Source organism: Eleutherodactylus coqui, chromosome 5 (genome assembly GCF_035609145.1).
Source record: "Eleutherodactylus coqui strain aEleCoq1 chromosome 5, aEleCoq1.hap1, whole genome shotgun sequence".
NCBI lineage: Eukaryota > Metazoa > Chordata > Amphibia > Anura > Eleutherodactylidae > Eleutherodactylus > Eleutherodactylus coqui.
In genome coordinates this window covers 212,966,643-213,038,731 of record NC_089841.1, presented here as the reverse complement: position 1 = coordinate 213,038,731, position 72,089 = coordinate 212,966,643, and the positions used below count along the sequence as shown (strand labels likewise).

At 44.7% G+C, this 72,089-nt stretch overlaps 1 protein-coding gene across 1 annotated transcript; it reads left to right on the top strand.

Moving 5' to 3' along the window:
* The first annotated feature begins 14,347 nt into the window (after nucleotides 1-14,347).
* Nucleotides 14,348-55,445, top strand: LOC136628344 (annexin A1-like). The gene is made up of 13 exons (XM_066604164.1): nucleotides 14,348-14,464; nucleotides 18,708-18,789; nucleotides 22,349-22,448; nucleotides 25,886-25,980; nucleotides 33,286-33,399; nucleotides 33,660-33,750; nucleotides 36,511-36,590; nucleotides 39,390-39,446; nucleotides 39,531-39,624; nucleotides 40,488-40,583; nucleotides 48,880-48,938; nucleotides 51,510-51,632; nucleotides 55,159-55,445. The coding sequence occupies exons 2-13, from the start codon at nucleotides 18,718-18,720 to the stop codon at nucleotides 55,216-55,218; spliced, it is 1,041 nt and encodes a 346-aa protein (XP_066460261.1). The 5' UTR covers nucleotides 14,348-14,464; nucleotides 18,708-18,717; the 3' UTR covers nucleotides 55,219-55,445.
* The last annotated feature ends 16,644 nt before the right edge of the window (nucleotides 55,446-72,089 follow it).

The following is a 72,089-nucleotide window of genomic DNA, read 5'->3' as shown; positions in this document are numbered from 1 at the left end:
CACAGCGGTGGGCAAGCGTCAGCAGGCCGTGCTGAAACTACTCAGCTTAGGCGATAAGAGGCACACGGCCCACGAACTGCTGCAGGGTCTGACAGAGCAGACCGACCGTTGGCTTGCGCCGCTGAGCCTCCAACCGGGCATGGTCGTGTGTGACAACGGCCGTAACCTGGTGGCGGCTCTGCAGCTCGGCAGCCTCACGCACGTGCCATGCCTGGCCCACGTCTTTAATTTGGTGGTTCAGCGGTTTCTGAAAAGCTACCCACGCTTGTCAGACCTGCTCGTAAAGGCGCGCCGGCTCTGTGCACATTTCCGCAAGTCCCACACGGACGCTGCCACCCTGCGCACCCTGCAACATCACTTTAAGCTGCCAGTGCACCGACTGCTGTGCGACGTGCCCACACGGTGGAACTCTACGCTCCACATGTTGGCCAGGCTCTATGAACAACGTAGAGCTATAGTCGAATACCAACTCCAACATGGGCGGCGCAGTGGGAGTCAGCCTCCTCAATTCCTTTCAGAAGAGTGGGCCTGGTTGGCAGACATCTGCCATGTCCTTGGTAATTTTGAGGAGTCTACCCAGGTGGTGAGCGGCGATGCTACAATCATTAGCGTCACCATTCCTCTGCTATGCATCTTGAGAAATTCCCTGCAAACCATAAAGGCAGCTGCTTTGTGCTCGGAAACGGGGGCGGGGGAAGACAGTATGCCGCTGGATAGTCAGGGCACCCTCCTGTCTATTTCTCAGCGCGTACAGGAGGAGGAGGAGGAGCATGAGGAGGATGAGGAGGAGGGGGAAGAGACAGCTTGGGCCGCTGCTGACGGTACACCGGCTGATTGCCTGTCATCCTTTCAGCGTGTATGGCCTGAGGAGGAGGAGGAGGAGGAGGAGGAGGATCCTGAAAGTGATCTTCCTAGTGAGGACAGCCATGTGTTGCGTACAGGTACCCTGGCACACATGGCTGACTTCATGTTAGGATGCCTTTCTCGTGACCCTCGCGTTGCACGCATTCTGGCCACGACGGATTACTGGGTGTACACACTGCTCGATCCACGGTATAAGGAGAACCTGCCCACTCTGATTCCCGAAGAGGAAAGGGGTTCGAGAGTGTTGCTATACCACAGGACCCTTGCGGACAAGCTGATGGTAAAATTCCCAGCCGACAGCGCTAGTGGCAGAAGGCGCAGTACCGAGGGCAAGGTAGCAGGGGATGTGCGTAGATCAAGCAGCATGTACATCCCAGGCAGTGCAACAGTCTTTAAGGGCCTGGCCAGCTTTATGGCTCCCCACCAAGACTGTGTCACCGCTCCCCAGTCACGGCTGAGTCGGCGGGAGCACTGTAAAAGGATGGTGAGGGAGTACGTAGCGGATCGCACGACCATCCTTGGTGACGCCTCTGCCCCCTACAACTACTGGGTGTCGAAGCTGGACACGTGGCCTGAACTAGCGCTGTATGCCCTTGAGGTGCTTGCTTGTCCTGCGGCTAGCGTCTTGTCGGAGAGGGTGTTTAGTGCGGCTGGGGGAATCATCACAGATAAGCGTAGCCGCTTGTCAACTGACAGTGCCGACAGGCTAACACTCATCAAGATGAACAAAGGCTGGATTTCCCCAGACTTCTGTTCTCCACCAGCGGACAGCAGCGATACGTAAGCAATACGTAGGCTGCACCCGCGGATGGAAGCTACGTTCTCTCTCACCATCCAAAACGGGGACATTTCTGCTTCATCAATCTGTGTCTAATATTCCTCCTCCTCCTCCTCCTGCTCCTCCTCCTGAAACCTCACGTAATCACGCTGAACGGGCAATTTTTCTTAGGGCCACAAGGCTCACTCAAATAATTTTTCAGAACAATTTTTATAAGTTTCAATGCGCTTAAAAGCATTGGAACTTTAACTTGAACCAATTTTTCGTTACACTGGGCTGCCTCCAGGCCTAGTTACCACTTAAGCCACATTAACCAAAGCGAATAATGGGTTTCACCTGCCCTCTTGGCTGGCCATGGCCAATTTTTGGGATGTACATTAGTACTGTTGATACAGCAATTTTTGTGGGCCCTCGCCTACAGTGTAATCAAATTAAATTTTAGCCCACCTGCATTACAGCTGACGTTACCTCAGCTGTGTTGGGCAATGCAATGGGATATTTTTATGTACCGCCGGTGGGTTCCAGGGAGCCACCCATGCTGTAGGTGCACACTGAGTTTTTAATACATCTGTACACTTCTAAAGAACCCGTCTGACTGGGGCATGCAGTGTGGGCCGAAGCCCACCTGTATTACACACGACATTACTACCTCAGCTGTGTTGGGCAATGCAATGGGATATTTCTATGTACCGCCGGTGGCTTCCTGGCACCCACCCAGGCAGTGGGTCCACAGGGAGTTTAACCTACATGTGTCCACTTGTAAAGAACCCCAGTCTGACTGGGGCATGCAGTGTGGGCCGAAGCCCACCTGCATTAAGCACGACATTACTACCTCAGCTGTGTTGGGCAATGCAATGGGATATTTTTATGTACCGCCGGTGGGTTCCAGGGAGCCACCCATGCTGTAGGTGCACACGGAGTTTTTAATACATCTGTACACTTCTAAAGAACCCCAGTCTGACTGGGGCATGCAGTGTGGGCCGAAGCCCACCTGTATTACGCACGACATAACTACCTCAGCTGTGTTGGGCAATGCAATGGGATATTTCTATGTACCGCCGGTGGCTTCCTGGCACCCACCCATGCTGTGGGTCCACAGGGAATTATAAATGCATCTGTTTCCACTTATAAAGAAACCCAGTCTGACTGGGGCATGCAGTGTGGGCCGAAACCCACCTGCATTAACCCTTTCCAGTCCACTGTGTGACCTGTGAAGACATTAGGGTTTAAGGCTGTACAGCTCCGTTGTTGGTAGACGTCCGTCGGGGTTCTCTTACTGTATATTGCCAGCCTCTCTGCTGTCGGAGCCTATCCTACGTGTCAGCTCATGCAGTACTGGCTTTAGCCAGCATATAGCGCCGTTGTATAACGGCAGAAAAAGAGTAAGCCCCCTAGGAAAACCAAATACAAATTGGATTGGAAAGGGTTAAGCACAACATTACTACCTCAGCTGTGTTGGGCAATGCAATGGGATATTTCTATGTACCGCCGGTGGCTTCCTGGCACCCACCCATGCTGTAGGTGCACACGGAGTTTTTACTACATCTGTACACTTATAAAGAACCCCAGTCAGACTGGGGCATGCAGTGTGGGCCGAAGCCCACCTGCATTAAGCACGACATTACTACCTCAGCTGTGTTGGGCAATGCAATGGGATATTTCTGTGTACCGCCGGTGGGTTCCAGGGAGCCACCCATGCTGTGGGTCGACAGGGACTTCACAATAGGGAGTTGTACCTGCCTGTGTCTATGAATTAAAAAGCCCGGTCTGACTGGGGCATGCAGACACCTTGACAGAATGAATAGTGTGTGGCACATAGGTTCCCCATTGCTATGCCCACGTGTGCAGCTCCTGATGGCGGTGGCACAGGATTCTATTTCTCATTGCTTCTGTACAGCATTGTGGGCTATCGCTCCGCCACTTTTAAAGAGGGTCGCTGCCTAGCCGTGCCAACCTCTGCAGTGTGTGCCTGCGGTCCCTCGTCATGGCAGACGCAATTCTAAATAGACATGAGCGTGGTGTGGCATGAGGGCAGCTGAAGGCTGCCCAGGGACACTTTGGTGTGCGCTGTGGGGGGGAGGGGGGGCGGTTGGGCAGCATGTAACCCAGGAGAAGTGTCAGTGGAGTGTCATGCAGGCAGTGATTGTGCTTTGTTGGAGGTAGTGTGGTGCTTAGCAAAGGTATGCCATGCTAATGAGGGCTTTTCAGAAGTAAAAGTTGTTGGGAGGGGGGGGGGCCCACTCTTGCCGGTATTGTGGCTTAATAGTGGGACCTGTGAACTTGAGATGCAGCCCAACATGTAGCCCCTCGCCTGCCCTATCCGTTGCTGTGTCGTTCCCATCACTTTGTTGAATTGCCCAGATTTTCACACATGAAAACCTTAGCGAGCATCGGCGAAATACAAAAATGCTCTGGTCGCCCATTGACTTCAATGGGGTTCGTTGTTCGAAACGAACCCTCGAGCATCGCGGGAAGTTCGTTCCGAATAACGAGCACCCGAACATTTTGGTGTTCGCTCATCTCTACTAGTTACCAATTAAGCCACATTAACCAAAGCGATTAATGGGTTTCACCTGCCCTCTCGGTTGGGCATGGGCAATTTTTCTCAGGTACATTAGTACTGTTGGTATACCAATTTTTGGGGCCCTCGCCTACAGTGTAATCCAATTAATTTTTTGCCCACCTGCATTACAGCTTACGTAACATCAGCTGTGTTGGGCACTGCAATGGGATGTATTTATGTACCGCCGGTGGGTTCCAGGGAGCCACCCATGCTGTGGGTCCACAGGGAGTTGTAAATGCATCTGTGTCCACTTCTAAAGAACCCCAGTCTGACTGGGGCATGCAGTGTGGGCCGAAGCCCACCTGCATTAAACATGACATTATTACCTCAGCTGTGATGGGCAATGCAATGGGATATTTTTATGTACCGCCGGTGGGTTCCAGGGAGCCACCCATGCTGTGGGTCCACAGGGAGTTGTAACTACATGTGTCCACTTCTAAAGAACCCCAGTCTGACTGGGGCATGCAGTATGGGCCGAAGCCCACCTGCATTAAACATGACATTATTACCTCAGCTGTGATGGGCAATGCAATGGGATATATTTATGTACCGCCGGTGGCTTCCTGGCACCCACCTATGCTGTGGGTCCACAGGGAGTTGTAAATGCATCTGTGTCCACTTCTAAAGAACCCCAGTCTGACTGGGGCATGCAGTGTGGGCCGAAGCCCACCTGCATTAAACATGACATTACCTCAGCTGTGTTGGGCAATGCAATGGGATATTTTTATGTACCGCCGGTGGGTTCCAGGGAGCCACCCATGCTGTGGGTCCACACGGAGTTGTAACTACATGTGTCCACTTCTAAAGAACCCCAGTCTGACTGGGGCATGCAGTGTGGGCCGAAGCCCACCTGCATTAAACATGACATTATTACCTCAGCTGTGATGGGCAATGCAATGGGATTTATTTATGTAAATAAATTTATAAAAAACCGCGGTCTGACTGGGGCATGCAGACACCTTGACAGAATGAATAGTGTGTGGCACATAGGTTCCCCATTGCTATGCCCACGTGTGCAGCTCCAGATGGAGGTGGCACAGGATTGGATTTCTCATTGCTTCTGTACAGCATTGTGGGCTATCGCCCCGCCCCTTTTAAAGAGGGTCGCTGCCTAGCCGTGCCAACCCTCTGCAGTGTGTGCCTGCGGTTCCTCCTCATGGGAGACGCACTTATAAATAGACATGAGGGTGGCGTGGCATGAGGGCAGCTGAAGGCTGGGCAGGGACAGTTTGGTGTGCGCTGTGGACACTGGGTCGTGGGGGGTGGTTGGTCAGCATGTAACCCAGGAGAAGTGGCAGCGGAGTGTCATGCAGGCAGTGATTGTGCTTTGTTGGAGGTAGTGTGGTGCTTAGCTAAGGTATCCATTGCTAATGAGGGCTTTTCAGAAGTAAAAGTTGTTGGGGGGGGGGGGGGGGCCCACTCTTGCCGCTATTGTGGCTTAATAGTGGGACCTGTGAACTTGAGATGCAGCCCAACTTGTTGCCCCTCGCCTGCCCTATCCGTTGCTGTGTCGTTCCCATCACTTTCTTGAATTGCCCAGATTTTCACAAATGAAAACCTTAGCGAGCATCGGCGATATACAAAAATGCTCGGGTCGCCCATTGACTTCAATGGGGTTCATTACTCGAAACGAACCCTCGAGCATCGCGAAAAGTTCGTCTCGAGTAACGAGCACCCGAGCATTTTGGTGCTCGCTCATCTCTAATCGCAACTCAACAAACTTGCGTTGTAATGCGATTTTAACATTAGAAAGTCCCATTTACATTTGCTTTAAAAAAACATGCAATTTGCTTGCGTGATTTTAGCACGAGCATCAGCGATGCGAAATTATTCCAAAAAAAAGCATTGCCGACGCTCAAAACTTGCAAGAACAAAGATGCGATTTTGCCACGATTTTCTCGCTGCTAAATCGTTATTGCCCGTGTGAAACTAGCCTAAGGGCTTATTCAGACGGGCTTATATACGCTGCCCCTCTCTGCAAGGGGAGGAGGCAGGATTGGCCGGGAGCAGTGCACTGACTTCCCGTCCCCTCTCCGCCCCTTGCCACTGTTTGTAATGGCAGGGGTGGGATGGCACAGAGTTAATTTCCACCCCCTTACATTGCAAACAGTGGTGAGGGGCAGAGAAAGGGTGGAGCTTAATGCACTAACTCCTGGCCAATCCTGCCTCCTCCCCCTTCAGAGAGGGGCAGCGTATATCGGCCGGGCGTGAAAACCCGACCGATATACGCCTGTCTGTTTAAGCCCTTAGGGTGTCTGTCCAAGTGACAGATGCCGATAAACTTGATAAGGCAGTAAACAATAGGGGGTAAACCAAATATATTTCTTTTAATCTACCTTTTGCACTCTTCTTCCCTGACTGAGAATAGTACTAAGGTTACATAATGTGCTTCATTTTGGACCACACCTGTTTCCCAGTGAGTGGCAATTGATTCAGCCTTGATTTAGACAATGCACTGTATTATCTGTTTCCATTTCCTGTATTTCTAATGATACACTTTATCCTTACTGATCTAGCAAACAAAATATTTTTATGACAGATGCAATAGACTTTATAAGGTTTTATGAACAGTAAACTAAAGTAGTATACCTTTAACAATGGGTATTAGTCTGCAATAGCTAATGGTGTTTCTCGATCGCCTACACTATTCCCATAATGAATTCCAATATACAATGGCAGTTGCTCTTCTCCACTATAAACTTGAACTTGTAATAAAAGTGTTAATATTTAACCAATTTATAGAATTTCTATATGCCACCAGCAGTGGCAGCCCAGAGTTTCTTGGACCCATCAGAGGAAATGATTCCAGGTTCTACATCCTGTTTATGCAGAACATACGCACATTCTCTTTTACTTACAGTGTAACCTTTCCTGATATCATTGAACACGCACCATGTATGAGGTCAAATAGATTATTTGTGAATCATGTCACAAGAAAAAAGACCCTTGGGTAAGTTGTTCCCTTCGAAACATGCTTGAAATGGAAACATCTTCTGCTGCACCATTGGAGCCCATTATTACCTGAAAGCCTCTTACTTGGCTGAGGCAGTCCATCCCTTACTACAAGTTTAGTAAAAGACTTTAAAGGGGTTACCTAGCACTTCAGGACTTTTTTGTATTGATCTATTCTCAGGATAGGTCATCAATAGATGATCGTGGTGATCTGCGGCTCCGGATCCTGCAATTCTGCTGATTACCAGTACATCCAGCTCAGAAAGTAGATTGCGCCATCTGTATTGAAGCGGATTGGTTTGATAGTCAGGCATAGATTGTGCCATTTGTATTGAAGTGGCTTGGTTTGATAGTGAGGCGCAGCTCCAGTTGAATTCAATGGGAGTTGCATCTGCACTACCAACCAAGGCCACTGCAGTACAGATGGCGCAATCTGCTTCCTGAGCTTTCCATACTGACAGCAGTATTGAGAATGGTTGTTCTTCTAGTAAAGGAGTTTTATGCTGCCCTTGAGAATCTGCAATAGAATGCAAGCGAGACACGGACATGGAAATTTATGGATCAGGAGTTTAAAGGAGATTTATCCAGCTTTTAGAAAATGATTGCCTATCCTCATGGTAGGCAATCAATATCTGATCAGTGGGATTCCACCGTCTTGGACCCTCATTGGTCAGCTAATTAAAGGGGCTGCAGCACTCATCCAAGCACTGCAGCAACTTGCATGTTTACCTCTGAGTATGAACCTGTTCTTACGGAGAATGACATTTTTTATAGTGACCGTTCTAGGTACTGTAGGCTTGTCCCATTGGACTCATATGGTGTACTGAGTATCAGCAGGACTGCACTCAGAGGTAAACATTCCAGCAGTTGCCGCACTTGGATGAACGCTGATTGCTGAACTTACATTGGTCAGATATTGATTACCTATTCTGAGGATAAGCCATCAATTTTTAAAAGCTGCATAACACCTTTGAATTTACTCGGCCATATCTGCATTGAGATTTGCATTATATGCCACAGTAATGTAAGCATCTATTGCCCAGTTAGAAGATGCACATGCATACAGTGTAATGGGGGCACAAAAACTCAGCTCACAGAAAATTATGGTGAAAAACTGTGTTCTGAAGTATTACCAATAGGAATAGGAAATGGGGGGATTGGAAATCTCTTGCAATAAAATCTGCTCTAAATTAGAACTGACCTCTTCAAAGACATTTTTTTCTTTTTTTTTTAAATACACTCTTTGTCAAAAAAATCAAGCAAGTAGAAGGAGTTGTCGTTTTGCTGCAAAACTCGGCACACAGTTACACCCCAGGCAGATATACAAATGATTAAAGGTGTGGCGTAATTAGATAAACTGTCTTGTCACCTGAGGTCTTAAAAGTGGTTCCACCCTTGGCCTATTAAAAAGGCTTTCAGAGGTTACTTGTGTGTAGTGGATCTCTTTTTCCACCGTTTTTGAGCTTGTTGATCACTATACAGGCCTCTATGACGCAATCAAAGAGATTTTGACCAATTAAGAGGGTTTAAGAGGGGATGCATTATCGGAATGCAAGAAGCTGAATGGTCGAACCACCGAATTGCCCACCACCTGGGCTGTTCTGGCTAGACTGTTGGGACCAGTGGATGCACAAGGGTACAAGCATAAGGCATCCTGAGCCCTCGATAGACCACCAGTATAGAGGATCATCTGACAAGCATGAGCTGCTCCAACTGTTTCTTTGTCTGTCATCCAGAGACGGGTGGCACCATTGCTACAGGCACCTATATCTGTCGGAACCGTTTCTAGGCACTTTTCTGAAGGTTCTTTGGTCTTCTGGTACTCATGGTCGCCTCTGCTTGCAGTGGTGTCGTGAACTACGAAATTGGATTGCTACAGAGTGGAACAAGATTGTCTTCAGCGACAAATCTAGCTTTAGTTAAGGCACTGATGACAGCCATGTTCATGTCTGGAAACCTAGGGGTGAGCGCCTCAATCCTGTCTTTGCTGCAGAGTGGCATACTCCCCCTGCTGGTGTGATGGCCTGGGGGCCATCGCATATAACAGTTGGTCACCCCTAGTAGTGGTATGAGAGACAATGACAGCTCAGCGTTATGTTCAGGACAACCTGCAGCCACATGTGTTCCTCACATGGCGGCTTCCAAGAGGCATTTTCCTGCACAATAATGCTTGGCAGCACACGCAAGGGGGTCACAGGAATGCCTGCACAACATTGTCACACTTCTGTGGCCTTCTCTGTCACCAGATTTACCATTAATAGAAATAAGTATGGGACTATCTTCTATGCCAACTGTGACAGCCTATGAGTTTATATGTTCTAGACATTCATGTAAAACAAATGTGGACCAATATGCCATAGGATATTATATGGAACCTGTATGCCTCTATGCCTGTCTGTATCACATCTTGCATCCAAGCTAGAAGTGGCCCAACAAGGAACTAGAGCCTCCATGCTCGCTCATATCACATCTTGTATCCAAGCTAGAGGTGGTACAATAGGGTACTAGAGCCTCCATGTCAACCCATATCACATCTTGTATCCAAGCTAGAGGTGGTACAACAAGGTACTAGAGCCTCTATGCCTGCATGTACCACATCTTGTATACAAGCTGGAGGTGATACAACAGGGAATTAGAGCCTCCATGCTCGCCTGTATCACATCTTGTATCCAAGTTAGAGGCAGTAAAACAGGGTACTAGAGCCTCCATGCCCCCCATATCACATCTTGTATCCAAGCCAGAGGTTGTACAACAGGGTACTAGAGCCTCCATGCCTGCCTGTATCACATCTTGTATTCAAGCTAGAGGTGGTACAACAGGGTACTAGAGCCTCCATTCTCTGTCCATATCACGTCTTGTATCCAAGCTAGAGGCGGAACAACAGGGTACTAGAGCCTTCATGCCAGCCCGTATCACATCTTGTATCCAAGCTAGAGGCAGTACAACAGGATACTAGAGCCTCCATGCCCATCTGTATCACATCTTGTATCCAAGCTAGAGGTGGTACAACAGGGTACTAGAGCCTCCATTCCCTGTCCATATCACATCTTGTATCCAAACTAGAGGCGGAACAACAGGGTACTAGAGCCTCCATGCCAGCCCGTATCACATCTTGTATCCAAGCTAGAGGTGATACAACAGGGTACTAGAGCCTCCATTCCCTGTCCATATCGCATCTTGTATCTAAGCTAGAGGCGGAACAACAGGGTACGAAAGCCTTCATACCAGCCCGTATCACATCTTTTATCCAAGCTAGAGGCGGAACAACAGGGTACTAGAGCCTTCATGCCAGCCCGTATCACATCTTGTATCCAAGCTAGAGGTGGTACAACAGGGTACTAGAGCCTTTATGCCTGCATGTACCACATCTTGTATACAAGCTGGAGGTGATACAACAGGGAATTAGAGCCTCCATGCTCACCTGTATCACATCTTGTATCCAAGCTAGAGGCAATACAATAGGGTACTAGAGCCTCCATGCCCCCCATATCACATCTTGTATCCAAGCTAGAGGTTGTACAACAAGGTACTAGAGCCTCCATGCCCATCTGTATCACATCTTGTATCCAAGTTAGAGGTGGAACAACAGGGTACTAGAACCTTCATGCCAGACCGTATCACATCTTGTATCCAAGCTAGAGGCGGAACAACAGTGTACTAGAGCCTTCATGCCAGTCCGTATCACATCTTGTATCCAAGCTAGAGGTTGTACAACAGGGTACTAGAGTCTCCATGCCTGCCTGTATCACATCTTGTATTCAAGCTAGAGGTGGTACAACAGGGTACCAGAGCCTCCATTCCCTGTCCATATCACATTTTGTATCCAAGCTAGAGGCAGAACAACAGTGTACTAGAACCTTCATGCCAGCCTGTATCACATCTTGTATCCAAGCTAGAGGCAGTACAACAGGACACTAGAGCCTCCATGACCATCTGTATCACATCTTGTATCCAAGCTAGAGGTGGTACAACAGAATACTAGAGCCTCCATGTGCATCTATATCACATCTTGTATTCAAGCTAGAGGCGGTACAACAGGGTACTAGAGCCTTCATTCCCACCCATACCACATCTTGTATCCTAACTAGAGGCAGTACAACAGGGTACTAGAGCCTCCATGCCCATCTGTATCACATCTTGTATTCAAGCTAGAGGTGGTACAACAGGGTACTAGAGCCTCCATGCCTGCCTATATTACATCTTGTATCTAAGCTAGAGGCAATACAACAGAGTACTAGAGCCTCCATGTCTGCCTGTATCACATCTTGTATTCAAGCTAGAGGTGGTACAACCGGGTACTAGAGCCTCCATTCCCTGTCCATATCACATCTTGTATCCAAGCTAGAGGTGGTACAACCGGGTACTAGAGCCTCCATTCCCTGTCCATATCACATCTTGTATCCAAGCTAGAGGTGGAACAACAGGGTACTAGAGTCTTCAAGCCAGCCCGTATCACATCTTGTATCCAAGCTAGAGGTGGTACAACAGAGTACTAGAGCCTCTATGCCTGCATGTACCACATCTTGTATACAAGCTGGAGATGATACAACAGGGAATTAGAGCCTCCATGCTCACCTGTATCACATCTTGTATCCAAGCTAGAGGCAGTTAAACCGGGTACTGGAGCCTCCATGCCCCCCGTATCACATCTTGTATCCAAGCTAGAGGTTGTACAACAAGGTACTAGAGCCTCCATGCCTGCCTGTATCACATCTTGTATTCAAGCTAGAGGTGGTACAACAGGGTACTAGAGCCTCCATTCCTGGTCCATATCACATCTTGTATCCAAGCTAGAGGCGGAACAACAGGATACTAGAACCTACATGCCAGACCGTATCACATCTTGTATCCAAGCTAGAGGCGGAACAACAGGGTACTAGAGCCTCCATGCCCCGCGTATCACATCTTGTATCCAAGCTAGAGGTTGTACAACAAGGTACTAGAGCCTCCATGCCTGCCTGTACCACATCTTGTATACAAGCTGGAGGTGATACAACAGGTAATTAGAGCCTCCATGCTCACCTGTATCACATCTTTTATCCAAGCTAGAGGCAGTACAACAGGGTACTAGAGCTTCCATGCCCCCCGTATCACATCTTGTATCCAAGCTAGAGGCAGTACAACAGGGTACTAGAGCTTCCATGCCCCCCGTATCACATCTTGTATCCGAGCTAGAGGTGGTACAACAGGGTACTAGAGCCTCCATACCCATCCGTATCACATCTTTTATCCAAGTAGAGGTGGTACAACAGGATACTAGAGCCTCCATGCCCATCTGTATCACATCTTGTATCCAAGCTAAAGGTGGTACAGCAGGGTACTAGAGCCTCCATGCCTGCCTGTATCACATCTTGTATCCAAGCTAGAGGCGGTACAACAGGGTGCTAGAGCCTCCATTCCCATCTGTATCACATCTTGTATTCAAGCTAGAGGTGGTACAACAGGGTACTAGAGCCTCCATGCCTGCCTATATTACATCTTGTATCTAACCTAGAGGCAATACAACAGGGTACTAGAGCCTCCATGTCTGCCTGTATCACATCTTGTATTCAAGCTAGAGGTGGTACAACGGGGTACTAGAGCCTCCATTCCCTGTCCATATCACATCTTGTATCCAAGCTAGAGGCGGAACAACAGGGTACTAGAGCCTTCAAGCCAGCCCATATCACATCTTGTATCCAAGCTAGAGGTGGTACAACAGGGTACTAGAGCCTCTATGCCTGCATGTACCACATCTTGTATACAAGCTGGAGGTGATACAACAGGGAATAAGAGCCTCCATGCTCACCTGTATCACATCTTGTATCCAAGCTAGAGGCAGTACAACAGGGTACTAGAGCCTCCATGCCTGCCTGTATCACATCTTGTATCCAAGCTAGAGGTGGTACAACAGGGTACTAGAGCCTCCATTCCCTGTCCATATCACATCTTGTATCCAAGCTAGAGGCAGAACAACAGGGTACTAGAACCTACATGCCAGACCGTATCACATCTTGTATTCAAGCTAGAGGCGGAACAACAGGGTACTAGAGGTTCCATGCCCCCCGTATCACATCTTGTATACAAGCTAGAGGTTGTACAACAAGGTACTAGAGCCTCCATGCCTGCCTGTACCACATCTTGTATACAAGCTGGAGGTGATACAACAGGGAATAAGAGCCTCCATGCTCACCTGTATCACATCTTGTATCCAAGCTAGAGGCAGTACAACAGGGTACTAGAGCCTCCATGCCCCCCGTATCACATCTTGTATCCAAGCTAGAGGTTGTACAACAAGGTACTAGAGCCTCCATGCCTGCCTGTATCACATCTTGTATCCAAACTAGAGGTGGTACAACAGGGTACTAGAGCCTCCATTCCCTGTCCATATCACATCTTGTATCCAAGCTAGAGGCAGAACAACAGGGTACTAGAACCTACATGCCAGACCGTATCACATCTTGTATTCAAGCTAGAGGTGGAACAACAGGGTACTAGAGGCTCCATGCCCCTCGTATCACATCTTGTATCCAAGCTAGAGGTTGTACAACAAGGTACTAGAGCCTCCATGCCTGCCTGTACCACATCTTGTATACAAGCTGGAGGTGATACAACAGGGAATAAGAGCCTCCATGCTCACCTGTATCACATCTTTTATCCAAGCTAGAGGCAGTACAACAGGGTACTAGAGCTTCCATGCCCCCCGTATCACATCTTGTATCCAAGCTAGAGGCAGTACAACAGGGTACTAGAGCCTCCATGCCCATCCGTATCACATCTTGTATCCAAGCTAGAGGTTGTACAACAGGGTACTAGAGCCTCCAAGCCCATCGGTATCACATCTTGTATCCAAGCTAAAGGTGGTACAACAGGGTACTAGAGCCTCCATGCCTGCCTGTATCACATCCTGTATCCAAGCTAGAGGCGGTTAAACGGGATAGTGGAAACTTCCTTCAAGTGTTCAGTTTTCTGCAATAAATTATACTTTCATTCTGTTATCACTTGTTTATATCAGCATTACAATTCAAGCATATAAAGTTTCATTAAGTTCTAACAACTCCTATGTGCTTGATTTTTTTTTTACAATGAGTGTATCTGCAAGCATAAAAAAACCTTCAAGTGATCTAATCTACCTTGCAAGTCTTTCAACAAAAGCAGGAATAGTCACTTTTCTGCTCTAACATGTTTTCTGTTATACGCAATCAATGAAGCCTTTTTTCCCCTTAGGTGTGGCTCATAGAAGTTATAAAAACACAGATCTTCACATAATGCCATAGCATTGTCCAGCTGACACTAAACAGAAGACAGAAGCATCCTATTATAGACAGGTATGTTTAATTTATGTATTTCCATGTGATTAATTAGAATTTTGTAATATTTTGAATGGATTGACAATTTTCACCTTACTGGCCTATACTCGGACATACCAACTACCAAGCAGAGATTTGGTTTAACAATATGGTACAATAAGTGTTCATCAGTGCATTATTGGTGGAGTCATTAATATTTAAATTGTACAAGAATGGTTTCAGCCATATTCTGCTTTTCAAAAATTCTAAGTTGTTTGTCATTTTGATGCAGTAGTGTGTTTTTCTAGCAAAAAGAAAAAAATTGCATCCAGATGTTTCCTGTAGGTCAATGGCAAAATATTAAAATCCCACAGGCATCTTTTAAAGGAAATTAATGGTAAAGAGGAAGAAGAACGTGTGAAAAATGCCACCAAAAAAGCAGTAAAACATAAAGGCATCTTTAAAAAACGCTCAGGATTTTTTTGGCATTCTTTTCACCTAACTAATAACTATCTCTGTGGATACCCTAAGGCTAATTCCACACAAATCGTGGCAAAATCGCATCTTTGTTCCTGCGATTTTTGAGTGTCAGGGAGGGTTTTTTGGGGGGAGAATAATCTCTCATTACATCGCTGCCACCCTTGATAAAATCGTGCAATAGAATCGCGTAATTGTTTTTAATTGCAAAAGTCAATGGGACTTTTTTAAATGTTAAAATAGCATCGCAATGCATATTTGTTGTGTTGCGATGCAATAAAATGCATGTGCTATAGGGAAACATGGGAGATATAAAATCACACAAGGATAGAGCGTACCGTGATTTTTTTTAGCTCTCAACATCGAATTAGTGAAAACATCGCTGATGGGAAAGAAACCATTGAAAATCATTGGTTTCATAATGTGCTTTTTTACTGACTCTCGCATCAGGTGAAGATCACGTGAAAATTGCGTGATTGTCTTGCCCGTGTGAAACCACCCTAAGGGCTTAGTCACATGGGCACCAATGTGCCCATGTGACTGAGCCCTTACTGCAGGAGGAAGAAGAAGGCCGCACTTCAGGGTGGATGACTCCCCGCAACGCTAAAGAAAGAACACATGACCAGTAATGGAGCCGGTCACATGTTCTTTCTCCCGGCGCTGCAGATAGATGTCCGTCCTGAAGTGTAGCCGATGCGCCCGTGTGACTGAGCCCTAATAGTGCTTTCACATACTGGTTTTAAACAAAAAAAAATTCGCCAATAATTTTTGGGTCAGTTTTTGTGCAGTTTTTGAACCAAAGCCAGAAGTAGATTCAAAAGATACTGGAAATAATGCTTACACTTCTTCCAGCTGGAAACTCAAAAGAACTTCTCAAAAAACTATGAATAAGTTGTTCAGTCTTTCGCTTATTTTGTGATGGCTGATTCATACAAACAACAAGCGGCTGTGACATTTTGATTTCGTTTGGGAACAAAAGCAACAGTTATGGTTGTTATTCTACAAAGGGTCTATAAGGGATCTGCCATGAATAAAACATAAGTTTACAAATGGTTTTCATGTTTGAACCTAGCTGAAAAATCAATTAATGATCCACATTGTTCCAAGTGTCTGTGGCAAACAGGTAACTGGTTCTTCCATCATGACAATGCATCTGTCCACTCAGCGTTGAGTGTTAAGTCATATTTGTCAAAAAAATGGCATGGCCCCCTCACCTCACCCTCCGTATTCACCCCATCTCGCTCCGTGTGACTTTTTTAAATATATCCCCGGGTTAAAAGAGACCTCAAGAGGAAACATTTTGCAGATGTTGAAGATGTGAAACACAAAAATGGCCCAAGTACTAAAAGAACATCAATAATGACGAGTGTAAAAAATGCTTTGAGCAGTGGAAAAACGCTTGGACAAATGCATTGCTTCAAATGGAGAGGACTCTGAAGGAGACTGAAGTTTTAAAAATAGATAAAAAAATGTAAAAAAAAAAAGAATTTTTTGTTTCTTTTGGGTACCCCTCGTATCCTGTATGTGGGTGAGATATGAGCCTTATAATGTGAATCAGGGCTACAGTGACTAATCTAGGGGAGTAGTATATGAGATTAAACGTCATTATTGCGTAATATGTATTACATCACATTCCATATAATGGAGCTTACAGAGCTTTAAAGAAAGCTGGCATTGTACAGAAAACTGGTTAGAGCAATGTTATGTTTTGCTGAGATTACATAAGTCAGTTAGGGAGGCAAGAAAAGCCGCTGAAAAGGCTTTAGAAACCTCAAGCATGTTGCTATTTTAAAGATGCTAAGCTCTAACCAGTGGCTTTGCCTTGCTTTAGGTTATCATATTACCTACTTACCTGTTTTTACATTTCTGATATTTGTATTTTTACTGTAGGACAGGAATATTGTTCCAATAAACATTTCTGTTCTACTTTGGTTCAGAGTGGATCACTTATACTTGCTGACTCAGATAGTACTAGAGTATAGTACGTCATGTCAGATAAAAACTATATAAACAATTCCATGATATTGGACCCAGGTGGGTACACAATTGTGCTTTAATGAGTATCTTAGGAACACTTTACACAGCCCGATTATCAGACATGAACATTTGTTTGAATGTTCATTTGCCATATCATTGGGCAATGTAAAAGAGACTACGAGCAACTTGTACATCTATGTGAACAGAAAGATGTATAAGCAACCAATGAATGCTGTAGAAATGATCATATTAGCAATCATTCATCTCCATACTGAGAATGATTTGACATATGTGATTGGCAATGAACAAGTGCCAATCAACATGTTTTGTTGATCAGTACTTGTTTCAACTGGCTGACAACCGGCCAGCATAAAATTAAAAGTACCCTTACTAGTTACAGATACTGAGCAGTATTTTCATTTTCCTTGCAGTCAGATTATATCTCCCTTGTTTCTAGACATCGTATAATGATCATATATGCTATCTTTTCTCCTATATGTTTTATATACCCTGATATGATATTGTGGTAACTGTCAATTAGGATCTTTCATCCACATCACACCAGGCTCTATCCATGCAGATTCATCCTCATAGACATCAGTGTAAAAGAATAAAAAATAAGCAAAAAAACTGATATTCAGACAAATAAAGGAGTGCAGCTCTCATCAACTAACTTCATTGACACAAATATGCTATTATTAGTAAATGTTGGTCTATAAGCTTTTATGGTAATTATACCTCTGCTCCTGGAAAGGAGTGGTTGAGTGTAATAAAACTCTCCTAAATTAAGCTGAATGCTTGGATTGTTTTTTTCTTTCTCTTTTTTGGGATCTACTGAAGGGAATTTATCATCGGAGGAATTTTTATGTGACTTTTCTGCTATACTGTTCCCCTTCTCCAGTGCAAAATGCACCACATTTACCATACTGTAACATGATGTTGATAAATTTGTCACATCCTTAAATATATAAGTTCTGTCTCTAATTTTCCGTTTTGGCTGAGCTAGTGTGCAGCGTCTGAGGAGCGGGCCCGCAGCCTAGGAGACAGAGGGGTAGAGTTCGAGCCTTGTCACGGGGCTCTACCATTTATGACCCTGAGGGTAACAAGTGGGCTCATCCAAGTAACCGAGGACAGGCCTTTTAAAGAGTAACCCAACCTGTGGTTTACCTTAAGTCTTGTCACTCCTGACGCCACTGTTGCATCCTCTGCATATTTAAAGATGTTCCTGCGCTTTTTACTTCACCCACCTAGGAGATTGCTCTAAAACTGAGACTTAAAAAAAATCCCAATTGATAAATCTGCCTAAAAATATATTTTTAAAAATAGACCTTTCATCTGTTCTTTTTGGCGCAACTCAGTAATAATGGCCTTTTACATGGGAGGCTTGGAATGTGAATGATAATTGTCCCATGTAAACTCATGCAGCGACCAAACGAGAGTTGTTCAGTCGTTCAGTTCCTGCATGCCGAAAACTGAATGTCGTGCTGTTCAAAAAGCAGTCATTCACTTTTTAACGACTGTCAGCTTACAGTAAATGGAGGTGGGTGGGGGAAGAACGCTCCATGACCAGCTCTAAATTACAAACATTACAAAATTTGCGAATTGTAGATACAAATTTTGCGACTTTGGCTCTGCGGCATATTTGCTGTGGTTTATCCACTGCAGAATGTCGGCAGCGAATATGCCAAATATGAAGGCGACTAATAGTAACTATGCCCCATTGTATCTACATGTGTCCATCCCTGCAGCTGTATGACGCCCTTACCTATTATACAGGTATTATATTATGTGACTTTATAATTTATACAGTATTCATTTTTTATTACAGTTTTAGAAAAATGGAGGAACAAAGTTATTCCGTAGTTCAACAAATGCTAAAAGTGGCCCACCAGAGAACAGAGAGCAGTACTGTAAGTATACTGTATGTTACCACGTAGTACACTTTTACTGATTAGTAAAGTAATGATAGAACCAACTCTTAGTGTCGGGCACACATGAGAGTATGATTACCGCATACTACACGTGTGCTGTACATGGGTGTGATAGGCGGTAATTTGAAGACAATGAAATATATTGCCATACGCAGTTCCACTCACATTTAAAAGTAGTAATTGGGTAATAAGCGAGCAAAAAAAAGAACGCAGCATGTTCTATTGTGGTGGCAAATTATGCATGAGAGAGCAATTTGTTCCCTATGGGCGCATAAACAACGCCGCCCATACGCAATTGCATTGCATATAGGTGCCGTGTATACAAGCCATTGTGAGGGAAATTTTGACCAAAAAAAAGTTGGACTGCGCACGACTGCGTGCGTGAGATACACTGTCATGCGCAGTACAATTTCGCTGACATACGCGGCAATAGGCTGGCTCACCGCCAGCTCCACAGCGGTAAAACACTGCGTGGCTCATGCAGCGCTTTACGCTTATGGGCGTGTGAGGCGGCTTTAAACTCCTAATATTTAATCTTATTAGTTTAACCTTATTATTATTTATCTTATTATTACTCTTATTATTTAATCACTTATAGAAATAATACATGATATGAATCAAAATGCTTCAGGAGTAATTCAGTAAATCAGGTACGGAAATATATCACAAATTGCAGCGTTATATCTAAAAGTTATAATAAAAGCCGTACCAAATAAACTGACCTGCTGTAAATCCAGTATAATTTCAAGTATAAATAAAATGGAAACAATGTATCAATAAATGTATAATTGAAATGAAGCTCACACATATGCCTTGTACCCAAATAAACTGATGCATATAATGATTGTTTTTACTCAACGGTGTACAACATGTGGCTTGTGGGCCACATTGCCCACAATGCCAATCATCTGGACTCAGATATATCTATGGTGGCTGCTCACATGTAGCTTCCATGACAAAAATGATGCATAGCAGGGCGACAGGAATAGACAAGTACTAAGGGTGCACTGTGTAGTCATGTCTGGGCCCCCTATATATTAGGACAAGTACTAAGGGTGCACTGTGTAGCCATGTCTCCGCCCCCTATATATTAGGACAAGTACTAAGGGTGCACTGTGTAGACATGTCTGGGTCCCCTATATATTAGGACTAGTACTAAGGGTGCACTGTGTAGTCATGTCTGGTCTCCTATATATTAGGACAAGTACTAAGGGTGCACAATGTAGCCATGTCTGGGTCCCCTATATATTAGGACAAGTACTAAGGGTGCACAATGTAGCAATGTCTGGGTCCACTATATATTAGGACAAGTACTAAGGGTGCACTGTGTAGCCATGTCTGGGTCCACTATATATTAGAACAAGTACTAAGGGTGCACTCTGTAGCCATGTCTGAGTCACCTATATATTAGGACAAGTACTAAGGGTGCACTGTGTAGCCATGTCTGGTCCCCTTTATATTAGGACAAGTACTAAGGGTGCCCTGCGTAGCCCTGTCTGGGTCCCCTATATATTAGGACAAGTACTAAGGGTGCACTGTGTAGTCATGTCTGGGTCCCTATATATTAGGACAAGTACTAAGGGTACACTGTGTAGACATGTCTGAGTTCCCTATATGTTAGGACAAGTACTAAGGGTGCACTGTGTAGACATGTCTGGGTTTCCTATATATTAGGACAAGTACTACATGTGCACTGTTTAGCCATGTCTGGGTTTCCTATATATTAGGACAAGTACTAAGGATGCACTGTGTAGACATGTCTGGCTCTCCTATATATTAGCACAAGTACTAAGGGTGCACTGTGTAGTCATGTCTGGGCCCTCTATATATTAGGACAAGTACTAAGGGTGCACTGTGTAGCCCTGTCTGGGTCTCCTATATATTAGGACAACTACTAAGGGTGCACTGTGTAGACATGTCTGCGTTCCTATATATTAGGACAAGTACTAAGGGTGCACTGTGTAGTTATGTCTGGGTCTCCTATATATAAGGACAAGTACTAAGGGTGCACTGTGTAGCCATGTCTGGGTCCCCTATATATTAGGACAAGTACTAAGGGTGCATTGTATAGTTATGTCTGGGTCCCTGTATATTAGGACTAGTACTAAGGGTGCACTGTGTAGCCATGTCTGGGTCCCTGTATATTAGGACTAGTACTAAGGGTGCACTGTGTAGACATGTCTGGCTCTCCTATATATTAGGACAAGTACTAAGGGTGCACTGTGTAGACATGTCTGCGTTCCTATATATTAGGACAAGTACTAAGGGTGCACTGTGTAGTTATGTTTGGGTCTCTTATATATTAGGACAAGTACTAAGGGTGCACTGTGTAGTCATGTCTGGGTCCCCTATATATTAAGACAAGTACTAAGGGTGCACTGTGTAGACATGTCTGCGTTCCTATATATTAGGACAAGTACTAAGGGTGCACTGTGTAGTTATGTCTGGGTCTCCTATATATAAGGACAAGTACTAAGGGTGCACTGTGTAGCCATGTCTGGGTCCCCTATATATTAGGACAAGTACTAAGGGTGCATTGTATAGTTATGTCTGGGTCCCTGTATATTAGGACTAGTACTAAGGGTGCACTGTGTAGCCATGTCTGGGTCCCTGTATATTAGCACAAGTACTAAGGGTGCACTGCGTAACCATGTCTGGGTCTCCTATATATTAGGACAAGTACTAAGGGTGCACTGTGTAGACATGTCTGCGTTCCTATATATTAGGACAAGTACTAAGGGTGCACTGTGTAGTTATGTTTGGGTCTCTTATATATTAGGACAAGTACTAAGGGTGCACTGTGTAGTCATGTCTGGGTCCCCTATATATTAAGACAAGTACTAAGGGTGCACTGTGTAGCCACGTCTGGGTCCCCTATATATTAGGACAAGTACTAAGGGTGCACTATGTAGTCATGTCTAGGTCCCCTATACATTAGGAGAATAAAGTCTCTTGACCCGTTTGACACTCCAGAAATGACTAAATGAATTACAGTCATTGTATATGCATGCATCTCTCTCCATTGTAATTTATAGGACTTATGAAATGCCAGGACTTTACCTGGACATCCATCATCTACAATGGAGAGAGCCACAGGCATTGCCTCCTCATCTCTGGAATGCATATCGGGTGGGAAGGTGACCTTCATTCACCCTATAGGTGGAAGTTCTGGTATTGGAACTTACTTTGATTTATTATGGCATTTACTTAGAATAAACCATTAATGTCTCAGATAGGAATAACGTTGCGGCCTTTGGAATTGGTTCAGGTTGGAAAAAGTTGTTCGCCTCTGTTTTAACTTATATCCACTTTAGCTTTTAGGAAAACAATTGTTCTCATGCAAATTTTATTACCCCCCCCCCCCCCATTAAAAAAAAAAAAAAAAAAAATATATATATATATATATATATATATATATATATATATATATATATATGTCTATTTGTTTGGCTGGGGTGTGTGTGTGTGTGTGTGTGTGTGTGTGTGTGTGTGCGTGAAGGAATGGTGTTTATTTCCATGTACCTTTGTATATCCTTAGGAAGCCAAGGAACAGCAAAAAGGATCAGATATGAAGCCTCGCCCCAGGTTTAATCCTGCAGAAGATGTAAATGCTTTGGAAAAGGCCATCACTGCAAAGGGTATGCGTTTGCAAGGGAAAACCCGTGGGCCTCATTTCCACGGGCAGGTTTGATTCGCGGAACCTGCGTGGTAGATCCTCAAATCAAGCTGCCCATAGGGAAGCATGGGTGTCTGCAAATTAATTTAAGCATGCAGATTTGTTTTGCTGACCTTTTGGTTCAGAAAACAAATAGCAGCATGCTCCATTTTTGTGCGGATCCCGCACTGCCAACTTCCATTGAAGTCAATGGAAGCAGATTGATCAGCAGCCCGCCTGCATCTGACACTGCAGACGTGCCGCGGATCCCCCATGGTATCCGACCCGCATGTGGACATGAGGCCCTACGTCTCCTTACAGTATTTTGGTGTTCTCCCATTTGTATGTGTTGTCCATGCTGTGCTCCTATCTGCTGTGGTGTGTCTTCCCTTTTTTGGCAGCTGTTTGTTTTCTTCATTGCTGTTGATGTCTGGAGGACTTCTTCTTGGGGCTGTGCTGTCTAACCCTACCAGTGTCAGTTCTCACCAGGAGACACAGTTTCATGGCTGATAGTTTGCAGGTGAAGGATCCCGGCATCAGTATGGATGCCACATAAAGTTTGCCACTTACTTAGCATGCAGTATTATGATGCTGAATGCTGTGTGCTGTTGTCACATAGCAATTATAGAGCATATTAGGAGGAGTAAAGAAGAAGTGAGGTAGAGAGTCATTTCAGGTGGATTTTCAGAATGAACTGTCATCTATGTGTACATGAGGAGTTGCACTATATCTGGCCATTATATGATGTAAATCTTGCATTCATTCACAGTTTTCCCCTATGCAAGTTCTGTCTCTAATTTTCAGTTTTGCCTGTGCTAGTGGATGAAGATTGGCTGCTATGTTACCCACACCTTGCACACAGAGAGAAGAGGATATTCTACTGCCCTATCACTATTTCTCATATACAGGGAAGCAGCAGCAGCATGGAGGACATTATACCACATTACAAAGCAGTGTAAATTCCAGTAGTTGTGAGACAGCAAAACACTATTATCTGTAGCCATCTCTGCTTCTCTCTCACTTGGCCCTTTTTTCCTCCTACCTTCTCCATAGACTTCTATGGACAGCATTTAATGTGATCTTTCAGTGAGCCCTTAGTCTGCCTTGCTACCATAATGGATTTTAGCACTATTTCAGATAGTGGAATACCACGTTATATATAGGAGGATCAGGCTGTGAGAGACAGTAGCAGCTCAGAGACCCACAGTGGCCCTGTAGGACAGGATAAGATCTCACAGTTACTTTGGTGTCCCTGACCCTGGTTTAACCCCTGAAGGACCAAGCACAGTAAATATACAGCCCTTGGACGTGGGCTTTAATCCTCACCAACAGCAGATGTACGGCGCTGAATTAAAGCCTATGCTCCTGCAATCAAACAGGAGCAGGTCGGATCCTCAGCTGTCAGACGCATCCAAGGACCCAGAAGAGAAGGGAGAAGAAGTTTTTAACCGCTTCTGCCTTCTCTTTTCCTGGCTACATAGCGTTCAATAAGCGCTATGTACTAAAAAGTGAAAGTGTAACTATTACTTCCACTATGTGACCCAGTGATCACGTACCTACCAGATGCCCCTTGGTACAGCAGAGCTGCAGGGTCCTAGCAGTCCCTGATCAGCTCAATTAGTGACTATTGTCACTACAGGGAATGTTTCCCCTATAACTGGGGCTCCTATGGATGCACCAGCTACAATGGAATAGTCTGAAATGAAAAAAAAAGGACAATGTGAATGATCCCCAGAGTTCTTATAAAATGTCATGGGGGTCATAGATGGTAAAAAAAATAGTTACAAAAATAAGTAAAAAAGAATTACAGAATAAAATAAAAATATATACAAGAGGGTGAAGTCAGACGAGCATTTTTTTGCGCACGCCTATGCGCGCAAAAAAAGCGCATCCAATAGAACCATTGATAGAACCATTGGTTCCCTATGCAGTGTTCACATGTCCGTTTTTAGAGGTGCAAAATCCTTGTGCCTGCAAAAGATAGGACATGCGTGCACCGCATAGGTCCGTGTTGTGCATAAAGATTTCCTGCGGGGAGTCCCCTCATCACTGAACACTTTGACAGCACTGTCACAGTGTTCAGTAAGGATGGGACCCCCCGCAGGGATGAAAGAATCCCCTGCCACAGCTGTCACAGCTGTGGCAGAGGATTGCAATGTTCTCCTATTGCTTTCAATGGGGCCGGCACTGCAGCCGCCCCATTGAAAGCAATGGGATGCAGGCAACCCCCACACATTCAGAGGAGGACTTGAAATATAAGCCCTTCCCTGAAAATCATCCCTAGCTGCTGTAAAAAAATAAAAAATATATGTACATTGCCTTCTGCCACTGTCGGGGCTCCGTCATGTCCTCTTGCTGGCTCCCCGGCACTGCTCTGAAGCACTTACTGCTGGCCGGGGATTTAAAAATCCCTGTCTCCAAAACGTCCTGGGTCTGATTGGCTGAGCGCTCAGCCAATCACAGGCAGCGCTCAGCCATTCATTGAATTCAATGAATGGCTGAGCGCTGCCTCTGATTGGCTGAGCACTGTGACCAATCACAGGTAGCGCTAAGCTATCATTCAATGAATGTTATTTCTTTACTTTAAGAAAATGAGATAAATTTACCTGTTATAATGTGGCACTGAAATATGATAGTTAAAGGTTTTGCATTGTTTAGCAGAGTGGACTATATTTCTTAACATTTTTGTGCTATTAATGTTGAACTCTTTTGTTGAACAGTGGAACTCTGTTTCAGATCAAAGTTTGGTTTGGCACAAACCCGAACCTCAGGCAGTTCGTCTCAGCCAACTAAAATTTCCTCTTTTTCCTTGATTCAAATCTGACCAAGGACAACATTTCCATGGAGTTTATATTTTCTCCCTGTGTTTGTGTGGGTTTCTTCAAATTCATTTAAACATTTATGCAGATGTTGTCTTCAGTCAGATTTGAACCTAGTGCCCCAGTGCTAACCACTGGGCCACATTTATTATTTTTGCAATATTTTGTTATATTCACAGTGCAGAATGCAGCACACATTTTTCCATGTGGATTCTGCCTCTAAAATCAATCAGCTGTGGATTTTTGCTGCAACTATACAAATGTACTGCCATAGATCTGCAGGTAGATTTAACCCTTTTCAATGGGCAAATTGGCATTTAGAATTATGAATGAGGATTCCATGTGGATATGCCGGGGGAATCAATGTCAAGAAGGGACATGTAATGTCTTTTTTTTACCTCATTTGGACCTAAGTCCAACAATAGAAAAAAATTTCATCAACAGCATGGATTCCCATTGAAATTAATTGGATGCAGATTTGCTGTGGAATTGGCATGGATTCTACATCAAATCCGCAGCAAAGTTCCACTGTGTGCTCATACCCTAAGCTAATTGCTATATTAACCCCTTTTTTTTAATTTTTGATACTTTTCCTCATTAGACGTCGATGAAGGAGTTATTATCGATATTTTAACTAAGAGAACCAATGAACAGCGTCAAGAGATTAAAACAGCTTATGAAAAACAAACAGGAAAGGTATGGAGGCAATAAAATACATTTGCATGTAGAATTATAATTTTTGTGGGGATTACAGAATTTATTGAAATTAATAAAACAATATTTAATATTGGAGCTCAGCAGCAGCCTCACATAAGAGGAGACTGATATTACATATGCCACATGGTAGGTAGGGGAACCCTGTTAAGGATCTTGCATTAGAGCTATGGAGCTTTAAGTTATGCCTTTCTTTACTATACATTTGTATAACATGTAGGAGGCTGCATTCACACAACCTTATTACAGATGGCCCTACCTAAGTGGGGACATTGCCCCAATTAAGGGCGGCACAGTGGTCTTCGGAACTGGGCCCTTGCTGCTCCTAGGAACCACGCACCAGGACAGGACACATACACATGCCACATGACAGAGACAGAACAACAGGACACACAGAGAAAGAAAACACCGCAGGCAAAATGCAACCACTAGTAACAGATGATAAGCTATATATAAATACCAGGTATTTGTCAGAACCGGCAACTCTCGGGGCCGCCGTGCCCGCACCACCGGTCCGGCCACCCGGGGTGCGGGAGCGCGGCGCAGAGGTACCCCGGTTCTTGTGATCTCCCCGGGCCGCTGTAAGACTGGTCGCCGCCGGGTTACTAGGGAGGCAGCTGGTGCTTCTAGTGTCCTGACTACCAGGCTGGCTTCCCTAGTAACTGTCTGTGCAGCTAGACTGGGGGCGTGCCCCCAGCACCGCCCTGATTAGCCCTGCTGCTGTCAGGCTCCCCGCCCCAATCAGCTTCTGGGGCGGGAGCGCTGACAGCATTTAAATAGGTGTGTTTTCCTCTCAGGCCTCGCCAGTGTTAGTTTGGTTCTCCAGCTGCACCCGCGTTTATCCTGACTGCTCTTGTGACCTCGGCTTTTCTGACACCTGCTTTTGGACTTGACTACGTTTTTGCCTGACCCCTCCGTACTGCGTACCCTCTTGTTGCCGACCCGGATTGTCTGACCATTCTACCGTTGCTTGTCTCAGTGTCTGTTTGTCTCCCGTGTCCCGCTTCCCTAGTGAGGGTAGGGACCGTCGCCCAGTTGTCGCCCTGGGGGTTAGCCCAGGGGGGCAAGTAGGCAGGGACAGGGGTTGCGGGATATCTCAGGGACCCCCATATCCCGGACACTGTCCTGACAGTAACACTGGCCGAACTAAGGTCAGACCCTTGCATCCGCCCGGCAACTTTGAGCCCCTCGATGGAGGCCGTGGCGGCTGTAGCGAACCAGGTCCAGGTCCTTACGACCCTTGCCCAGGACCTAACAGCCCGCTTGCAGCCACGGGAACAAGTGGCAGCTGCAGGTCCCATGCAGCCCTCGTCCGCTCCAGGAACGATGTCAGAACCTCGAGCCACGCTTCCGGATTGCTTCTCCGGAGAGAGAGATCAGTTTTTTGCATTTAGAGAGAGCTGCAAGCTCTACTTTGATCTCCGCCCCCACTCCTCTGGTACTGAATACCAGAAAGTGGGAATCGTAATTACCCGCCTGAGGGGAGAGCCCCAAAATTGGGCTTTCTCGCTACCAGCTGGCTCTCCAGCCCGACTATCCCTTGACGCCTTTTTTTCCGCCCTGGGTCAAATTTATGACGAACCCGACCGGGCGGGCTACGCAGTCTCCAAACTTCTGGCCCTGCGCCAGGGTTGTAAGATGGCGGAGGACTACTGTTCCCAATTCCGTCAACATTGTACGGAATCCCGGTGGAACGATGCCGCCCTAAAAGACTTATTTTTGACCGGTCTGTCTGAGGGTCTCAAGGACCTACTTGTGGCCCACCCAGAGCCTAAAACCCTGGAGCAAGCCATGTCGCTGGCTATTCGAGCCGACCGACGTTTGAGGGCCAGACACGCCGCTCGGACCACCCCACTCCCCACGTCTACTTCTTCGACTGACCCGACCTGTTACCCTCCCACCACCGAGGCCATGGAGCTGGGAGCCGTGAACCCCGAGCAACGACGGGAACACCGCCTGAAGAAGAACCTCTGCTTCTACTGTGGGGAGCCGGGTCACCGCATTGCTACCTGCGCTAAGAAGCCACGGCAGGAAGAACTCCCGCTCCTAGGCAGTTGTCGGGGGGACTGTCTAGGAGCCAAGGTACTCCCTGTGTTGTCCAAAATGTTAGTGCCTTGCACCCTAGAATTTCATGCTTTCCACCGTACTGGGCAAGCCTTTGTCGATTCGGGGGCTGCGGCTAATTTCGTTAACTTTAATTTCGTTGCTCAACTGTCCGGGGTTTTGTTACGTTTAGAAACTCCGATTCTGGTTTCAGGAGTGGACTCCACTCCTTTGCAAGCAGGGGTGGTTAATCTGGTGACCCCTGAAGTAAGGTTTACTATAGGAGCCTTACACGTGGAAACCTGCACCTTTCTAGTGATGAGAGATTTGTCTGTGGACGTCGTCCTAGGCCTCCCCTGGCTCCGGGAGCACAACCCGGTAGTAAATTGGGACACGTTGGAACTGGTAAAGTGGGGTCCCCGCTGTGCCAACCACCTTCGTGCGGTGAAGGTGGGAATCTCCACCTGCGAGGGGAGCCCCCTACCAGAATACCTCTCCGAGTTTTCTGACGTGTTCTCCAAACAATTATCTGAAGCTCTGCCCCCTCATAGGGAATGGGACTGTAAAATAGACTTGATTCCTGGGGCCAAACTTCCTAAGGGCCGCATTTATAACGTTACGGTTCCAGAGAGAGAATCCATGAGGGACTACATCCAGGACAGCCTGGCCAAGGGGCACATCCGGCCCTCAGAATCCCCGGTGGGTGCCGGGTTTTTCTTCGTTGAGAAGAAGGATGGGGGTCTCCGGCCCTGTATTGACTATAGAGAGCTAAATAAAATCACAGTCCGAAACCAGTATGCTCTTCCACTCATTCCTGACCTCCTCAACCAGGTCGCTGGTGCCCGATGGTTTTCCAAACTTGATCTCAGGGGAGCATACAACCTCATCCGCATTCGGGAGGGGGATGAGTGGAAAACCGCCTTCAATACGCCCCTCGGGCATTTTGAATACCTAGTTATGCCTTTTGGATTGTGTAACGCCCCCGCCATTTTTCAGGGGTACATGAACTCAGTGTTTCAGGATATCATGGGGGTGTTCGTGGTTGTATATCTAGACGACATTTTGATTTTTTCCTCCGACTTGCCGAGTCACCATACTCACGTTCAGACTGTGCTAGCTCGACTCAGACATAACAAGCTGTTTGCTAAACTCGAGAAATGTGTTTTCGGGGTACAAAGGATATCATTTTTGGGGTATATCATCACGCCATGCGACTTCCAGATGGATCCTGAAAAGGTGAAGGCCATCACGGAGTGGGCCCAGCCAGGGTCGTTGAAAGCCCTTCAACGCTTCCTCGGCTTCGCCAACTACTATCGCAAATTCATTAAAGACTTCTCCGTGGTGGCTAAACCTCTAACGGACCTCACCAGAAAGGGGGCAGATGTGAGGACCTGGTCTTCTGAGGCTCTGAGGGCCTTCAATACCCTAAAGGCGGCGTTCTCGTCTGCACCTGTCCTAGTACAACCGGATCTGTCCAGTCCTTTTGTGGTGGAGGTAGATGCCTCTGAGTTTGGTGTGGGAGCGGTACTGTCCCAAGGTCCCTCCACTCTCACCAACCTTAGACCGTGTGCCTATTTTTCTAGGAAGTTTTCGTCCACCGAACGGAACTATGATATAGGCAACCGGGAATTGCTGGCGATTAAGTGGGCTTTTGAAGAGTGGAGGCATTTTTTGGAAGGAGCCCATCACCAGATTACGGTACTCACTGACCATAAAAACCTCACTTATCTAGATTCCGCTAAGAGGTTAAATGCTCGGCAAGCCCGCTGGGCCTTGTTTTTCTCTCGGTTCAATTTTGTTGTTACCTATAGACCCGGTTCTAAGAATGTCAAGGCTGATGCCCTGTCTAGGAGTTTTGGTTCTCCGGAACCTTCCGAGCCGGAGCCTGAGAGCATTCTCTCCCCTGGGGTGGTCCTCGCTGCTGTCTCCTCCGACCTTTCACCTCTCATTCACGCCGCTCAACAATCTGCTCCTGAAGCCCTTCCGGAAGGCAAATTATTTGTCCCGTTGTCACTGAGATTGAAAGTGTTAGAGGAGACACATGCTTCAGTCCTAGCTGGACACCCCGGTATCAGGGGTACTCTGGAGTTAGCGGCCAGACTCTATTGGTGGCCGCACATGGCCAAGGATGTACGGGTATTTGTGTCCGCGTGCCCGGTTTGCGCAAGGGGGAAGAACCTCAGGAGACGTCCTGAGGGGCCTCTTCTGCCCTTGCCCATTCCGTCCAGGCCATGGTCCCAGTTGTCCATGGATTTTATTACTGATCTGCCATCCTCGCTGGGGAATACGGTCATTTGGGTAATAGTTGACCGTTTCTCCAAAATGTCTCATTTTGTTCCACTTGGCAAGTTGCCTAACGCCAAACTTTTGTCTGAGATGTTCATCAAGGAGATTGTTCGGTTACATGGGATCCCCGAGGATATTGTGTCTGATAGAGGGGTTCAGTTCGTCGCTCGCTTCTGGCGAGCCTTCTGTAAAAATCTAAACGTTAATTTGTCCTTTTCCTCTGCTTTCCATCCCGAGAGTAACGGACAAACGGAACGGATGAACCAAGAACTTATCCAGTATCTGCGACTGTTTGTCTCTGATAACCAGCATCAGTGGGCCAACTACTTACCTCTCGCCGAATTTGCTATTAACAACCATGGTAACTCGTCGACCCAACTGTCACCTTTTTTTTGTAACTATGGGTTCCATCCCCGGTTCTCGCTTTCTACTCCTTTGGTCTCGAACAATCCGGCCGCCGACATATCCGCCGAAGAACTGTGCACAGTTTGGGCCCAGGTTCGTAAGAACCTTCAGGGTTCCCAAGAGAAACTGCGTAAATACGCAAATAAAAGACGTACTATCTCTGCACCTTTTGTGGTCGGGGAGCAGGTTTTATTATCATCTAAGAATCTGAGACTTAAGGTTCCCTCCCTGAAACTTGCTCCTCGGTTCATTGGCCCATTTACGGTTTCTCAGGTTATCAACCCGGTGTCATATAAGTTGGCACTTCCTGACCCCTGGAAGGTCCACAAGGTTTTTCACAAGAACTTGCTTAAGAAGTATGTGACTCCAGTTCTCCCCACCCAGAACCCGCCTCCTCCCTCTCTGGTACAGGGGGAACTGGAGTATGAAGTAGAAAGGCTTGTGGATGCCCGACGGGTTAGAGGTGGGCTGCAGTACCTGGTCCACTGGAGAGGATTTGGCCCTGAGGATAGGACGTGGGTCCCTGCCAGGGACGTTCATGCGCCACGCCTAGTCCAGGCATTCCACAGGGCTTTCCCGCTTAAGCCCGCACCTGGCCATGGGGGTCCGGTGTACCCCCGTAGAAGGGGGGGTACTGTCAGAACCGGCAACTCTCGGGGCCGCCGTGCCCGCACCACCGGTCCGGCCACCCGGGGTGCGGGAGCGCGGCGCAGAGGTACCCCGGTTCTTGTGATCTCCCCGGGCCGCTGTAAGACTGGTCGCCGCCGGGTTACTAGGGAGGCAGCTGGTGCTTCTAGTGTCCTGACTACCAGGCTGGCTTCCCTAGTAACTGTCTGTGCAGCTAGACTGGGGGCGTGCCCCCAGCACCGCCCTGATTAGCCCTGCTGCTGTCAGGCTCCCCGCCCCAATCAGCTTCTGGGGCGGGAGCGCTGACAGCATTTAAATAGGTGTGTTTTCCTCTCAGGCCTCGCCAGTGTTAGTTTGGTTCTCCAGCTGCACCCGCGTTTATCCTGACTGCTCTTGTGACCTCGGCTTTTCTGACACCTGCTTTTGGACTTGACTACGTTTTTGCCTGACCCCTCCGTACTGCGTACCCTCTTGTTGCCGACCCGGATTGTCTGACCATTCTACCGTTGCTTGTCTCAGTGTCTGTTTGTCTCCCGTGTCCCGCTTCCCTAGTGAGGGTAGGGACCGTCGCCCAGTTGTCGCCCTGGGGGTTAGCCCAGGGGGGCAAGTAGGCAGGGACAGGGGTTGCGGGATATCTCAGGGACCCCCATATCCCGGACACTGTCCTGACAGTATTAGTTGACATTTTGTACAAAACATGGAAGCTAGCGGGCCACTTCACGGCTCCTGGCTATACCGCTAGTCCCTACACTAATCAGAAGTCCTGCAGCACCAGACACAGTTCACACAGCAAGCTGCAACAGGACAGGACACAGATCACAGGTCACACAGCAAGCTGACACAAAACCGACAGAAAATAAACATACAACCAGACATAAACCAGCAAGACACCAAACATACAGCAAGCTGTAATGGAGATTGATGCATGACTGCTCACTCTGAACACCAAACACGCAGCAAGCTGTAACGGACATGGATACATGACTGCTCAATCAGGACACTAGTCAGACACTGACAGGAGCTGGGTTTATATGTGAGCAAAGACCCAGGAGATAGGCTAGCAGGAAGTCACCACACCCAACAAGCTCAATCATTCACCACCTGTGTAGCTGTGCTGCTAGAAACCATAGTACTACAGGTCTCAGCAGCACAACATAACACCAGGAGCCTTTATTCCCCAAACCACCAGGCAACAGTTAAAATGTGATTATATACTCTGTAACGCTGATGCCGACCAGAGCACTTTGGGTACCATCTGACTCCTCCCCCGGACTCCTGTAAATTGTACACTTAAACATTTTAAAAAAATATATATATATATCATCTATTAGCGCTGTCTGGAGCTCCACTGCATCTTCTCCCTGGGTCCTCAACATTCTTCTTCTTCATTTTCTTCTGGCTGGGAATTGAAAAATCCTCGCCTCTTGGAAGCGCTGCCTCTGATTGGCTGAGCACTGTGACCAATCACAGCCCTTCAATGAACGGCTGTGAATGATCACAGCACTCAGCCAATCAGAGGGAGCACTTCCAGGAGGCTAGGATTTTTCAATCCCCGGCCAGAAGATGAGCATTGGGGACCCAGGGAGAACACGTGCCTGAGCTGGACAGCACTTCTAGCTGATATATTTTTATTTTTTTTTCCCTGCAGCTAGGGGTTTTTTAAGGGCTTCAAGAGTAGAATTTCCTACTGTGCAAGTTGCATCGCTTTGCACGAAAACCGCGTTTTCGTGCAAAGTAAAAAACACAGTCCTATCTTTTGCAAAAAAAAATGGACATGTGACCGCTTTCATTAGAAAGCATTGTTTCTAATAGAGCCCTTTTTTAAACGCACCTATTCATGAGTGAAAAAAGCGCTCGTCTGACTGAGCCCTTAGCCTGTTTTGATAAATGAGACCCAATGTCTTTAATACAGCTTTTGTTTTCTAGTCTCTGGAAGAAGCTCTGAAGAAAGCTCTCAGTGGTAAACTCGAAACTGTGGTATTGGATTTGTTGAAAACCCCAGCTCAGTTTGATGCTGGTGAACTAAAAGCCGCAACAAAGGTATATGGTGTTGTATATTATGCAAGGTGGAAAAGTTTGAGGGTTTTTTATTTGGCTTTTTCTAGAGTAACTTAATCTTTTACCCTATCATTTTGGGCTACCCAATGCCACCACTTTCACAAGCTATTTTCACCCAAGTCTTAATTATTACCAGATACTACAGCATGCAGCTTTCTATATTATCATGGTATAAATTTGAGGAACTAATATTGCTAGTTATCACACAATGAAAGACATAATAATATGTAAATATTTTAAAGGGTCTTGGAACAAATGAAGACACATTAATTGAAATTTTGGTAACAAGAACAAATGCGCAAGTCAAGCAAATAAAGGAAGCCTACACAACAGGTATCTCGTCAGTAAACCTTCCTCTAGCTATTTGTCGTTACTCAACTGTGTATATTAACAGTGTATATTCTAGTATCTGCTGCATAAGTCAAACACAACTTACTTGGTAGATTACTGCTAATGTGCAGGCAGTTCATATTCATAGCAAAGGGTGCTTTCACACTATGTGTTGGGAATTCCGCTTTCCGATTCTATTCCGGGAGCAAGAAAGGGGAATCCCTGTGGCCAAACGACTCTGTCTCCGGACGGAACAGAACAGCGCTGGATGGACCCCATTGACTATAATGGGGACTGTCCGCTTTCTGCCCAGCTGCCCGACTTTTGGAAGTAAGAAATAGTGCTGCATTTTTTCTTCCGCTCTCTTGAGCCGGATTTGTGATGGAATCTCCGGCTGGAGGTCCCAACACAGATGTGAAACCATACCTAACTTCAAAACAATCTACCATGTGTGTGTACATCAGATGCCATACTATTTCTGGGTATTGCAATTACAATCAAAATGATTGAATTCCTATTGCAAATTAGGCTTTTTTGCCAAATTTACAAACTTTCAGCCTAAAAAACAACTAATACAGCAAGTGGTTTTTCCAAAGTCAACTCCAAATACCACATTTAATGGTTACTGCGCTCTTAGAATTTTTCAACCCCTTTTTGACAAGCATCTTTACTAATTAGTAGAGAGAGAACCATTTTGTCATTTTGATCTGCTGGAATTGTTACGCATAGCCAGACACTAGTTTCTGACAGCATTCCTAAGGAATCTTAGCCCATTCCTCATGAGCAATGGCCTCCAGTTCACTAATATTCTTGGGCTTCTATGCTGCAACACCTTCTTCAAATCTCACCAAAGATTTCCTATGGCATTGAAGTCAGGAGACTAGGATGGCCACTTCAGAATATTCCAGGACTTCTTCTGACACCAAGCCTTGGTGGATTTTAAAGTGTGCTTGAAATCATTATCCTGTTGGAAAGTTCAATAACGTCCCAGCTTCACCTTCCTCCAACTTTCTCACAGAAGGCATGATATTCTCTCCTAGGATTTCCTGCTCCTTGATTGAATCCATCTTGTTCTCTATATGCTGCAGGTCTCCAGTGCCGGAGGAAGCCCAAAGCAACCCCTAGAGGAGTGATGGCAAACCTTTTAGAGACCAAATGCCCAAACTGCAACCCAAAAACCACTTATTTAGTGCAAAGTGCCAACACGTTTGGGGGCGGGGGTTATCATGACATATGATTTTTACCCCTGTCGTTCTAAAAAGGACAGGGCCACTTCAAAATAGACAGTATGCAGATTTTGACTGCTTTTTGGATGCGGAAATACTGCAGGATGTCCTCAGCGGAAATTTCTGTGGAAAATTCTGCAGCATTTCCGCATCCAAAAAGCAGTCAAACTCTGCACCCTGTCCTTTTTGAAACAGCCTTGCCCATTTCTGCCGCAAGTAAGCATACCCCACTGATAATAGTGACCCCCTAGCAGCCCCAGCTATAATAGTGCCCCTCCCAGTGATAATAAAGACCTCCTCAGTGGCCTCAGCGATAATATTGCCCCCCCCCTGATAAGTGACCCCCACAGCGGTCCCAGCAGTAATAGTGACATCCCACAGCGGCCCCCAGTAATAATAGTGACACCCCACAGTGGCCCCTAGTAGTAATAGTGATATCCCACAGCTGCCCCAGTGTAATAGTGACATTCTACTGTGGCCCCCATTCCCCCCGAGACCCACATACTTACCCCCTCCTTCTCATGGAAGCGCTGCTTCTCCTCAGCCCGGCGCACTACCAGCAGCGCTGATCACAGGTGCACACTGATGTCGGTGTGCTTCCGGATGGCTCCTCTCTCTGATCTCGTGGAACCAAGTAGGATACATCGATGGAGGGGGGAGGAGGATCCCGGCTGCACACTGACATCACAGTGTGTGCCAGGATCAGCGCAGATAGCAGTGCTGATAACTGAATGCTGTCAGGGGAGCCGTGGCCCCTGCCAGTATTCACTATCGTGGTGAGCGTCTGACGGCGACGCGTGCCAGTAGGGAGGGCTCTGCATGCCGCCTCTGGCATGCGTGCCATAGGTTCATCACCACTGCCCTAGAGCATCATCGGGCCACTGTCATTTTTCACTGTAGGCATGATTGTTCTTTTCATCATGAGCTTCATTCTTCTTCCTCCAGAAATACTCCTGATCGCTGGCTCAAAAAGTTCCATTTTGGTTTCCCTGCTCTATAGAATAGAACCACAAAACTTCTGTGACTTATTTATATGGTTTGAGCATATTGGAACCAACTTCTCTTGTGCTTTTGGGTCAGAAGAGCTGTACATCTTGGAGTTTAGACATGAAAACCTTTCAATATATGCCTTTCTATGTAAATAGAAACCTCAGTGCCCGTTGCCACCAAATCTTGCTCTGACGACTATTTTGCGGTCAATTGGGTTTTTTTCACAGACAAAAAAAACTTTTTTGGAGGGGTGGCTATGGTCCAACCTTCAGACAAAGATGGCTGTCATATATGTCTTTGCTAAAAGAAATCTTAGTTTATTAATAAGAACCAGCTTGTGAACACGTTTCAATGTATGTAAACCTCTTCCTCAGTACTTGCTGGGAAAACTCGTCCCTGATGGTGTATATTAAAAAAAGTTCTTTCAGTGCTGAGCATTTGGTATATCAATAATTTTTTGTAGCCTAATGCAGGTTGAGAATTGCACTTTTTGATGAGTCTTTTTCATTTTCAAATAGCAAAACTGATATATTTTTTTGTTTTTCAGCATTTAAATCTGATCTTGAAAAGGATATCACTGATGATACATCTGGCGATTTTCAAAAGGCTTTGCTGGCCCTCTTGAAGGTATAGTCCATGACTAAATGATAGTTGCATGCTCAGCATAAAGGCAGACCATACTACTGTCATTAGGCCAGTGGTGAGAAGTGGGTCAGGCACCAAACACATGGTTGCTTAACGGTTTCTAAATATTGTTTACTTATTTCAGCTGCAATTTTTTGAGGATGGTGGTACTTGAACAGGTCATTGTGATTTTAAAATTTACAATAAATGTTGTCAATAAGCACATATTAGTGTCTTAAGTAAAGTCCCTTGGTGCAAGCACTGACTCCTAGTGGGACGTCACATTGTGACGCTTTCTTGGCAGACTGTTTTTGCGGGGTGGTTTGCCATTGCCTTCCTCAGTCATCTTTTCGAGTAATAGATGTATATGACTTAAAAATATTCACTATTCATTATAGTTTTCCAATTTGTCCGTAAACATGTTGGCTATCCATGATTTTTGGATAAGTTGTCCAGAAAAAAAAAGAAAATCAGTTTGACAACCTTGGCCGAACTCCTTATCCTGCTACTTGATATAGAACCTCAGCCTCAGTCTAGAAAGATTTTTGGAGCTTCAATTGATTTCAACAGTATTTGTATAAATTCATTTGCACCATATGAGTACATTTGGTGATGGTTTACAGTGAATCACATTCTACTTTTTGATTATTAGAGTTCTTCAGAAAGATCTGTTGGGGCTTTTTCTCACAAGTGCTGTGGGTGTGCACTAAAGATCGCGTGAACAGGTTAATTCCAGCTACTTGACTTAGCCCGTTCACACGTTCCGAGGTGTGTGCTACGTGTTATCCAGCTCTCATAGGAGTCTATAGAAAGCATGCACTGGGCCAGGTCCTATCTTTGCATGCACCATAGAGCATTGATGCCACCTTGCAGTCGCATGTCCTATCCTTGCTAGGTGTGCGAATTAAGAGCGTCTAAAATTCTTTCATGTAAACGCTTCTATAGGAAACCTTTGTCCTCTATAGAAGAGCTTTCTGTGTGCCCACAGCGCTCATGCGAATGAGCTCTTAAAGTGAACATTAAAGGGATATTGCCATCTTATAAAGTGATGGCATATTGCTACGTTATACCATTACTTTATGATCGCTGCCTTTGGTTTTCATTGCAAATCAATTGAAATCAATAGGTTCTATGTACTGCATATTGCGCACACTAATTTCGCACACGCAAAATGCGGCGCAAATACGTTAGTGTGACACAAGCCTTAGACTAATGCTACCATTAATCCTACTGCATAGATAGGTGTTTCAGGTATGTAATGGATCAATATGATTATGAGTAAAACTTGTTCAGTATTGGGTGAATGGCCTCGTTTGCAGAATATCATCCTATATATGTATATATTACTTTTGATAAATAGTGCTTTTACATGTGTAATAAAAACAATTTTTAGTATCTCATGTCGAATATTTTCTAGTTTAATATAATATTCTCTTAATGATACTTACATATTTGTTGTCTTTGAAAGGAATATCAGACCTAAGGGCTTAGTCACACGGGCGTTTATTGCCGCGATTTGCGCATGCGCATGCGTCCGGCGACTTTTTAAAACCATTGCTTTGCAATGGTATCGGACACATGAGCGCTTTTTATGCGCTCGTCCGATAAATTAGAGAACAGAAATCGCAGATCGCACCTATCTGCGATCTGCGATTCCTGTTCTCTTCTCTATATGCGCTCAACGGGGCCGGCGGCAGCAGCGCCGACCCCATTGAGAACATATAGAAGACAAATCATTCTTCTCTGCCACAGCTGGAACAGCTGTGGCAGAGAAGAACGATGTTTGCCCATTGAATTCAATGGAGCGGCAATACAGCCGCTCCATTGAAAGCAATGGGCTGCCGGCGTGCGCGGGGTTAATTGTCGGGAAGGGGTTAAATATATAACCCCTTACCTGCAATGCATCCTTAAATGTGAAAAAAAAAAAAAAAAGGATGTTCTCACCTGCTCCCGGCAGCTGGAGATCCCGGCGGTCGGCCTGCAGTGGGTGTGAAGGAGGTGTGACTCAGGCTTGCCCCTGATTGGCTCAGCCTGAGCCAATCAGAGGCTGAGCTCAGTCACACCCATTCATGAATTCATGAATGGGTGTGACTGAGACTTGCTTCTGATTGGCTCAGCGCTGAGCCAATCAGGGGCAAGCCTGAGTCACACCTCCTTCACACCCACTGCAGGCCGACCGCCGGGATCTCCAGCTGCCGGGAGCAGGTGAGTACATCCTTTTTTTTTATTTTTTCACATTTAAGGATGCATTGCAGGTAAGGGGTTATATATTTAACCCCTTCCCGACAATTAACCCCGCGCACGCCCGCAGCGCTTGCATTCAATGGAGCCGCTGTATTGCCGGCTCCATTGAATGCAATGCGCTGGACAGCTCCGGCCCGTTTCTAATGAAACGCGGCTAGGAGCAGATTTTCGGGCGATTTTTGGGCCGATTTTTCGGCGCCGGTCACGCGATTTGCGCATGCGCATCCGTCATGCGATGCGCAAATCGCGTGAAAAAACGCCCGTGTGACTAAGGCCTAAGGGCTCCCACCCACTAGCGTTTTTTTACTGCGAAATTCGCAGCGTTTTTTTTTTCTGCAGGGGTCTTTGGGCTATGGAAGTTGTAAAGCTAAAATCGCGATTGCGCAAAATCGCGATTTCGCGGTAAATCGCGATTTTGCGCGATCGCGATTTTAACATTACAAGTTCCATAGACCTCCTGTAGAAAAAAAAAACCTGAGAATTTCGCAGTGAAAAAAAACGCTAGTGGGTGGGAGCCCTTATAAGTAATAAAAAAGGAATTTCTTAACTATGTTTTAGGGGACGCGCAGTGAAGACTCTTATGTTGATGAAGCTGTAGCTGACAAAGATGCCAAGGTAAATTAGTCAGTGTAATTAATATTATTTATATTTTATGATTTATAACCTTACTATACATAAATGTGTTTTATATTTCACTAGGCACTATATGAAGCAGGAGAAAATACAAAAAAAGTTGATGCGTCTGTATTCATAGAGATTTTGACTCAGAGAAGTTTTCCACATATAAATACAGGTAATAATAGTAATAATACTAAAAATAAGGCAGTTATACATTCAATATCAACTCGCACTGTTAGGAGAATAGAGCTTCATTGACCGACGTTGGCTGATGTAAAGCTGTTTCAATGATGTGTAGTTACATCTCCACTGCAACCAATGCAGCAAGCCAACACTGATGAGGCCTGTTGTTCTCATAGCTGCATGTGCCATAAGTATGTGGAATATTGTTTTAACTCCTTCACACAAATGATGGTGACTATATGTCCATTTTAGCAGTGCCTTTCCATAAAAGGACCTGCATCCAGTGGGTGGCACAGGCAGAGGAGCTGTACCCGTGTCTTCTGTAATGGGTGCTGAATATAAGATACAGCTAACATCTTGATTCAATGGCCATGTTCTGAAAGAAGTACAATCCCGGCAGTTAAGCTCCTTAGATGTTGTGATCAATAGCAACTGTGGCATCTAGGTGGTTAAACATGGAGTGGAGGCTCCCACTGTCACTCCATTGGTAGCCTCTTGGCACCCAATCATCACCATTCTGGGTGCCGATTCGCTGACAGAGGAAGAACCTTACATGTGTCTAACCATCTAGATATCAAAAATACACAGGTATGGCATTGCCACAATAGTAATGACCCATATTATGGATTTAGTGTATTTTTAAAACTAGTTTGGTGAACAATGTAAGAAATGAACCACAGGAAAAAAAAAAACACGAATGGCAGAATAATTATTTTCTTTAAAAAAATATAACTCTTTCTATAAAAACAGGAAAAAAATGTGAAAGCTCTGACTGTCAGAATGCAGTGATTGTAGAAAATAATAAAATGTTATACACAGTGGTGGTTTTTATTTTCAACAAATTCCTTTTTTCAGTATGTAGAAACTATGCAAAGTACAGCAAGCATGACCTAAACAAGACGCTGGACTTGGGTCTGAAAGGGGATATTGAGAGCTGCATGGTGGCGATTGGTATGTGCCGCTGCATATTTTTTAATTGTGGCTTTGTTTTCACTATTGTCTTCAACTGGAAAAAATGCTAAATAAATATACAAATGCAAGACAAATAAGCAGATGCAGTGTTTATGAATAGCATTGCACAATCAATATTCTGTATAGACACAATTTAAGGACATTTCCTGATAAAGCAATTACAAACAACCGGCAGTATTCTGGTCAGCAGTTTGCTAAGGTAGTCGTAAGTAGAGATGAGCGAACGTGTTCGTCCGAGCTTGATATTCGTGCGAATATTAGGGTGTTCGGGATGTTCGTTATTCGTAACGAACACCATGCGGTGTTCGGGTTACTTTCACTTCCTTCCCTAAGACGTTAGCACGCTTTTCTGGCCAATTGAAAGACAGGGAAGGCATTACAACTTCCCCCTGCGTCGTTCAAGCCCTATACCACCCCCTGCAGTGAGTGGCTGGGGAGATCAGGTGTCCGCCTAATATAAAAGTCGGCCCCTCCCGCGGCTCGCCTCAGATGCCGTGTGAGTTAGATGAGGGACAGTGCTGTTTGTACCGGAGCTGCTGTAGGGAAAGAATTGGTAGTTAGTGTAGGCTTCAAGACCCCCAAAGGTCCTTATTAGGGCCACTGATAGCTGTGTGTTGGCTGCTGTTAGCAGTGGCAATTTTTTTTTCTCTCAAAATCGGCTCTGCAGAGCGTTGCACCCGGCATTAGGGACAGAAGTGTTGCATAGGCAGGGAGAGTGTTAGGAGTGAGTGTAGCCTTCAAGAACCTCAACGGTCCTTTCTAGGGCCATATTTAACCGTGTGCAGTACTGTGCTGGCTGCTGTTAGCTGTGCTGCATATGTTTTTTCTTCTCAAAATCGCCTCTGCAGAGCATTGCACCCTGCATTGATACTGCAGGGAAAGAATTGTGTAGGCAGGGCCACAACACAGTTATTATTCATAGAATATACGCAGTGCTGCCTTTTGCTTGTAAAACAAGTGAAAAAAATTCTATTTGACCTGCCTCTGTCCGTCCTAAGGGCTGTGAACACGTGTCGGCTGCGTGTGCAACGTTTAAAAATCAGACGCACCCAGCTACGTTTTACTCCTGGCTTCGCCATTTGCTTTCCTTAATTTGGAAAAAAAATACCTGCTCTGCCAGAGTTATAATAACTCTGCTACCCTCAAGTTCTGTGCCACATTAGCAGGGCCACAGCACAGTTATTAAACTTCTCATGTTCATTGAATATACGCAGTGCTGCCTTTTGGTGGAAAAAAACTGAAAATAATTCTATTTGTCCTGCCTCTGTCCGTCCTAAGGGCGGTGGACACGTGTCGGCTGCGTGTGCAACGTTTAAAAATCAGACGCACCCAGCTACGGTTTACTGCTCGCTTCGCCATTTGCTTTCCTTAATTGGGAAAAAAAATACCTGCTCTGCCAGAGTTAATAACTCTGCTACCCTCAAGTTCTGTGCCACATTAGCAGGGCCACAGCACAGTTATTAAACTTCTCATGTTCATTGAATATACGCAGTGCTGCCTTTTGGTGGAAAAAACTGAAAATAATTCTATTTGTCCTGCCTCTGTCCGTCCTAAGGGCGGTGGACACGTGTCGGCTGCGTGTGCAACATTTAAAAATCAGACGCACCCAGCTACGGTTTACTGCTGGCTTCGCCATTTGCTTTCCTTAATTGGGAAAAAAAATACCTGCTCTGCCAGAGTTAATAACTCTGCTACCCTCAAGTTCTGTGCCACATTAGCAGGGCCACAGCACAGTTATTAAATTTCTCATGTTCATTGAATATACGCAGTGCTGCCTTTTGGTGGAAAAAAACTGAAAATAATTCTATTTGTCCTGCCTCTGTCCGTCCTAAGGGCGGTGGACACGTGTCGGCTGCGTGTGCAACGTTTAAAAATCAGACGCACCCAGCTACGGTTTACTGCTGGCTTCGCCATTTGCTTTCCTTAATTGGGAAAAAAAATACCTGCTCTGCCACAGTTAATAACTCTGCTACCCTCAAGTTCTGTGACACATTAGCAGGGCCACAGCACAGTTATTAAACTTCTCATGTTCATTGAATATACGCAGTGCTGCCTTTTGGTAGAAAAAAACTGAAAATAATTCTATTTGTCCTGCCTCTGTCCGTCCTAAGGGCGGTGGACACGTGTCGGCTGCGTGTGCAACGTTTAAAAATCAGACGCACCCAGCTACGGTTTACTGCTGGCTTCGTCATTTGCTTTCCTTAATTGGGAAAAAAATACCTGCTCTGCCAGAGTTATAATAACTCTGCTACCCTCACGTTCTGTGACACATTAGCAGGGCCACAGCACAGTTATTAAACTTAGATTATTCATTCACTAGAGGCAGTGGGGCCTTTCGTCTTCAAAAAAGGGAAAAAATTATATTCGGCCTGCAGTCTTGCGCCAATTTATTTCCTGCCTGTGAAATCAAATCACTGGTAATACAGCATGCTGAGGGGTAGGGGTAGACCTAGAGGACGTGGACGCGGCCGAGGACGCGGAGGGCCAAGTCAGGGTGTGGGCACAGGCCGAGCTCCTGATCCAGGTGTGTCGCAGCCGACTGCTGCGCGATTAGGAGAGAGGCACGTTTCTGGCGTCCCCACATTCATCGCCCAATTAATGGGTCCACGCGGGAGACGGTTATTAGAAAATGAGCAGTGTGAGCAGGTCCTGTCCTGGATGGCAGAAAGTGCTTCGAGCAACCTATCGTCAACACGCAGTTCTGCGCCGTCCACTGCTGCAAATCCGAATCCTCTGTCTGCTGCTCCTCCTTCCTCCCAGCCTCCTCACTCCACTACAATGACACCTGCTCAGGAGCGGGAACACTCCCAGGAACTGTTCTCGGGCCCCTGCTTAGATTGGGCAGCAGCGGTTCCTCTCCCACCAGAGGAGTTTATCGTCACTGATGCCCAACCATTCGAAAGTTCCCGGGGTCCGGGGGAAGAGGCTGGGGACTTCCGCCAACTGTCTCAACAACTTTCTGTGGGTGAGGAGGACGATGACGATCAGACACAGTTGTCTTGCAGTGAGGTAGTAGTAAGGGCAGTAAGTCCGAGGGAGCAGCGCACAGAGGATTCGGAGGAAGAGCAGCAGGACGATGAGGTGACTGACCCCACCTGGTGTGCAACGCTTACTCAGGAGGACAGGTCTTCAGAGGGGGAGTCAAGGGCATCAGCAGGGCAGGTTGCAAGAGGCAGTGCGGTGGCCAGGGGTAGAGGCAGGGCCAGACCGAATAATCCACCAACTGTTTCCCAAAGCGCCCCCTCGCGCCATGCCACCCTGCAGAGGCCGAGGTGCTCTAAGGTCTGGCAGTTTTTCACAGAGACGCCTGACGACCAACGAACAGTGGTGTGCAACCTTTGTCGCGCAAAGCTCAGCCGGGGAGCCAACACCAACAGCCTCACCACCACCACCATGCGCAGACATATGATGGCCAAGCACCCCACAAGGTGGGGCGAAGGCCGTTCAGCGCCTCCGGTTTGCACCCCTGCCTCTCCCCCTGTGCCCCAACCTGCCACTGAGATGCAACCCCCCTCTCAGGACACAGGCACTACCGCCTCATGGCCTGCACCCACACCCTCATCTCCGCTGTCCTCGGCCCCATCCAGCAGTGTAGTTCAGCGCACCGTCCAGCCGTCGCTTGCGCAACTGTTGGAGCGCAAGCGCAAGTACGCTGCCACGCACCCGCACGCTCAAACGTTAACCGTCCGCATAGCAAAATTCATCAGCCTTGAGATGCTGCCGTATAGGGTTGTGGAAACTGAGTCCTTCAAAAGTATCATGGAGGCGGCGGCCCCGCGCTACTCAGTTCCCAGTCGCCACTACTTTTCCCGATGTGCCGTCCCAGCCCTGCACGACCACGTCTCCCGCAACATTGTACGCGCCCTCACCAACGCGGTTACTGCCACGGTCCACTTAACAACGGACACGTGGACAAGCACAGGTGGGCAGGGCCACTACATCTCCCTGACAGCACATTGGGTGAATTTAGTGGAGGCTGGGACAGAGTCAGAGCCTGGGACCGCTCACGTCCTACCCACCCCCAGAATTGCGGGCCCCAGCTCGGTGGTGGTATCTGCGGAGGTGTATGCTTCCTCCACTAAAGCACCCTCCTCCTCCTCCTCCTCCTCTGTCTCGCAATCAAGATGTGTTAGCAGCAGCATGTCGCCAGCAGTCGGTGTCGCGCGGTGTGGCAGCACAGCGGTGGGCAAGCGTCAGCAGGCCGTGCTGAAACTACTCAGCTTAGGCGATAAGAGGCACACGGCCCATGAACTGCTGCAGGGTCTGACACAGCAGACCGACCGCTGGCTTGCGCCGCTGAGCCTCCAACCGGGCATGGTCGTGTGTGACAACGGCCGTAACCTGGTGGCGGCTCTGCAGCTCGGCAGCCTCACGCACGTGCCATGCCTGGCCCACGTCTTTAATTTGGTGGTTCAGCGCTTTCTGAAAAGCTACCCACGCTTGTCAGACCTGCTCGTAAAGGCGCGCCGGCTCTGCGCACATTTCCGCAAGTCCCACACGGACGCTGCCACCCTGCGCACCCTGCAACATCACTTTAAGCTGCCAGTGCACCGACTGCTGTGCGACGTGCCCACACGGTGGAACTCTACGCTCCACATGTTGGCCAGGCTCTATGAACAGCATAGAGCTATAGTCGAATACCAACTCCAACATGGGCGGCGCAGTGGGAGTCAGCCTCCTCAATTCCTTTCAGAAGAGTGGGCCTGGTTGGCAGACATCTGCCATGTCCTTGGTAATTTTGAGGAGTCTACCCAGGTGGTGAGCGGCGATGCTACAATCATTAGCGTCACCATTCCTCTGCTATGCATCTTGAGAAATTCCCTGCAAACCATAAAGGCAGCTGCTTTGCGCTCGGAAACGGGGGCGGTGGAAGACAGTATGCCGCTGGATAGTCAGGGCACCCTCCTGTCTATTTCTCAGCGCGTACAGGAGGAGGAGGAGGAGCATGAGGAGGATGAGGAGGAGGGGGAAGAGACAGCTTGGCCCGCTGCTGACGGTACACCGGCTGATTGCCTGTCATCCTTTCAGCGTGTATGGCCTGAGGAGGAGGAGGAGGAGGAGGAGGATCCTGAAAGTGATCTTCCTAGTGAAGACAGCCATGTGTTGCGTACTGGTACCCTGGCACACATGGCTGACTTCATGTTAGGATGCCTTTCTCGTGACCCTCGCGTTGCACGCATTCTGGCCACAACGGATTACTGGGTGTACACACTGCTCGACCCACGCTATAAGGAGAACCTGCCCACTCTCATTCCCGAAGAGGAAAGGGGTTCGAGAGTGTTGCTATACCACAGGACCCTTGCGGACAAGCTAATGGTAAAATTCCCAGCCGACAGCGCTAGTGGCAGAAGGCGCAGTACCGAGGGCAAGGTAGCAGGGGAGGTGCGGAGATCGAGCAGCATGTACATCCCAGGCAGTGCAACAGTCTTTAAGGGCCTGGACAGCTTTATGGCTCCCCACCAAGACTGTGTCACCGCTCCCCAGTCAAGGCTGAGTTGGCGGGAGCACTGAAAAGGATGGTGAGGGAGTACGTAGCCGATCGCACGACCGTCCTCCGTGACGCCTCTGCCACCTACAACTACTGGGTGTCGAAGCTGGACACATGGCCTGAACTAGCGCTGTATGCCCTGGAGGTGCTTGCTTGTCCTGCGGCTAGCGTCTTGTCGGAGAGGGTGTTTAGTGCGGCTGGGGGAATCATCACAGATAAGCGTACCCGCCTGTCAACCGACAGTGCCGACAGGCTAACACTCATCAAGATGAACAAAGGCTGGATTTCGCCAGACTTCTCTTCTCCACCAGCGGACAGCAGCGATACGTAAGCAATACGTAGGCTGCACCCGCGGATGGAAGCTACGTTCTCTCTCACCATCCAAAACGGGGACATTTCTGCTTCATCAATCTGTGTCTAATATTCCTCCTCCTCCTCCTGCTCCTCCTCCTGAAACCTCACATAATCACGCTGAACGGGCAATTTTTCTTAGGGCCACAAGGCTCACTCAAATAATTTTTCTAAACAATTTTTAAAAGTTTCAATGCGCTTAAAAGCGTTGGAACTGTAACTTGAACCAATTTTTCGTTACACTGGGCTGCCTCCAGGCCTAGTTACCACTTAAGCCACATTAACCAAAGCGATTAATGGGTTTCACCTGCCCTCTTGGCTGGCCATGGCCAATTTTTGGGATGTACATTAGTTCTGTTGATACAGCAATTTTTGTGGGCCCTCGCCTACAGTGTAATCAAATTAATTTTTAGCCCACCTGCATTCCAGCTGATGTTACCTCAGCTGTGTTGGGCAATGCAATAGGATATATTTATGTACCGCCGGTGGCTTCCTGGCACCCACCCATGCTGTGGGTCCACAGGGAGTTTAACCTACATGTGTCCACTTCTAAAGAACCCCAGTCAGACTGGGGCATGCAGTGTGGGCCGAAGCCCACCTGTATTACGCACGACATTACTACCTCAGCTGTGTTGGGCAATGCAATGGGATATTTTTGTGTACCGCCGGTGGGTTCCAGGGAGCCACCCATGCTGTCGGTCGACAGGGACTTCACAATAGGGAGTTGTACCTGCCTGTGTCTATGAATTAAAAAGCCCGGTCTAACTGGGGCATGCAGACACCTTGACAGAATGAATAGTGTGTGGCACATAGGTTCCCCATTGCTATGCCCACGTGTGCAGCTCCTGATGGCGGTGGCACAGGATTCTATTTCTCATTGCTTCTGTACAGCATTGTGGGCTATCGCCCCGCCCCTTTTAAAGAGGGTCGCTGCCTAGCCATGCCAACCTCTGCAGTGTGTGTCTGTGGTTCCTCCTCATGGCAGACGCACTTCTAAATAGACATGAGGGTGGTGTGGCATGAGGGCAGCCGAAGGCTGCGCAGGGACACTTTGGTGTGCGCTGTGGGGGGGAGGGGGGGGGCGGTTGGGCAGCATGTAACCCAGTAGAAGTGGCAGTGGAGTGTCATGCAGGCGGTGATTGTGCTTTGTTGGAGGTAGTGTGGTGCTTAGCAAAGGTATGCCATGCTAATGATGGCTTTTCAGAAGTAAAAGTTTTTGGGAGGGGGGGGGGCCCACTCTTGCCGCTATTGTGGCTTAATAGTGGGACCTGTGAACTTGAGATGCAGCCCAACATGTAGCCCCTCGCCTGCCCTATTCGTTGCTGTGTCGTTCCCATCACTTTCTTGAATTGCCCAGATTTTCACACATGAAAACCTTAGCGAGCATCGGCGAAATACAAAAATGTTCTGGTCGCCCATTGACTTCAATGGGGTTCGTTATTCGTAACGAACCCTCGAACATCGCGGGAAGTTCGTTTCGAATAACGAACACCCGAACATTTTGGTGTTCGCTCATCTCTAGTCGTAAGTCAAAACCAGGAACATAATCAAAAAAGGGGAAAATCTTTTAAATATTTTTTTTCACTTTGTAGGCTTTTTTTTCTTGATTTCTTGACTTGCAAATACTGCAGCAATACTGATCAAAATACTACTGTGTAAAAGAGGTTGAAAGGACATTTACAAATCAGCTAGAAGAATATGGAACCAATGGAAGTTTGAAATGCGATACTTAAAAGTACATTCTTTTAAGTACTGGGCTCCAGTACACTGGCATATTTGTGGCCGCAAGTTGTCCATGTTAATCCATGGACAGCTTACAGTCCCATTATGGCCTATAATGCCATGGACATGGATGTTTTTTGCATACGGATCAATGGTCCTTGTGAGAAAATTCATGACATGCCCTATTCCTGTCCGTTTTGTTGAAGAGAAATACAACATGCTAATGCATGTCAGTGTACAGTGTCTATGTGCTGTCCGATGCGAGTTGGGCCCTCACATTATGGCTTGTGAAATCAAAATAAGGGCGTATGCTTATAAATGTATAACAGGTCCTTACAACCTCCAAATTGCATGTAATCCTAATCATGCATCCATAAATTTCTACGGTGCCCTATTCTGCCTCTCTATGCCTCTATATGGCTCTGATTTCATACAGAGGCATCTAGACCTTTTGTATGAATCAAAAAGAAAAAAGGAGCATGCCCCCATTGCATGCTATATTACAAAGTTATCTAGTTAATGTTAAAGTTAGAATTTTACCAACATTGGTTAAAGTTAAAATCGTAATTAGAAATATTAGAATATTAAATTAATAATAAAATAAGTTTAATTAGTAATATTATTTAAAGTTAGAGTCTTAATATTGATTTTTAGTCAAAACTGTTGCTTTTAAATTGTCAATGTTAAGAATGTAATTTTCATTTTCACATATAGTGAAAGTTGCTGTAAGCAAACCAGGATACTTTGCTGAAAAGTTACATCTTGCAATGAAGGTCAGTCAAATGCATGTTATTTTCATCAACATGATACTGTAATAATTAACCACCTAACATTTTTTCCCAAACAGTGCTCGTGTTTGGAGGCAAGGACCTCACAATTTAACCTGAGCACCAATTAGGCAAGGGGAGGGCACTATTTTAATGATTCTATTTCTATCTAGATTGGGACTAGAGATACATTTTCAAATGAGACCAAAATTGCATCTATAGCCCTGTTCTACACAGAGATAAACGAGATTGGAGTGGGAGTTGCATGTACTAAACTTGCAGTCATCACTTTTGCCCATGCCGAGTAAGGGAGGGGGAAGCAGTGAGCAATGAACATAGAGAGGAAAAGGATCTGTCAGCATACTGCCCCCACTGTATGACTCGAGATGATCCCAGGGGAGGGGATAACATGAACTGCACATAATTGTTATCTCTGCATCTGTAACAATCTGTACTATAAAATTAACTGTAAATGCTGCAAAAAAACACAATGCTGTCAGGATATCCATTTTCTGTTTAGCTGTCCTCCTAAAAACAAAAATAAAAAGTAATCAAAAAGTCATATCTACCCAACTATGGTACCTATAAAACTACAACTGGTCTTGGAATAGACAAGCCTTTACACAGCTACATAAATAGAAAAGTTAAAATGCTTTCAGTGCTTTTGTATAAATGTTTCTACTGTGGAAAAGTAGTAAAACAAGATGAATTGCTATGCATCTAGAGGAAAGAAGGTTTCTAAACTGCCATAGAAGTGGGCTCTTTAGTGTAAGAGCACTGAGACTATGGAACTCTCTGCCTGAGTACGTAGTGATGGGAAATTTGATAAAAGAGTTCAAGAGGGGCCTGGACAACTTTCTTGAGCAATACAATATTTCCTGTTATAATCATTAATATCTTCAAAAGGGTTGTTGATCCGGGGATTCTTCCAGTTGGAATCAAGAAGGAATTTTTTATCCTAAGGGTGCATTCACACGAAGGTATATCGGCTCGGTTTTCACGCCGAGCCAATATACGTCATCCTAGTGTGCAGAGGGGGGGAGGATGGAAGAGCCAGGAGCAGGAACTGAGCTCCCGCCCGCCTCTCTGCCTCCTCTCTGCCCCTCTGCACTATTTGCAAAGGGGAGAGGTGGGACGGGGGCGGGGCTAATTCTCGGCACTTAGCCCCGCCCCCAGCCCGCCTCTCCCCGTTGCAAATGGGGCGGAGACGAGGCAGAGGGGAGGGGCGGGACCTCAGTTCCAGCTCCTGGCTCTTCCATCCTCCCCCCTCTGCAGATGAGGACGACGTATATCGGCTCGGCGTGAAAACCGAGCCGATATACGTTCGTGTGAATGCACCCTAAATGAGGAAAATTGGATTCTACCTCATTAGTGTTTTTTGCCTTCCTTTGGATCAACATTGCAGGTGAAAGAGAGGAAGGATAATAGGATACTACAGGATACAGGATAATACCTGGATGGACATATATTTTTTCCAGCCTTACATATTGTTGCTATGTTACTATGTTAAGTTTGGTAATATTGTAATCATAACAACAAAAAGTAATCAAAAAGTCGTATCTAACCCAATATGGTACCTATAAAAACTACAAGCCTTTATACATTTTTACTTTTCTGTTTATGTAGTTGTATAAGTGTTTCTAATGTGGAAAAGTAGTAAAACATAAAAAATATATATAAATTTGGTATCATCATTATCATAAAATCTTGTAGAATAAATTTGACATATTATCTATACTATATACTGAACACTGTAGAAAATACATCTCCAAAAACAATGATGAAATTGTTGGATTTCTTTTGCACATCCCCTTCCCCTCAAAAAAAAAAAGACTTAGGGCTTCTTCACAATTTAGTCCCGTTATGCAGCCATGATAATCACAGCCCCATAATGGGACAAGACAAAAACATTGATTTCAATGGTTTTGTTTTCATTAGTTAATAGTACAGATGAGAAAAGATAGGACTTGCTCTATCCTTCCCGCACATAGTGTTATACCACAAATACAAGGGCTCATACAGAAATGAAAGATAAAAATCCTATGACCACTGGAACATACAAATAAAAATGACTTGATCTTAAGACTAAAATTAATTATGTTGTCAATAATGGGTTAAATACATTTAAGGCAGTTGATTTATGTGCCAACTATATTTATTTTTAAATATAAATTTTAAATTTAAAGTAAAAAAGTGACATTTTCAGGAGGGTTTTGATCATTTTAATGTGACTAGTAGGGGCTTAATAGAAATAAAATGCACAGAGCGCATACTCTGGCTTAATGATTAGGGACACGTCTCTACTGATTCAGCATTCCCTGATTTTCTAAACCTGACAACTCCTTCAATCACAGTTCAAATCATATTTTCTGCACTTCATTAGTAAACAGGACATGGGTGGCAGAGGGTCACTTGAACTTGCATTCGACCTGTACTTTTTTGCTCAGTGTAATTCTTTTGGATGAAATTACAGTAATTTGTAATGATATACGGACTGTTTATTCTTTGGAAGAATAACTTAAGAACAATGATTCAGAAACATGCTTTCTTAACCATCCTAATATCATCTTCTCATAGGGCTGGGGAATTCGAGACAAAATAACCAACAGGATAATGGTTTCACGGCATGAAATTGACATGAAAGACATTAAAGCTCAGTTCAAGAAGCTCACTGGCAAATCCCTACGTGAATCTCTCATGGTATACATTTTCATTTTTGTATTCTTTTAATAGTATATTTACTGAATGTTAAGTTGCTCATGGAGTTGCTCACAAATAGTAAAAATGCCCATAAACATTATTTTTGTCAGCAGATCTCGTCCATTTTATTAGGATCTGGACAGCAATCTAATGTCTGTGGGGGCTTCTGCATATTTCCTTTATGTCGGATGTATCAGACAGAAAGGATGATTTTCTTTCATCTGTCCGGTCACATCTTAAGCTGCTTTATTAAAATAATATGCACATTCATCTAATGTAAATGGTGGTGGAGGAGTGGGGGCTGATACCTTTGTGTTCACCAATTCTTTCTTATGTGTAACCATAGCACTTTACAAATCAGAACAGACAAAATCAGGCATTTCATCCACTATCAAACTGTAAGAGGCAATTAACTGTAAAAGGACGCATCTATCGGAATAAAGCCCGTTAGTGGCCTCTGTAAAATGGCATATTGGGTTTTATTCTAATTAATAGACCTTTTTACAATATAGCAGAAGAAGCGCTATAAGAGGAGCTTGGCTTGTGATGGTTAATGCTGACCACATCATCTAAGTAGTTTTCAGAGAGTCGAGGCTTCCTGCATAGTCCATGGCCCCCATGATGCAAATGTGGGGTGACGGTGGGTTTCTTTGGCAGTTGAAGGCTTAACAAAGGCCTCTGGGTGTGCCATTTACAGGAGCCTATTAGGCTCTGTCAGAGTTAAAGTATAATAGTCTGATATAATACAGAAATATTGCAGTGTATTATATGAGTGATCGATATGACTGAAGTTCAAAGTTCTGTAGCGGTAATAAAATAAAACTAAAAGTAAATTTAAAAAAGTGTTAAAAGCACCTTAAAAAAAACATAAAAAACTTTCCCTCCCTCCTTATGTATATTACTACTGCAGTAATAATAACAATAAGGCCCATTTCACATGACCGGATAGGAATTGCGGATTCCGCGAGTGTTTGATCCATAATAATACATTCAAATGCATTGGATTACACAATTCAGCTCACTATTTTCCTGCAGAAAATAGAATGCAGCATGTTCTATTTTACTGCGGAAATCCACAACATAGAGCCCATTGTTCTCTATGGTCACAAATATATATCTGCAGCCCATACACAATTACATTGCGTATGGTCTTTGGGAATTCATGTCATTGCTAAGCAACAACACGGGAAATGTAAACTAGCAAAAAAAAAAGATGTACTGCGCATGACCTCCTGCATTGGTATTTTCAGTACATTACATAGCCGTATGCAGGTAATGGCCGAACTAACAAGTGGAATCCACTGTGGGCCTCTGCAAATCGATTCCGCATATGGCCGTGTTAGCCCAGTCTAATAAATGGGAAAAAAAAACTGAATTAGTACAATAACATAAAATGGTATTTAATAGAAAAAAAAGTCTAAATGTCTAATTTTGCATCTATCACCTCCCAAAAAATAGAATAAAAAGCAATCAAATAGTTGTTTGAAGCATAATATGATACCAATAAAAACTACAGTTTGTCCCACAAAAAAAACAAACCCCAAAACAGCTCAGTCAAAAGCAATAAAAGATAAACAACTATAGCTATTTATAACTTTGTAAATTTGTCATCTCCGTAATTATACTGACTAGTAGACATGATGTCATTTAAAGTGCACAGTAAATGCCATTAAAAAATAACCAAAAACATTGCTAGGATAGCAGTTTTTTGTTCATGTTGTCTCCAAAAAAATGAAATAAAACGTAATAAAAATATGTTACCAAATATGTTATAAATGAAAGCTATAGATCATACCACAAAATACAAGCCCTCATACAGCTCTGTTGATAAAAATCTAAAAATGTTATAATTCTTACACTGCGGTGACAAAAAAAATGCTGACCCAGAAAATGATACCATGTTATTTATACCATATGGAAGACTATGTAAAAGTAAAACCCCAAAAAGTTCAATTTTTTCCACCTACCCCCCCAAATTGTAAATGTTATATAAACCACAAAATGATGCCATTAAAAGACAAAACGTCACTAAAAAGGCTGGTTTTAGACAAAGCGTGTCTCTGGGCAAAATTAAAAGGGGGCCCCAAATACCTAATGTGTTCCATTCACTTGAATGGTAACTAACACCATAAATTTTCCATAAATTAAGGATTTGAAAAGCGTATGACCGAAAAAAAGCAGTCATGTGTAACATCGTGACGTGGACTCAACATTGTATTTACTGATGTGGATGCTTGTATGAATATAAATGTAGGCTAGTAACACACAAGTGTATTACAACTGCATTTATGTGTTTGTAATATGGCCGACTGTCCGGCCTTACCATGGGTATCATGACCCAAACTATGAGCAGTGAGTTCAGGTCAGGATGTCCAAAGTCAGTTAACAACATTCACCCTTATTACGTATGAAGAAATGTGGCCATAATACACTTGTGTTTCACATACCTTAACGGCAGCATGCTCCAGTTCTCGGATTCTCACCAGGCCCAGACCAGTATAATTAAAGGAAACTGTCCGAAAGGCACTTCAAGTCATGGGGATGGCATTATGCCTGCCTCTTTCCACCTTGATCATCCTGAGGAACAGCTCTTTCCATATACACAAACGGGGAGAGAGCTGTCACTCTAGTTGATGCAATGCCGTCCCCGTGACTCGGTGTGCCATTCGGAATCAAACTTCTAAGTATATATCAAGTGTAATGTAGCGTTTCAGAATAAACTATTCATGGATATAGTGAGTGTACATTCTTGTCCTGAATTCATGCTGCTTGTGGTTTGCTCAGCATGAACCCGGTGACACATTGCCTTTAAAAAAAATTATCAGACCCCCAGATCAGCTCACTGCACTGTTCGAAAGGTGAATCTGGCACATAACAGCTGTGGGTGATTTTTGATGAATACCTGGCATTGGCGGTAAACTATTGTGTGCACCTTCCTTAGCAGGCTAACCTGGCAGATCTGAACAGGATCTACTGCTGCTTATTCTCCTCCTTCTCTGACATCATCCAGTTGTGTGCACCCTGCCCTATGTTTGTGTCCTAGTCATATAGGTGCATGGGGCACTCAACTGGACTGGAGGAGGCGGAGCGAAAGGTTAGCGATTGTGCAGACAGGAAGGGAAGCCCAGCCCCAGCAGATAAGCACAGCCCTTTTAGTAAGGGAGTGACTGTGAATTACATCACCCACCTCACCTCTGCAGATCCGTGCTTGTCACCTGGCTCCCGCTGACACAACTATCATCACCATTATGCTTACCTGCTTTAAAATTTTCCCATGCACTGCCCAATAACTTAGGACAGGCAGCTCAACAGAAGTAATAACCCTCCAACACTGACCTTCTCCATAGACAGCTGTGTCAATGAAAACATTTCAAAAAGTTATGGCTCTTGGAATGGGGGCAATGAAATAAAAACAGTAAAAGTGATTGATACATCCCAAAACAGATTGGTCATTAAGTGGTTAACATAATTGCTATGTTTTTAGTAATCATGTCTTTAGTAATCAAGCATATTTTTTCCATTTCAGGATGAAACAAGCGGGAACTATCAGACTGTTCTTGTTGCCCTCTGTGGCTATGATGAATAATCCTGTGGTAGAAATGAATGGCGAAAAAAAATTGAAAGAATCTTCATTATCTTCAATACAATGTAGTAATGTGAAGAAAGTAACTCATATAAATATATGCTATTAATCTTGACTCTCTAGTCTGCAAACGTATTATTATCTACATCAACAAAAGAAGGTACTCAATGGCAAATTTAAGGGACACTTGCATTTCTTTCATATGTAATAAAGTTTATACTTAAGTAACACATTGGCTTTTGTATTGTAGACAAACGACAAAAAGTTCTATCATAGCTTGAGAGACTTTTCAGACCATATATTTATTAATATATCAGGAAAAATACAAGATGATTTTGGTGCTTGTGGCGGCTCTTCAAAACTGTTTTTCAAAATATTGCCCTAATAAATTGATGTTTTCTGGATTGTGTTGAAGAAGGCCCTGCCCAGAAGGTGAGGGTAGAAGCTGCTCATATAGTAATGTGGTGGCAGCAGGGCTATCCTGGGCTGTAAGCTTTTCTGAAGAAATGGGTTTTAAGTAGAGATGAGCGAACGTACTCGTCCGAGCTTGATACTCGTTCGAGTATTAGGGTGTTCGAGATGCTCGTTACTCGTAACGAGCACCACGTGATGTTCGGGTTACTTTCACTTTCTTCCCTGAGAAATTTGCGCGCTTTTCTGGCCAATAGAAAGACAGGGAAGGCATTACAACTTCCCCCTGCAACGTTCAAGCCCTATACCACCCCCCTGCAGTGAGTGGCTGGCGAGATTAGGTGTCACCCGAGTATTGAAATCTGCCCCTCCCGCGGCTCGCTACGGATGCATTCTGACATTAGTTCAGGGAAAGTGCTATCGTGTTGGAGCTGCTATAGGGAGAGTGTTAGGAGTATTTTAGGTTTCAAGAACCCCAACGGTCCTTCTTAAGGCCATAAATCTTCTCTATATGCGCTCAATGGGGCCGGCGGCAGCAGCGCCGACCCCATTGAGAACATATAGAAGACAAATCCTTCTTCTCTGCCACAGCTGCAACAGCTGTGGCAGAGAAGAATGATGTTTGCCCATTGAATTCAATGGAGCCAGCAATATAGCAGGTTCCACTGAAAGCAATGGGCTGCCGGCGATCGCAGGATGAATTGTCGGGAAGGGGTTAAATATATAACCCCTTCCCTGCAATTCATCCAGAAATGTGTTACAATAAAAATATATACCGGCGTATAAGGCGACCGGGCGTATAAGACGACCCCCCAACTGTCACCTTATACGCCGGCAATACAGTGGAGCAAAGAATAAAAATCATTACTTACTTCTTCTGACGTTCTGCGGCGCTACTGCAGGCTGTCACTTCCTCCTGGTGTTTGCAGGCTGTTGCTCCCTCCTGGTTCCCGGCAGAGCATTGATTTCTCTACGAAGGGCTTTAAATCCCTGCCTCCAGAAACACACGTGCCTTCAGCCAATCACAGCCAATGACAATGATGTCATTGAATGGCTGTGATTGGCTGTGTTTCTGGAGGCGGGGATTTCAAGCCCTGCCTCCAGAAAGCAATACTCTGCCGTGGACCAGGAGGGAGCAACAGCCTGCAGGAGCGGCGCAGAACGTCAGAAGAAGTAAGTAATGATTTTTATTCTTTGCTCCGCTGTATTCCCGGCGTATAAGGTGACAGTTGGGGGGTCGTCTTATACGCCCCGTCGCCTTATACGCCAGTATATATTTTTATTGTAACACATTTCTGGATGAATTGCAGGGAAGGGGTTATATATTTAGCCCCTTCCCGACAATTCATCCTGCGATCGCCGGCAGCCCATTGCTTTCAGTGGAACCTGCTTTATTGCTGGCTCCATTGAATTCAATGGGCAAACATCGTTCTTCTCTGCCACAGCTGTTACAGCTATGGCAGAGGAGAACGATCTTTACGCTGACAGTGCAGGGGGGGGCACTCTTGCCACTATTGTGGCTTATTAGTGGGACCTGGGAACTTGAGATGCAGCCCACCATGTAGCCCCTCGCCTGCCCTATCCTAATCTGTGTCGTTCCCATCACTTTGTAGAATTGCCCAGATTTTCACAAATGAAAACCTTAGCGAGCATCGGCGATATACAAAAATGCTCGGGTCGCCCATTGACTTCAATGGGGTTCGTTACTCGGAACGAACCCTCGAGCATTGCGAAAATTTCGTCCCGAGTAACGAGCACCCGAGCATTTTGGTGCTCGCTCATCTCTAGTTTTAAGGTTATTTTTGAAGGTTTTAAAAGTGGGGAGAAGTTTGATCATTTGGGATAGTGAATTCCAGACTATGGAGGACGCACAGGAGAATTTCTGTAGACAAGTGTGTGAGGAGCAAACATGAGAGTGAAGAAGAAGATCTTGTGGTGATACTACAAAACCACAATCTGCTTCTCCTCTCTCTACTGGCTCTCAGTACGTGTCCCTCCTTTGGAGCCCTTCATAGATTAAGAAATAATTGAATTGGAATTGGAATGAATAGTTTGTTAGGGAAATTAAATAGTTCTGTCAATAGCTGTGAGGCTCCAAATCAGAGGTGGTTATGGCGGCCGCCGTGAGAAAGCAATGGACACAGAAATCAGGACTGTGTCTAAAAGCAAAAACATATTCTTTTATATAGTATGTTTAAGGAGAGTGGTCTATTGTCAATATGTGTACATTTCTGTCAGTCATATGCTTTTACATAGATAGCAGTTAATCATTAAAGCACTGTCTTTACTGGACACTGCTGCACACTGACCTTTGAACAGTGCAACAGAAGATAAGGAAAGAATGCAAGTGATATATACTTTAGCTGAGTACTAGTCTCTATTTCCATTCCTGTAACAATGCAATCTTGCTGTGCATAGCCTTTACAATCCCCCATTTGAAACAGTCCATCTTGAAAAGAGCCTTTATAGTGGTACTTTCAAGGGTTCTAAGCCACCCCTGTTGGTCTTTCTTTATTGTCTTCTTTGCCAGATCCCCACTGTTGTTGCTCTGACTGTTTCAACGATATTGTAGAGGGAGCGATTCCAGATAATTTGCTTGTCTCCGTATTCCACAGAATGTCCAGAAATTGCAAAGACTCAAAAGAATGAACAAAATAAATAGTATTAGTAATGAGTGAAACATAAAATCCATCATCTTTCCAGCAGTAGGTGACCATCCAGCAAAAATATCATACCAGTGATACTCTGTATCTACCTGGATCTTAGTACCTATGCTGACCAATGCATTTCCGACCCATACAGTTTGTTTTATGATTTCATAAGGGAGAGGTTAGTAACATCCAAATTCTTTTGAAGGTGTTCAGTATCTTTCAATAGTCTTACAATTCTACCGTAGCATGCAGTCAGATTTGACATAGGGATAGCATCTGGGTGCCAGTAGTACCTTAATGAAGCTTCAGCATCTGGCAAAAAGGTGTAAGTTTCTGTAAACCAATGTATCACCGATATGTTTTGTAAACATCCAGATAATGGAGTGGTGAGATTATACATACTAGTGGTGTTAGTTTGGTTGGTAACAAAGCATATATATTGGGGGCCAACTTCTATCGGCATATGGAAAGAAGCAGGTAGCACCATCCAATCACATATGCTGACAGAAGGCTGCAGGAAACATGGCTCATATGCGGCTGTACTCCGTCCGCATACTAGGCCATCCAGTGTTTCCTCACAGTTTTCTATGCCACTATCAACCATAGTACCTGTGAACTTAGGCAACCAATATTGGAAAGCATATAGAGGTGGTCCAAACACCACAGGTAGTACTACAAACTTACACATCAGGCTTGTGTCCTTTACCTCATAAAAATTCATTTTTCCAGTGCGATATGCATCACAGCATGCTACACTATCAGCCCTGGGCTGTATCCAAGATGCTACTGGAATTATATTCTTGAGAATATTTCTCCACAATTTTTCATTATTCATCATCAAATCTGATGGTGCTTTGTCCTTCTAGTGAATCATATATACATATTGCAGGCTACATTGTGTATAGTTTATGAATTTACCCATATGTAAAAACAAATCATTTTGAACCGCAAAACTCAGATTAAAAAGCGTTACTACATCCTTTTCATATCCTAACGCAAGATGTTGGGGGAGGAATATGGAGGGCATCCATTGTGCCTGAATGTTAACCAGATTAGACACATCTCTTCCTACCCCTGCCATCTTACTTTTCATTACTTCTAAATCTATTGAATTTAAGACCACTGTGCCTGCTCCTACTCCTCCAAGAAGAGTATCATACCATTCTCTCTTCATTCCAGAGCATGATTTCATCACAGGGAAAGATATATTAAAGTGCACTACTGTCTTCTGTTGTTTGGTTGAGACAATTTTACTCATATGGGAGATCCTAACTAAATTATTGGTGTGTACCACAGGGGTTGTTTCCAGGAGGGTCAAAACGTTTAACCACATTATAGAGTTAGCTATAGGAGTACGATTTATGCACAGGAGAGTATATGTATCTTTTAAATATATTGTCTGGTTTGTGCCTCCTCTCCCAACTTGGTCATCCTTGCACATCAACGTCTTTGAAAGATGCTCATATCTGAACTGCTTATCTGTATGAGTCACACATCCTTGGATTAGTTTATAGCATGAGATATTTACTCTACTGATAATGTTTATCCAATGATGCTCTCATTCCTATATCACATATGAATGACCTCTAAATTTAGTAGAGGGGACATATAAGCCACAGGTCTCTCCTAGTGTACAGTTGGCTATTGTGCACCTATGATGGCTTTCACATATGAACTCGTCTTGCTGTCTGGCTTTAGTTTTATTTGCCCATCTCCAGTAGCTTTTAACAACACCTCCTTCCTTAGCTTGTGCCAATTTCAACTTTTCCGCTGACATCAGGGTCCAGGCCCTGACGATAAGCAGCAGAATTCCCAGCACCAGGAACAGTCTAATTTCTCTCAGATTGTGGTCTCTTAACCTTATTGCAATGTAAGGCATGCACCCAATTGGTTTTATCCTCTAGTTTGACGGCAGTACTGGTTGTGAGCAGCACTTGATACAGTACATCAAACCTTGCTTCCAATGTCCTCCTCACGTGTCACTTTGTCACTACCCAATCTCTGGGCGGGCTGCAGATCATGCGTTCCTTCAAGGGAATTTGGATCTGGAAATTGAAAAAAACACTTGATTGTGTGTTGCTTTTAGGCGTGCATTTAAGGACATAACATACTCAGTTAGAGTACCATACTGGGCCTGCAGCATCTGTGGAAAGTATAGACCCAACCTGGGTGCACACCCAAACAAGATTTCATATGGTGATAACCCTGTCTTTTTGTTAGACACATATCTGACTGAGAAAAGGGCCAATGGGAGGCCCCCAGTCCATGGTTTGCCTGTTTCTTTCATTGCTTTCTGTATTTTTAGTTTTAGGGTACCTTTCATCCTTTCTACCTCCTCATTACTTTGTGGATGTTAAGGGGTGTGAAATGCCTGGGAGATACCCAGGGCAGACATGATGTGTTGCATTATTTCACCTGTAAAATGTGTACCCCTGTCTGACTCGATTACCTCTGGTACCCCATACCTGCAGATTACCTCATTCATGAGCTTGTTTGCAGTTGCCTGGGCAGTTGCCTTGGTGACGGCATAGGCCTCAACCCAACCTGAGAAGATATCAACAACAACAAGCACATATTCATACTTCCCAACACGTGGGAGCTGAATGTAGTCAATTTGCAATCTCTGAAATGGGTAGAGTGGCCTAGGCAAGTGTTTTTGTGGGACCTTTACCTTCTGTCCTGGATTGCTTATGGCACAGATCATGCAAGATTGGACAAATGATGTAGCAGCTACAGAGAACCCAGGGGCCACCCATTCTCTCTCAAGCGTCAGTAGCATAGCTGCCTTTGATAGGTGAGTCTTTCCATGGATCAGCTGGACCATCATGGGATACAGGGATCGTGGTAGGCAAGTTCTGCCGACTGTTCGCCATACGCCATCCTGTACTGCTGCTCCCATATTAGTCCATTTATCCTTTTCTCCTTTGCTGGCTTGCGACTGTAATGTCTTTAGTACATCAATGTCCAAAATTTTATCAATGTCCAAATCATAGTCTCTGACTTGTAGGGTCAGTATCTTCTTTTCTTCTTTCTTCCACAGCTTAAGGGTCGCTGCCTTTGCTGTGAAACCTCCTAGGGCATTGCCTTTTGCTTCTGCAGTGTCAGCTTTGGTATGAGCTTTCACCTTTAGGATTGCTACTTTGTCTGGTAGGAGTAGGGCTTTCATGAGGTTCTGTACTGCTACACCATTCTTAATGGGTTGTCCTACAGAAGTTAAAAATTGTCTGGCCTTCCATATTGGGCTGTAATCATGAGCTATGCCAAATGCATACCTGGAATCAGTGTAAACATTTGCAGTCTTTCCTTCTGCCACTCTACACACCTCAATGAGGGCCTTCAGTTCCGCTTCTTGTGCTGAGACATGCGGAGGCAGAGCTTCTGCTTTTAGGAAATCATGTTGTGTGACTACTGTATACCTGGTATGGAATCAGCCATCCTCATCTTGGTACCGTGAACCATCTACAAATAGCTCAAAATGTGCATTGTCAATAGGCGTTTCAGTAACTGATTTAAAACCTGCAGTTTCTTGCTGCATTAATTCTAGACAATCATGTTGGTGTTCTGCATCAAATAAATCAGAATCATGCTGTAAAGAATTTAAAAAATAACTGATCTGCAGTACCCAGATCCCCCATTCCCCCATTTGAATCGGGATACTCGATTGGAAGAAGAGTACCCGGGTTCAAGGTAGTGCACCGTTGGAAAGAGATGTTAGGGGGCATGAGCAAGGCACATTGCAACTTTATTTGACGAGCTAGAGACAGATGTTTAGGTTGTACTTGAGTGAGTATACTCTGAATGTCATGAGGGTGAGAACCACTAGGGGGTAGTCCAGGACCAACTCAGAAGACTTTCCAACCATTGCTTGTACTGCTGCCACCGCACAGACACAGAAAGGAGCTCCTCAGGCCACCGGATCCAATCTCATGGAGTAATACCCAGGCGGCCGTGGATGTCCTCCATGTTTTTGCATCAATACTGCCATTGCATGACCGGAAAATTCAGTGCAGAAGAGAGTGAAAGGTAAAGTGTAGTTAGGAATTCCCAGTGCTGGAGAACTGAGAATAGAGAGTTTTAGTGTATGGAAGTTGTCAGTTGCTTCAGGAGTGAGAGAGAAAAGAACACTTGGAAGACAGTCATAGAGTGGTTGCTTCAGGGATGAGGCAGAACGGATCCAAGGACGGCAGTATGACACAAGTACCAAAAAGGTGCAGAGTTTGGCAGCAGAAGAAGGTACAGAAATGGCTTGAATTGCAGCTTTGCGTTCTTCTGGGAGATGTTTGGTCCCTTGAGCTAGGCAATGGCCTAGAAACACAACCTTTTGTTTACATAGTTGTCATTTTTCCTTTGAAGCCTTGAAGCTATTTTTTGCAAAAAATTTTGGAAGAGAAATGGGTGCAGATTAACATGTTTTCAGATCCTCAGCACAAAGCAGAAGGTCATCAACATATTACAACAGCACAGTCCCACCAGGCGGGGTCTAGGCCTGCAAGACAGACTGGAGTGCCTGGGTGTACATGTTTGGAGAATTCTGCGCACCTTGTGGCAGGACAGTCAAAGCACATTGTTTACCCCTAAAGGTAAAGGCAAAAAAGTATTGCCAATCCGAAAGGATCAGTACACTGAAAAACGCATTTGTGAGATCTATCACTGTGAAAAATGTTGCAGTGGGCGGCACTTGTGCTAAAAGCGCATGTGGATTTGGCACTACTAGGGTATCAAATACAGTTACTTTAATAATTTCCCGAAGATCATGTACCATCCGATAAACATCCGGTTGTCCTTTTTGCGTTTTCTTTTTAACTGGAAAGAGGGGAGTATTAGCTGGTGATGTTATTTCCCATAATGCCCCCATTTGAAGTAAGTCTGTAATTTGTGGGCCTATAGAATCCTCTGTAATATTACTTACTCTTCTGGAGTTAAGAGAAAATTGGCTGTGGATCATCTAGAGAAGCCACCATCTGGCAAAATTGTTCTGCGTTGGTTTTTGCATAATCAATCTGTACTGTTCCTTCTTCAGTAAACTAAATGGAAGCTGACAGGGCAGAGAGTATGTATGTGCCCATAATTGACAGTGGAATATCATCACTCACCAATAGTTTTGTTTAAACTGTGGTATCTGAATTTTATGGGGAGAGGGTCTGTTTCCTGAAGTTTCTTAGGAACTCCCTCAACAGTTTGAGCTGTATTTTGCCGGTATTCTGAAGGAATTAGGTGGCTTTGAATGACTGAAGTTGCTGCCCCTGTATCAACAAGGAAAGGAATTTCCTTATTGAGTAATTCCCCTTTTAGAAAAATGGCCACACCCTCTATTGCATTGCTCATGGGGAAGAAGGGCAGAGGGTCGCCGGCTATTCAATCTTGCTTTTCTATTTCTCCCGTGGCGATTCGTGCTTTTGTGGGTTGCTCACTACCCTTCTGCTGAAGGAATTTTCTACACTCCCAGCGCTGAGCCAATCAGGGGGCAGGTCTGACTCACACCCCCTTCACACCCACTGCAGGCCAGCCGCTCTGAACTCCGGCTGCCGGGAGCAGGTAAGTATATATATATTTTTTATTTTAACACTTTTCTGGATGAATTGCAGGGAAGGGCTTATATATTTAAGCCCTTCCCGACAATTGATCCCACACTCGACCACAGCGCATTGCTTTCAATGGAGCGGGCTGTATTGCCGGCTCCATTGAATGCAATGCGCTGGACAGCTCCGGCCCGTTTCTAATGAAACGCGGCTAGGAGCAGTATTTTCGGGCGATTTTCGGGCACCGGTCACGCGATTTGCGGATGCACATCCATCATGCGATCCGCAAATCGCGCGAAAAAACGCCCGTCTGACTAAGGCCTTATTCTGGCTAAGGTCAATTATTTTGAACTTTTGGAGCCTGCAATGCCATGTAAGGCCAAGCTCTCACAACCTAGTTGCAGCACATTTTGTATGGTCTTTTTTCCAAAGCAAATAAATATGTCATAAAGAAAGGGGAATGCAAAGCAAATCATTATCTCTTTCTTTGCTCATGGACTTGTTCTGGTTATTGGTAAATAAAGCAGACAGCAAGTACTTTGCCCGAGTTAGGAGCAATCTTTTCACGCGCCTATTTTGCGCTAAAACCACGCTCGTGTGAACGAGGCCTCACTCACTGACATAAAGCAAGAATACAGTGCAAACTGAATATAGGATCAATTACTACATCTCTACCTCTATGAGTTACAGAGCAGTATGAGGCCTTGTTCGGACGAGTGCTGTGGGTGCGCAGTATAGCCGCGTGCAAAGATCGCAGCTATACTGCTCTAAAGATCGCGTGACCGGGTTAATTCCAACTACTTGAAGTAGCCCATTCGCACGATCTGAGGTGCGTGGTGTGTGCTTTCCAGCTCCCATAGGAGTCTCCCAAATATTGTTCGTTACGTGCTATGGAAAATCGCATCTTCCTGCACACTCGCGGAATTGAATTGCCTTTTCTGCAAGCGGAGGAAAAATTCACAGCATGTTCTATGTTAGTGTGAATTCCGCATGGACGGCTTCCATTGAAGTCAGTGGAAGCTGTCAGACCCATGGCCCTTCTGCAATTGACATTACGGAAAGGTTGCGGATTCTGAGTTATCGCCTAGCGGCGGTGCTGCAAAATGTAAACATTTTAGAAAAGAAAAATGTACTGCGCATGTCCAACAGTGGCTTGCTAGAGCCATCCACAATACAGATAAAAGAAGAGACATACAGGTACGCACGGACGCTGGCTGCTGTCATGGCCGGATTCTGACCCGTTCGTGTGCAGGTGGCCTAAGTTATCATCAGTTTCTCACATGTTAATGGCTAGGTAGAAGCCACTATTAAGCTGCAGCTATGGAAGGTGGGGGTTGCTATTGGACCCCATGTGTTCTATGTACGATAATTGTTGCGTGTAAATGTTCACTCTTCGGCTGAATGATGATTTTAAGGTGAGCTTAAAATGTTCAGCCAGAGAGTAGATAACACAGACTGCATGCTGTGTTCTGTACAGAAGTCAGAGATTACATTGTATTAAGCTGACAGCCAGTGTGAGAACAAAGGAGCTGATTGCAAAGCTCAGACCACTTGCTGTGTTCTGTAAGCAGCTCCTGGAGGCTCATTTACATGCAAATGAAGCTAATAAATTGCTATTGGGCATTAGTGTCCATTAGCACTTTATTAAAAATGATTGCTAGAACTGTCAATTTTTCAATTGTTTGAAAGATTGTATTTGCGTGTAAATGAGCCTTAAGCCATGAGTACACTTTTCACAATTAGCAGATTGATTCTGCTTATGGCTCCTTCATACTGGTGATCGCAATTTTGCTGCAATTTTCTCGTCCTTGTTACCATGATTTCTGAGTGTTAGCAATGCTTCTTCCTGAGAATAATCTCGCATTCCATCGCTGCTGCCCCTCGATCTTCTCACGTGGAAGACAATAGGAGTTTCTAATGTTAAAAACGCATCACACGAAAATCGCAAGTTTGGGCATTGCAATGCAATAAAAAGAGACACCATAGAAAAACATGGGAGATAAAGAAAAGCAAAATGCAGAAAGATAGGACATGCTGCAATTTTTTTTCACTCCACATCGCATGAGTAAAAACATTACAAATGGGAATGAAACCATTGAAAATCATTGGTTTCATAATTCTGCGTTTTGACTCACTCTCACATCGCCCCCTTATATAGAAACATATTTTAAAATTCTATGTTTTATTCTCTTGACTTTTTAACCAGAGAATCAAGCAAATCAGCTATGAATCATCAACCTAGCAAATCACTGTTATTATCACCTCTATCATAGAACTTGCGGAATAATATGTAAAATGCATCAGCATAGCATCGGTTGTCTCTACTAGACATCACATTCTCAAAAGCAAGTTGTGCAAGATCAGAGAAATCTTGCATTACTTGGCATCCATTGCATTTTTTCGTGTTGTACGATTTTATTACATTTTCGCAAAGCAAAACAATGGAGAAGAGGAACAACTTGGCTCCCATTCACATAGCCTAATCATGTACATCAGAGCAGGAGCTGCTCTTTGCAGTGTATAGATGGGGTTGCCCAATATAAGCTCATGCACACGGCAGGTCCAGATTCCGTCTGCGGAATCTGACCCTGACCGCGGCAGGTGACCCTGCGTCATCTTCACCGGCGTCCGCACATACCTGTCTTCTTTCGGCTTATCTGTACTGCAAATAGTCCGCACGGCTCACCATCTGACATGAGCAGCACTTTTTTTTTTTAAACTCCTTCTCTCCCCGCAGAATCCACAACCAGTCCACAATGCCAAATGGTGGACGGGCCATGGGTTGCATGGCTTCCGTTGACTTCAATGGAAGCCATCCGTGGGGGAAGCATGCTGCGAAATTTCATCTGTGAGCGGAAACCACAATTGTTTTCCGCTCGCGTGCATGAAGATTCGTTTTTCCATAGGATGCTATGGATGGTTACTGCTGCAGAATCCGGAGGCCCGCCCCGGATTTCGCAGCAAAAATCTGTTCGTGTGAGTGAGGCCATAGGGCTCACACGGGCGTTTGTACACGCGTATCAGCGGCGATCCGCACAGAAAAACATTCGCACTGCAGACGTCCGCACCTGTCAAAAAAAGAACATATGGGTGGCAATAGAGCTGGTCATGCGGATTTTCAGGCCGCACGCGGTGCGTGCGTATTTCCGCATGGAGTTACGTGCAGATCGCCACCTGTGTGACTGAGCCCTAAATGATCATCAGGGATAAAGCAGCTTCTAGAATTAATGGGGATACAGCTTTTATTTCATAACTCGCTCTAAAGCATTTGAACTTGTAACTAAAGCATGTTTTGCTTATGCAAAAGATTTATCCACTAACATAAAAAGTAAAGTTTAGAGATGATCAAATTTGTGAAAACTCACTTGCCATCAGCCAAATTTCCGATTACGAAGCCCTCTTTCCCTTGTATTAGACAATACAGGCAACACATTTTGATGCCTTTACCGCACTTCCTCTCGTGTGCCACTGGGTGGAGCTCTTGATATGTGATGCAGCGCAGGATTAGCAAATTACGTGCATGAACGGTGAACAACACATCATTGTGTCCTGGAGTAAACCCCCTGCTTCCCTTAGTGAAAGTGAAACAGTGAGAAATGGAAGAGAAAGATAAAAAACACAAATACCAACTTTTTGTATCTAACTTTCCAAAATATTTAAACATGCCAACTATAACAATTAAATTCACAATGATCTCAGTTCTAGCTTTTTTTTTGTTAAAAACATAGTTGTATTTTGCATGGCTGATATAACAGTAATCCGATCATCTGCAATTGCCACAGTACCAGACGGGCTCCTAAAAATAGAAGCTGCATGGTAATCTGTCTGGATTAGTGAATTCAATGAGTTCTCGGCAACAAATCAAAGAAACATTTTCAGAACATTTTTAAATAACATTAGTCATACATTATAAAAGGCAATAATTGTGTGTTTGTATGTAGACTTATTTAGAATATAATCTCCTATATTTATTTATCTGGCCTGAAAACATTTAAATTAACTTGCAAATTCATTTATATAGAACTGCTGGTATTTGTTTGATTCTTTGTATTATTTACAGCCGTCATGTCTCTTTAATAAGATGATTGCCGCAAAGAAAACCCTATTTAAAAACTGTGCAAATGAAAAGTTCGCTGCTTAGAAGTGTCACATACATTATTTTATTACTCTTGTCCTTGCAAGAAATATCTGCTATTCCAGCACATCATATCTTACAAACTCTATAGCTATAGAAGTCATATACCTGTAGTGCAACATGGACACCATACAATGCTCCTAAATACTCTTATACAGTATTGTTTGTGAAGCCTGCACTTTCAAAGTACTGGAGATAACGTCTTCCTAATTCATTAAGAACCAGTTATTATCGTCCTTTGTCACTTCACAGATACAGTGTAACTACAGCCTGGTCACTGGTCACTGTGTCGGCAAGTCTGCTAGCTTCTATCACATGCCACTGCCCTCTGTCCTCTAACACCGTATAGGCTACTTGCTTGAAACTGTGCAAATACTGATGCTGCTGTGATCACAGCATTTCACAAACTACCAAATTCTATTGACAGACATGCAGTTATTTTGTTCCATCTATCTATCTGCTATTGGTGACTAAAGGTCCTTTTACACGCAAATATAATGTTTTAAATGACTGGAAGATTGAAAGATATAGTGTTCTATATCTCATATAAATCTATCTATCTCACAATCTATCTATATCTATCTATCTCTCATATATATCTCTTTCTCATATTTATCTATCTACATATCAAACTATCCGCTATTGGTGACTAAAGGTCCTTTTACACGCAAAGCTAATCTTTTAAATGCCTGAAAGATTGAAAGATTTAGAGATCTATTTGCATAAAGTGTTAATGGCTCTAATGGCGATTAACGCTTAATTCTCTTCATTGGCATGTGAAAGGACCTCTAGGAGTTGTTTGCAGAGCCCAGCTTGTGTTTAAACACACACCAAGATGTGCAAACAGCTGCTGTCACATTCCATTGTTCTCCTCATGGCTGCTGGCAGATTGCATTATCCGCCTTGCAGCTAGTGTAACATGCCTCGAGGAGAACCTCCTGCAGTCTTTTGAAAGATGAACGAAATACATTTAAATGGAATGCAGTTGCGCAGTCTTTCTGTGGCTGAACCATGGATTTTATGTGAAGTGAAATCCCTCATTCAAATTAAAAGTACACGATGCCCACATTTACTTGTAAGGATTATCCCCCATTTTCGGTCATTTAGATGAATTTTGAGCGATAATTGTTGCATGTAAAAGGGCCTTTACTCAGTGATTGATACCAGTGTGACAATGACATAATAGTATCCTTCATTAATGCCCTGCCTGACTGTTTTATTACCACAATCAACCAGTCCTATGAACAACATTGGGGCTTATTTACTAATATTATCTAAAACTTAGCGCAAACTTAGACAGTCTTAAAGTGCGCCAGATAAATCACAGCAACTCTGCTGAATGATAAATCTGCTGAATTTTAAGACTGTCTAAGGCTGCACGTATGTGTATTTTTTTTTCATAATCTGTACTGCAGATGGTACGCTTTGCTCGCCGTCGGATATGCACAGTACAGATTTTTTTTAAACTACGGCTTTTCCTGCATCGTCGGTAGGCGATGACGCTGGTGCCTTTGACCTTTCTGCAATGTCAATTGCAGCAGGGTTGCAGGTCCAGCGGCTTCCATTGACCTCAATGAGAGCCGTCCACGTGGAATCCGCCAAATAATAGAGCATGCAGCGATTTTATTTCCCAGAGCAGAAAATCGCAGTCACTGTCAGCTTGTGTGAGCAGACATGTGGATGCTATATTGTTTTGAATTTGTGCGGAATGCCCGCAGATCGTCCGCATGGGAGACACTCACGAATTCTGCAATTCAAACTTGCTCGTGTGCAGACGGCCTAAGGTCAGTTTCATATCTGCGTTGGAACCCCCGGCCGGAGGATCTGGCACAGATCTAGCTCAAAATACTGGAAGAAAAAGGGTGGAAAGAGGACAGACCCTAGTATAGTCAATGGGGTCCATCCTGCGCTGATCAGTTCCGTCCAGACACGTAATCAATCAGCCATGTTTATTCTCCTTTCCTGCTCCATTCAGGGGCGGAACCCCAAGCGTAGATGTGAAACCACTGATCTAAGTTTAGACCACTTATTAGTTGACTTAGTTTCAACCAAAAATTTTTCCAAGATTTGGTACAATTTGTGATGCAATTTAGGCCACATCCCTTTTTTGAATGAGTCGGAAAAGTGTCTAAAAACACATAATAAGTGTGGAGCACAGCATGTAAGACAATGCTATCAAACAATTTGCTCCAGAAACTACTGTATTTTGACTAGTAAATCTGTCCCATTGTCTCCAATGTAGCATACACGTCCATGGTGAGTAACGCCAGTACCCTCTCAAAACATCACTTAATTTGCTTGCTAAATGAAGAACTTTATTGCCCCATACCAATGTAGATTGATTTTATTAAAAAAAAAAGCTGCCAACCACAGTCAATAATCTCTATTTTGATCCATAAACCAGCAGGATAAAATGAGGTAAACTTGCAACCAGTCTATAAGTTACTTCACTTCCAGATAATCCTTAGTTAATACCTGTCAAGAATGATGTTTAGACAAGATATAATATCCTTAATTTTTGTTTTGTCCCATTTATTTGTTACATTTTCCTTTCATTTTATAATTTGGTTGATCAAAATATTACTCTGCCTTGTTATTGCAATCACAGCAGTGTAAAAACCAATTACGTCCATAGTCCTAAAGGTAACGTCTCATCAGAAAATGATCTATCATACTATATAAATCACATTTTTTGTGGTAAACATATTTTTTTAAAACTTTTTAGATTTTTTTAAAATTTTTGGTCACAGTCTGTATATAAAAAAAATCTAATACTAGCCTGTCACTTCCTTTTCTGTAGAGAAAGCTTTGTTGCAGTTATCTCACTAACATCACAGGCAGGATTACTCTGAGAGGTAACACCTATATGTAGATAACACAGTATCTACCATTCACAATTAGTGGTAAGCTGTGACTATCTGCTCCCCCTTCCCACACAGGTTACAGAAAATGCCTAGAACAGTCTTCCATACAAGTCAATGGGTCACCTCTTGTCTAGTGTATGAATGATCCATGAGACTGATGTGAAGCATATCTTCCAAATGTTCTTAAATGCTGTTATATGCGGCTCTGGCAAGATGGCCACCCCATAGTCATGTATAGACAACGATAAAAACAATTCTACAATTAGAAAATTAAAACAGATTAATTAATTTTTAAAATGGCCATATAGTCCTTTTAATTATGCCAATTGCATACCGCAAAGCTTGAAATGCAGTGTCGGCACAAATGCATGATGTCTTCAGCCATTAAAGTCAACTATTTAGTGATTCTGTACTGATTTATACTGTATGGGAAACACAGAAAAGTGAAATATTTTACATCTGAAAGTATGGAGAAAGAAAAATAAAAAGTACAGTTACCTGTATCTGTCATTGGCACATTGCATATTGGGATTAGCTTCCTATGCTAGATTTGGCTGTCAGACTTCCTTTAATCAAGCACAATACAGTAAATCATCTTTTTCAGCATTTGCATGAAAAGCACTTCACGATTAAGAGAGTCGAAGGATCATCTGCATATAGAGACAAAAGAATGCCCACCCGAAGGAGTTATGATCATAAAAGTGCCGAAACTGTATGCATAATGGACTGCAGCTAGAGATGACCTTTCTTGGCTGGAAGCTCCCTTAATACGTAACAAGAAATAGTGGAGTGGATCGCGAACTATGTTGATGCTGTCAATGGAGTTTCTGGCAAGAAATTTTGCTGACAGTGGCAACATTTTTGGTGATCCACTCCTCCACTATTTTTTGTAATGTCCTGAGGGGGTCTTCTTGCTAGAAAAGGTCATCTTTAGCTGCAGTGCACTTTATTCTGCCCTTGTACATTGTAAGGGTGAGTTCACATGAGCGTGTTTTTGTGCGTACTTAGGTGCGTACATACGTGCGCACTTAGGTACGAGCAAAAACACGCGTGAACACAGCTGCGTGCTTGTTGTCAATGAAGCCGCGGCTGCATTGAAAACAATGCTCTGCTGGCACCCTTGCATTCTTTTCAGGGAAGGGCTTTACATATAAGCCCTTCCCTGAAAAAGAAAGATTTTAGGGTAAAAAAAAAAATATATATATATATATATATATATATATACATATATATATATATATATATACTCACCTGTCCGCCGCTGCCGTGACCCCCGCGGATGAAGAACACATTC

Bases quoted from the DNA above. Each gene is read 5' to 3' on its own strand.
- LOC136628344 (XM_066604164.1), top strand. From the start codon at position 18,718: ATGGAGGAACAAAGTTATTCCGTAGTTCAACAAATGCTAAAAGTGGCC. The intron at 40,584-48,879 runs GTATGTGCCGCT...TTTCACATATAG, and splicing joins GAGCTGCATGGTGGCGATTG to TGAAAGTTGCTGTAAGCAAA. The intron at 51,633-55,158 runs GTATACATTTTC...TTTCCATTTCAG, and splicing joins CCCTACGTGAATCTCTCATG to GATGAAACAAGCGGGAACTA.